The 70,986-nt window shown below is 51.2% G+C and overlaps 2 protein-coding genes across 2 annotated transcripts; both read right to left on the bottom strand.

Moving 5' to 3' along the window:
• Positions 1 to 8,663: 8,663 nt before the first annotated feature.
• Positions 8,664 to 9,886, bottom strand: UBXN10 (UBX domain protein 10). Its single transcript, XM_059995608.1, has one exon. It carries the CDS (start codon positions 9,882 to 9,884, stop codon positions 9,042 to 9,044), a length of 843 nt encoding a protein of 280 aa, XP_059851591.1. The 5' UTR covers positions 9,885 to 9,886; the 3' UTR covers positions 8,664 to 9,041.
• Positions 9,887 to 51,530: 41,644 nt separating this feature from the next.
• Positions 51,531 to 59,472, bottom strand: PLA2G2F (phospholipase A2 group IIF). Its single transcript, XM_060027776.1, is given in 8 exon segments — positions 51,531 to 51,911; positions 51,913 to 52,001; positions 54,300 to 54,382; positions 54,603 to 54,629; positions 55,781 to 55,818; positions 55,821 to 55,927; positions 58,408 to 58,469; positions 59,357 to 59,472. Coding segments are annotated over 8 exon segments (903 nt in total).
• Positions 59,473 to 70,986: the final 11,514 nt, after the last annotated feature.

The following is a 70,986-nucleotide window of genomic DNA, read 5'->3' as shown; positions in this document are numbered from 1 at the left end:
CATCTTCCTTCTTGTGTTCCCAGTCCCTGGAGCAAAGCCACTGCACCATAAACGTCTGTGGAACAAATGAAGAGAGAAATGACAACAAGAGGGGTAGCTCCTAAAATAAAAATGAGCACTTATCCCTATTTTTACGGGTGTCAGAACATTCTCAATAAAACGTTACTTCTTCTGATTCTTCACCACAGCCCCTTGGGAAGATGGAGGCTTGGGTCAAATACAAGCCCCCCAGGAGCAGATGGGGTTCGTGATGCCAAACCCTGTGCTCTTTCTACTCCACATAGGAGCGTTTCTTCTATGAGAACTTGGAGGGGGGTGGGTATTGAGCTGGGGAAGCCCAGGGAAGAGAGAGGTCGCTCCCTGCAGAGAACTTCAGAGAAGGCTGGGCCTGAGGCTGCAACTGAGAGGCAGCTCCTGACAAGCAGAGCCGGGGGAGGGGGTGGGGGGGTGTTGGTGGGGAGGAAGCCCATGGCCCAGGGCAGGTCCCAAGGCCAGTCACTGGCCTGGCCTGCTGAGAGGGAGCTGAAGAGAATCAAAGACCGTAGGTGTTGGAAGGGACCTTGAAATGACCCAGCCCAGCAGTTCTTAGCCTGGGGACCCTTAGCATTCCCTGGAGGTGGTTCTAAAAGGGTGGTTCCCAGGCTCCAACCCCAGACACTTTAATTCAGAAGATCTGGGGCAAATCTTTCTAAAACTCTCCAGAGCCCTTGGGATGCTGAGACCCCTTTTAAAGTCCATTCCTCAGGGTTTTTGGGGGTTTTTTTTTGCCTATTGAACACAGTCTTTGAGTTCAAAAGCCGTTTGGGAGGCATCATGGCTACACCGCATCAAAGGCTTGCTGGGGGTGGTCTGAATTTTCCCCAGTACTTGCAGCCTCACCCTTGTCTGTCCGCTGCATCCCCCACCTCGTCCCCCACATCCCCCCCCCCCCCGCCCCGCCTCTACACACTGGTCTTCCCACTCCTCTGGCTGAAGATGAAGGAGCAGCCTCTGCTGTTGACTGTGTGTATGTTGATTTGGTCTCTCTTGAGCACCGGCTCACACCTGAACTTCCTGGAGACGGGACGGAGGACTCTAGACTGGTTGGTGCCGGATGCCTTGGCTGGCCTGGCCTTGGGGGAATGACTGCGGGAGTGGAGCACAGCCTGAACAGCCGGAACCAAGTCCGAGAGCATCTTCAGTCAGTCCTGGGAGTGTCTCCTTGATGGCCCTTTCCAGTACAGATGGCAGTGAGGGCAAATGCTCTCTGCAGGGTGAACTGATTTCCTGAGCTTCCACACTGGCCCTTGCCTCCGTCTGCCTCTTGTTCCTCCTCCATCCTCTTTTTAAATCCAAATTAAAAGGTGATAGAAGACTGTGGCAGGGTAGCCTGGGTCCTCAGACTGATCATTCATGGCTTTGACCAGGCTCCCGGGCAGCTGAGCAGGCAGACCTCCTTCCAAGACTATTTGTCGTAGATCAATAGGAATATTTTCTGCCACTATGGAGTGTAGTTGGTTTCAGACTACTGTCAAATGAGATAAAAGACGAGTATAATACTCACCACATATGATTTTTAAAAATTTATATGCCTCTTCCCTCTAGACGGGAAATTCCTGGAGAGCAAAGACCCGCCTGATTTCATCTTTATGCCCCGTGTCTGGTGCGTGTACATGTCCATTTTGTTGGTTCAATGAAAAGATATGTATTTAAGATTTGATTCATAAAAATCCGATATGCGTACCGTTCAGTTCATGACTAAATATATTTTGAAAAGTGTAATGTTTATATCAACTATGATGCATATAGCGACAAATATGAATATTAAGAACAAATTTCTCTCTCAGCCCCCCACCATCAGTCCCCACTTTCATAGGGTCCCAGATTATGACAACAAATTAAGTGCACCTTGAGGGACTTCCCTGGTGGCACAGTTGTTAAGAATCCACCTGCCAATGCAGGGGACATGGGTTTGATCCCTGGTTGGGGAAGAACCTACATGCCATGGAGCAACTAAGCCCGTGTGCCACAACTACTGAGCCTGAGCTTTAGAGCCCACGAGCCACAACTATGGAGCCCGTGTGCCACAACTACTGAGCCCGTGCACCGCAACTACTGAGCCCACATGCCTAGAGCCCATGCCCTGCGACAAGATAAGCCACCTTAATGAGAAGCCCGTGCATGGCAATGAAGGTAGCCCCTGCTCACCACACCTAGAGAAAGTCCACGCAGAAATGAAGACCCAACACAGCCAAAAAATAAAAATTAAAAAAAAAATTAAAGTGAACCTTGAGTTTTTAATCTTAATATTAAAAATATTTTGAAAGACATGCAAAAAGTGTTAATATTTAATAGTAATCAAAGACATGAAAAATATTTTTAAAAAGCATTTAGTTTCTTTTTTCAACAAAAGTAAAGAAAATTATAACAAGCAGTAACCTCAAAACTGAAGATGCTGCATGAAACTATTAGATGCTTGTTATATAATCCTTCAGAAAGCAAAGCAGAATCCATAAAGTTTATATATATATATATATATTATATATATATATATATATATATAATTGGACCTACCTATTCCTAGCCCTGCAAATCTGTCCTAAAAAGAAAGAATTCAAAAGATGCAAAAAGTTACATAAATGAAGATTTTAGCATTGACTTCTGTAGAAAAACAAAAACAAAACCTGGAAATATGTAAATGTTCCCCAAAAGGGAAATAGCTTAATAAATTACAGAACATCAACATGTTGAAGTATTACTCAGTCTTACAATAATTATGAAGACTATAGAAATTTGGAAAAAGAATATAAAACTGCTGTTTTTGCTAGGATTACAAATGCTAAAAATATGCATGTGTGCCTACTGACAAGAAGGTAATGTGCAAACTAATGTAATCTTTAAGAATGAGATAATATACATCAAGATGTTAACAATGGTTGTCTCTGACTGAAAGGATCATGGACGATTTTTAGTTTCCTCTTCAATCTTCCCTGTATTCTTCATGTTTCCCATTATTAAAAGAAAAAAAAGCCTGTGTTTTGTTTTGGGGGCAGGGTGTCATGGATTCTGCAGAGTAAACCTCTTCTGCCTGGAAAAATCATTTATGATGACGGTGCATTTACTTCACTACTGTTTTTACAGTAAAATTAATACTTCTTGAAAAAGTAAATGGATTCGATACCCAGAAGCTGACTGCTTCTCAGGACGTCTGTGGCTACCTCTCCAGTCTTCATTGCTCACTTGGATTGTAGAAGTAATAGCTTCTACTTGTTCTTCCATCTTCTGCGCTTGTCTGTGCTCAGCACAGCAGCCAGAGTGCTGATGTGAACACATATGTCCGTAGACTCCTCCGCCCAGCACCCTGCAGTGGCTCCCGTTCTACCCAGAGCTGCAGCCCCTAAAAGGTCCCAAATGATCTGTCTCTCCGCCCCCATCTCCAACAGCTCAACCCCTTCCTCCCACCAGCCACACTGACTGCCCTTCCCTCCAACAGGCTAGATGTGCTCCCGCCTTAGGACCTGTGCGTCCCCTCCGCCAGGAGCAGGCTCCCCGCCCCCGAGCCCCGCCCCCGCCCCCAGGAGCACCGCTGAGTCTCATTTTCAAGTTCTTCGCTCAGATGTTGCTTTGTCTGTGAGGTCTGCCTTGACCACCCACCCCCCGTGTAAGATCTCATCCTCTGCAACCCCCATGCTCTCCAGATCCCCCTCACCCTCTGCTTTTCCATTTTCCATCACCTGTATCCTTTTCTATCATACTATATTATTTATTATGTATATTGTTCCTTTTCTGTCTCCAGGCATTTGAATGTAACCTCCATAAGGGCAGGGAATTTGTGCCTGCTCTGTTCACTGATAGACCTAATAAGTGCCTGGCCTATAGGTGCCTATAGATGCATTTTGAATGAATTTGTTACAGCTAATTTGAATAAGGTGAGCTCCTGCTAGGAACTCCATTAAGAAGGAGATGTGAGCTGAGGTCCAGGCCTGGGTTGGGGAAACTAACAAAGCTCTATTGGGTCTGGATCTGGATCTTTGGGACATGGCCCATTCAACTATGATCTGGGTTGACGCTGCAGTACATCCAGGGGCTGTACGCAGGGCTGGCACGGAGAGAGCAGGTGATTTCCAGACTGCGCTTCCCGGTAGGGAGGATGAAAGTTGCCACCATTCTCCCACGGTCTGTCTGCAGGTGGCTGGTCACTCTTACTAACAGTGCGCTGGGGCTAAAGCAGACCCAGGATGTCTGTCGGTGGTACTCACCAACCACAGTAGACCCACGATCCCCGCCTCTCTGCTAGAGGGCAGATGCCAGAGAGGTGCAGCTCTCAGCAGGTCCAAGGCCCTACAGCACAGCTCTCCTCAGTGTAAAGAACAGAAGAACAGGTGGGCGTGGAAGTTATGAAACTAGGAGCTTTGTTAATTACACCAAAGGACAGTGGTTTTATTTGCCCTCATGAGAGGAAATGCACCCCAAATCAGCCGCTGGGTTTGGCTGAATGGAATGGAGGCAGGAGACGGAGGGAGAGAAGAAGAGGTAATCAATGTATTATTTTACTGGAACAAGGATTTCTCATAAAGTAACCTTGGCGGTAATTATACCCCTAGAGTTAGATGGTAATTGACTTAACCTATACATTAAGTGAAACAGCAAACTTTTTAGTTGCATCTCTTAATTAAAGCAATTAATAGCTTTGAAATTCTCTACACACTTTGTCCAAAAACTTTCATGCATTTCCTTCCTCTGCACACTGCTTCTGGTCAGGGTTTTTCCCCTGCCTACCATGTATTGGTCTTGTGGCTGTCAGGTTTGTTTTTGTTTTTGCAGAAACAGTCCCCATGGGTGAGGTGGTCAAGCTAAGTCCACTTGGGTAAATTCCAATCTGTCAAACTATCTTTCCTTTTCTTTTTCCTTAAGAAAATGGATTGTGTATTCAGAATCTGACCATCTCTCATAACATTTATGGCTACGCCCCTGGCCCAAGCCACCACCACCTCTCCTCTGGTTACTGTCAACGTCCAGTAGTTGGTCTCCCATCTTCCACCCTGACCCCTACAGTCTGTTCTCAACTCAGCAGCCAAAGCGCTCCTCTGAGCATGACGGGGAACGAGGCTCACTTCGTTGTACCAATCGCCAGTTGTCCCATCAGTTGTTCAGCTTCTTGGGATGGGATTTAAGTGTGTCCAAAAATACTTCCGGAGGTGTGTGCTTGTGCATCAGCTGTTCAGGGTTTCTGCTGTTTCCTCAGCTGTTTGAAGGTACAGGCACACAGAGGGACGTCAGCAAGGGCTGGTAGAAACTGCCCTCACCAGGAGAGGAAAATGTCACATCACCGGTGCAGACGCAAAATAAAACACCCAATTTTATTTTTCATAATTGAGTGACTGTCTTGTTTGTTGGTGAGTCACCAAAAGTCTGCTCCACTTGGATGGCCAACGCCTCCGCAGTGGCCCCCGACCCTCTCTGCTTCTATGGTGGGGTTTGGTCGGTTCTGATTTCAGGGCGAGGGTAAACGTGCTCGAAGTTTTAACTTTATTGTGGTGTGGTTGCCTCGGTGGACTAAGAAAACGGATATTCCTGCTTAATTCTCAGAATGATTTCCACACGAATGAAGTAAAATGATCTAGTTTTCTTTGCAATTCTGTTTAAAAGGGATAAAAGTACATCCACTGACCATGTAAAAGGCTCGTCTAAAATATACCCCAAACCACGGGAAACTGAATACCCTCTACCTCCACATATTATGAAGACAACTAAAAATCGTGTAAAGAGAAACCTTTTTGCCTCTTGGGGCAGGGTGGCTTTATTTGACATTAGACACCTCTTTCAAATGGTGATGAGAGCATGAACAAAAGCAAAGTCTAGTGCGTGGAATGCCTTACTTTTGTCATGCCTGATAGACTGATCTGTCACTAGTCTTGAAAGTTTCCCATTGGAATGGAAGCCTCAAGGCTTGTCTTGCTCTTTTTTGTTTGTGAAGGATTTTCTGTGGGGAGCTCAGGGGTGACCGCTGGCTCATGGTCCCGTTCACCTCGCTTCTTCAGCAGGACTGCCCTGGATTCACGGCTGCGGGCTGGGTCCCCGGGTACTTTCAGGGCAAGGGCTGTTGTTGTGTTAGAAGCACCTGCCATCTGTTGGTGAAAATTTTTTGGATTCTACATGATGAGTCACTTCTTTCTTGTGCTGTTCCTTCTGCTGCCAGGATGAATTTACCTACTGGATTTTATCAGGGGATGGAGTGGAATCTCTCATCGTGAAGCTTTGTCCTATGCAAAGTCCATGTCCCTAATGAGCGATCTTCCTGATGCCATCACTAGAAGAGGTGGGGAGGAGTGTCTTCTGTGTTCCCGCAAGGTGGGGAGAAGACCCGGCAGCCATCCAGTCTGGCCCTCACTCTAGGGCCCTCCCAGATAAAGCTACAGCTGCTGCCCTCAGCTGGTTGGAGCTGACAGTCCGAGGTGGTTCCACATTGTCTTGCCGATGCTCTCTTGCTAGGGCGCCAATGCCTGTGAGCCGGTGTGGCACAGGGCAGACCCTCAATGACTGTGGGTTAAATGAATGACTCAGGCCTGTGACCACAAAGTGGGCCAACTTCAGACCTACCAGGGCCACCAAGAGTTAGGCCCTGGGCTCAGCTTAGCTCATTAGGCCAGGGTACCTGATTGGCAGTACCACCTACAGAGCCAAGAACGCTGAAGTTCTGATACAGTGTGTTCTTGCCAACCTCAAAAGAAGAGTACGTGGAATGATTTGGGGAAGAAATTCAGGAGTTTCTTCCCTTACAGGCCACTCTGATATGAGCTGGAAGTAGGAGCTTTCGGAAGGGTGGGCATCTAGAGTGCCTGGGGAAGAGGACTTGGATCAAACAGTAGGGCCAAGTGCTTTGCCAAGGAGAGAACTGAAGACGGGGTTCACAACGCCCTCTGTCCACTAGCGTGGGTGGCCGAAGCCTTGGGCTGAAATAAGAAGATGCACTTTTCCACTGACTCAGTGTCACGCAAATCGGTTTTTATTATTAGTATTGTCATCTTTTGTCCCCGCAGAAAAAGTTTATTTGAAACAAAGGATGTGTTTCAAATCTAGCTTTGTTCATATATCCCCAAATATCCCTATGCTTTATGCCTTCCATTTTGTTCCCACTACCCCCAAAATTCTAAGCTAAACAGCAGTAGCAAACCCCTAAGCGCAGAACGTTCTAACTCCTCCAAGCATGCTCCATTTCACTGCAATTTTTCTAAAGATTTCCTGCCTGGAGAAAGTACCAAGTCCCAGGTGGGTGGGATTTTATTCTTACCACAGAGTAGGTGGTAAGAATAAAATGTGGGAGTCTCTTCCCCCAGCCTCCTAGATCAGAGGCAGAGTTCCGTGCTCGAGTCCTGGGTAGGAGGCGAAATCCTGGACTGTGCGTACCGGGCTCGAGTCACCAGGCCCTTCCGCGTGGTCAGCAGCTGGGGGATGCGGCCAGTGGCCTGGGCCTGCCCAAGGCGCCACCAGCCCCAGCTGACCTTTGCAGTCAGAGGAGCGGCTGACCAAATGGCATTAAGAAATTTTGCAAAACTTTCCAAAATAACCTATTCTGGAACGATCTGGGTGGCGTGGGATGCGGTTAGGACAAGTCGAGCCTTCTTCAGAGGAAAGGATGTTGGTGTTCATCTCCAGGGCCAAGTATCAATTTGCTGGGAGTAACATTTCCAACCACAGGCCTTACCTATGCACGAGATGCACTCGTTGCTATGCTTCTAGAAGTCCTGCCTTCTCTGTGTACCTAGCAAGTAGGGGTGCGTATCAGTACTCAGGGCTTTGTGATGGCTGGGCTCTGGGAGGACAGGTGTTCTCCACTCTGAACAGTGATTTGGCCATAAAGGGGATCCAGGTGAGATGTGGGAGCCTTGCTGAGCTTACAACACAAGGGAACTTTGGAAAATTTCCATGTTACCATTTCAGAGCTGGAAAAGCAAGACTCCGGGGTCCGCCACACAGCTATGGGTGTCATGCTGATCGACCAGACATTTATTTGGGCACATGGTCTCAGCGTAGGCACAGCAAAGCGACACCAAACCAAGGCGCCCTCTTCCTCCGGGGGATTCTAAATCAGAACATGGGCGCACCCCTGTCGTCTCAAGGGAGCGTCCGTGTTTGGAGTAGTAGGGGAGACCCTGAAACTGGGGGATAAAACAATGTATCCACACCCAGATAAGCCAAGGGGGCCCCTCCTACAAGCTTGTGCAGACTTGTAGGTTAGTGCCATTTAAAAACAAAAGATGCCACCACTGACAAAAGCAAAGGATGTAAGATTACACTGGCTCTTCTCAGTTTGGGGAAAATTTTGTGCAGAGAGTAGCTACCAAAAATTGTAAACCTCGTCAGTTTCTATTAAAACTAAAGTAGCTCCTGGCTAATCCCTGCTTATGGGAGGGATTCACTCTCCAGCTCTGGGGCTCCTTCCGAAATGTTGGTGTATTGGGGGATTTGTATTAGCTGAAGACCTATTCTTTCCTCTGAAACCACTTCACACAAACGGTAATCCCTGAGAAACTCGAGCCACCGAGCTTGGCAAAGGGGCTGCTCCCAAAATAGGGTCAAGCGCCCGCTTCCTAGAGATGCTTGCAAGAAACACAAATGCCAGTGCAGTATTTCCTGAACCCTGGTTATGTACGAGACCAGAATCCTCTCTGGGAAGTGTTTAATCCTGCATCAAATACAGAAAGGCAAACCATTGGCTTCAAGGGAGTGCAAGTTCGTTGTAAAGGTAAGCAGGTGCTTCAGAAAGGACCCAAGGAGAAGAGGAGAAGGCCTGGTCACAGCTGTTCCAGGAACAGCCTTGGTCACTTGCCAGTTCACTGCCGTGGTGGAGAGAATTCAACAACCGGAAGAGAATCCTCTTAACGCATTTGGTGCCTGCGTAGATTTCACTGCGTCAGAGAAGATGCTCTGAGGGCGAGTGTCCCGAGAGCCACAGCCGCACCAGACTCACACGGCACTTGGAACCAAGCTGCCTGGGAGGCCGTGGCGCCCGAGCATGCTCTTGCTCAGAGACCCGGCACCCCAGCTGGGTGGCTGCGGACTCAGGGCCATCCCTCCCCAGCTTCCTGTGAGATGCCCAGCACTGACTTGTGGAGGATTCCGCACTCCTGCAGGGACTTGGTGAGGTCAGAGAAGTGTCTCCTGGGCACCTCCATCGTTTCAAGGCTGCGGTGTCGGTAGGTGGCCTTGTTCTTGTGTTCGGCCACGGCGACAACGGTGTATAAGTCATCAGTTGGCCGGAAATGGTGGACAAACCTCCGTCCGGATGGTGATCTGACGGCAAGCAGCAGCCTAGGCTCTTGATCCGACGGTTCCTCCAGGTCTCTGGCCCTGTAGGAGCTTTGTCTCTTGGCCTCCACGATGAATTTCCTCTCCGGGGAACAAGGCTGAGCTCGGGAATCTTCTTCCCTCATCTTCACGGTGCGGGTCTCCGCTTGGTCAAGAGCCTGGGTGCTGCTCAGCTGCAGGGAACCAGCCTTTTTAGCAACTGTTTCCAGGGCCCCCTGCTCCAGCGTCTTCCTGTTGATGGAAGGAAGGACTGGGTATTTATTGAGGGAAGAGGATGCCCCTATGGGCACCTGCTGCAGCAGCTCCGGGAGCTCATCGGGGGCTCCCGGATTCGGAGATTGGGGTGTGCAGGCTCCCGGTTTCTGGCTGCTCGGCGACTCGCAGGAAATGGCTGGAGGTGAAGATGGCGTGAGGCTGCAGCATCCCTCCGCGCCTGCGGGCTTATGCAGACTTGGCCGAGGACGTCCCTTGGCGGACTTGGGCCTCGTGACGCGCATGTTTAGTGAGTCTGGCCGCCAAGTGAAGCTGTCAGCTGCTGTGCTGACAACAGTGCTGTATTCAGGGGGGGCTATGTTCACAGGGGCTTCTGTGGCCATTGCTCCTCAAGACCCCTAAGGAAGCAAAAGAGAGGAGGCTGTGGGTTAAATGTTCTAGGACTTCTGGACCTGAGCCATTCACTTCCCAGGATCCAGAATAAGGACCGGCCACAATGGGGGCGGGAGGGGGTGTGCAGAGGAGCTTCTCTCTGGATTTATGGCATCTGGAGAAGGGCACCAGCTGCAATTCATTCATTCCTTCATTCCAGGCATTGGAATATATCAGTGAACCAAAGTCCTTGCAACTTAAATTATTATAGTGAGAAGAGGCTGGTGTTAAATCCACAAGTAAATAGATATTTTCAACGACTACTAACTGCTATGAGGAAAATAAAGTATTGCACCAGCGAGTGACTAATTCTTATTCTTACAGGGGGTTGGGAGGGCTTTAACCTGAGAGACCAGATTGATGAGAAGGAATAAGCCCTGTTGCAATCGAGAGCAGGGCTCAGCTAACTGTTTCTCTAAATGGTTTTGGCTTTGGGAGCCACGTGGTCTCTGATCCAACCACTCACCCCTGCCTCTGTAGCACAAGAACAGCCACAGACAATACGTAAGCGAGGGACTGCGGCTGTGTTCCCTGTGTTCCCAGGCAACTTTATTTACAAGGACAGGGGTGGGCCCCATTTGGCCCACAGGCTGTGGTTTGCCCACCCTTGCTCTAGGGGGAAAGTGTCCCAGGTGAGGGAAGAGCCAGGGTCCAGGCCTGAGGGCGGAATCTGCTGGCTCCCAGGGTGGGGTGCTCCGCCCTACACTGTCCACAGACCTGGAGGCCCAGGAGAGAGCGTTACCGTGGCTGCCTTTGCTCAGAAGAGAGAAAGCATCCCTGTTCAGTCACCCAGCAGGGAATCCAAGCTCAGCTTCGCTCAAGAGCTGAGAGCTATATATATGTGTTAGCAGACGGTATTTGTTTTTCTCTTTCTGACTTACTTCACTCTGTATGACAGACTCTAGGTCCATCCACCTCACTACAAATAACTCAATTTCACTTCTTTTTATGGCTAATATTCCATTGTATATATGTGCCACATATGGAATCTGAAGAAAAAAAGGTTATGAAGAACCTAGGGGCAGGACGGGAATAAAGACACAGACCTACTAGAGAATGGACTTGAGGACACGGGGAGGGGGAAGGGTAAGCTGGGATGAAGTGAGAGAGTGGCATGGACATATATACACTACCAAATGTAAAATAGCTAGCTAGTGGGAAGCAGCCGCATAGCACAGGGAGATCAGCTCGGTGCTTTGTGTCTACCTAGAGGGGTGGGATAGGGAGGGTGGGAGGGAGACACAAGAGGGAGGGGATATGGGGATATATGTATATGTATAGCTGATTCACTTTGTTACACAGCCGAAACTAACACACCATTGTAAAGCAATTAGACTCCAATAAAGATGATTAAAAAAAAGAGCTGCGAGCTTGAGCTTCCCCGCCCACCCCCCCCCCCACCCCCCCCCCCCGCCCCGTATTCACTGGGGAATCACCACCCTCTGCCATGCCCATTTTCCCCGTTCCCCCTCCATACTTCATTTTCCTTTCTACTGGCTTTTCATTCAACCTCGCTAGGTGGCTCTGTGCAAGTCACTTCATGCAACATCCCTCTGCTGCCCTCACTTTGTCATCAGGCTGGGGGAGAGGAGAAGGAGACCCCACTGCTGGTCCACCCACTGGCCAGATCTCACAGGGGGCACTCGGCTTCTAGACCGGGGTTGGCAATCCCTTTCCGTAAATGGCCAGAGAGTAAATATTTTCGGCTTCGTGGGCCACAGTCTGTCACAACTACTCATCTCTGCCCTTGTGGTGTGAACGCTGCCATAGACAGTGTGTAAATGAACGGGTGTGGCTTTGTCCCAAGAGAACTGCCTTTATGGACACTGGCATTTGAATTTCATATCATTTTCATGCGGCACAAAATCTTCTTCTTTTTATTTTTCCAACCATTAAAAGTGTAAAAGCTATTGTTAGCTCATGAGCCACACACACACGGTGGTGTGATCTGGCCTGTGGGTCATGGTTTACCAAACGCCGTCCTAGGCCAACTCCAAAGGGGCCTCCGGCCACATGCCAATTCTACAGATGTGTGAGCCAGAAAAGCAGAGTAAATGCCCCAGGCCACCAAGTCAGCTGGCGGCAGAGGCTGAAAGAGAATCCAGGTCTGTGACACCCAGTCCTGTTCTCCAGGACCAGACTTGGCCTCTCCCCCAGCACTGGTCACATTCAGTCTCTTCCCAACCACCTTGTCAACACCTTGAGGGCCCCTGTGTTTGGACCTCCCACACCCTGTATTTGGGGGTGTGCACGAGTGCACGTCCTGAAGCACGGTGGGAGGCGTGTTTCTCTTGCGGGCCTGGAACTGCCAAGTCAGGCCCCCTCCCCTGTCCTCGCCGTCTTCACAGCACCTTCGCTAACACGCTTCTGATCACCTTTTCTTCCCAGTCCCTGGTTACGTCCTTCCCAGGACGCTGCAACGTGCTGGGCTCCCTGCCTCCTCTGAATCCTGACCACCACTGCGACTGCGGCTCTCTCCACCTGCAGCCTGACCAGCCCTCTCCCAGCCCTCGAAAGACCTTCTGGTAGCTTCCCAGAGCCTCCCCAGGAAGCAGCACGTTTGGGAGGTGTCGTGAGACCTAGGTTCTATTTCAGGCCCTGCCCAGAGCTAGCTGGATGACCACGGGACAGTCATTCTACCTTTCTCATACATTGCTTTCCTCGTCTATAGAATTAGCTATATAACCTTGAAAACATTATTTAACTTCCTCTAAACATCAGTCTCTTTATCTGCAACATGAGGACAGTAATACGAAACATCATAGGTAAGGCCGTAAAAACCAGGCTTGGTACACAGTAAAGGCTTCATTTTTCTGCTTTTGGTTTTTGTTTTCTGTTTATTTAGTGCTTTCGATTGTTTTAGGTCCAAAAGTCTTACCTGTTGCTTCAGAGCTTTTCCCCAGGGTGTCCGTGGCGGGCCTACTCCCAGTCACCTCTAATCGGCTGGGTGACTCAGGGGACCCGTGCCTGCCCCGCCCACTGCACAGAAATGCCGGAAGGTTGACTCCAATGAGCTACTGCCTCCAAAAACGCATTCTAATATGTCCCTTCTAATCCCATACTTTTATTTATTTATTTAGTTAGTTAGTTATGTATTGGCCACACCACATGGCTTGTGGGATCTTAGTTCCCCGACCAGGGATCAAACCTGGGCCCTCGGCAGTGAAACCGTGGAGTCCTAACCACTGGACCGCCAGGGAATTCCCCCTAATCCCACACTTTAATCATATACTTACCTCCCATTCACTTATTCCAAGCTACCTTCATCACACAATGCTGAGCAATGCAATTCAAGCCCCTTAGCTCTGCACCCTAATATTCCCATTCTGTGCATATTACCACCATTGTCTAATTTTAGGGCGTATCCCCTTCCTCACCACTAAAACCACAACCAAACAAAACACAGTATCCCTGTGTATTCCTGAAGGCCTACTCAGTTCAAAGTCTGCCCTGTCAGAAAGAGAAAAACAAATACCGTATGCTAACACATATATGGAATCTTAAAAAAAAAAAATGGTTCTGAAGAAACTAGGGGCAGGACAGGAGTAAGACGCAGATGTAGAGAATGGACTTGAGGACACGGGGAGGGGGAAGGGTAAGCTGGGACGAAGTGAGAGTGGCATGGACATATATACAGTACCAAATGTAAAATAGCTAGCTAGTGGGAAGCAGCCACATAGCACAGGGAGATGAGCTCGGTGCTCTGTGACCACCTAGAGGGGTGGGATAGGGAGGGTGGGAGGGAGATGCAAGAGGGAGGAGATATGGGGATATATGTATACATATAGCTGATTCACTTTCTTATAAAGCAGAAACTAACACACCATTGTAAAGCAATTATACTCCAATAAAGATGTTAAAAAAAGAAGAAAAAGAAGTCTGCCCTGTCTTTCTTGACTGCAAGGCCTCTGTGTTTGCTCCCTTCTGCTCACAGGCCGTGTCTTTCCACACTCCCATTTTCCCACTTCTAGTCTTTCACACTCAATCTGGCTGCTGGGAGTTCGGGAGCCTTCTCCTTGGCATCAAACAAGCCTGCCCAGCTCCTTGTTAATTTAATCTATTTTCTGATCAACTGTGAAGAATGTGTGTGGGGGTTCCCTTTAATTTTAGTCAAAGTCTTTCACTTGTAATTAAGCAGCTCTGCACTTAACTCAGGGTGGCATGGGGAGGTCATAACTGCCCAACTGTTCTGCCAAAGAGAAGCTTAACTGGGAGACCAGCTCCCCCTCTCTGCCCACCCTTCCCCGTCGAGGAAGGGCTGTTAATTTGCCACAGCTTCTACCCAGTTATCACAGACTTGGCTTCTAATTCCCACACACGCCTCGGGAAGGCTTAACTGTCAGTAAGTTTGGTAACTTAGAAACCTCTTCCTTAACAACTTTGCTGAGGAAAGTCACGTGTTCTCACAGGCTCCCTGCTGGACTATTTTTAACAGTAAAACTTGAGTGTGTGCACGCACTTTCCATACCTTTTGGTACTATATAATTATCCATGTTCAGGGGGTGTCATATCCAAGACACCCTGGTCATAAGATAACATGACTGCGAGCTATCTCGGAGAAAAACCTCAATTATGACTAATCCCTATAAGCCCACTCATGGTTATTTAGAGATTAACACCTCCTTCAGGTAAAACCGTTCCCTCAAACCTGCTTTCATAACCCGCTGCCTCCTGCCGAGAGCAGGAACCATCTGTTACATGGAGGGAACATCAACTCTCCCCAGCTTCTCCCACATCGAGAGGGGAGGTGGGGGAAACAGGTGTTTGGGGACCTGGGCCAACGGTGTCTTTATATTCACACCTTGGGTCTCAAACTCTGCCTTCCCGCCTCAGTCCAGGGAGGCTTCTGCTGCATCCATCATCAGTCCTGCTCAGCTCATCTCACCACCTCTAGGCCTGGCAGACTCTCAACCACAAAGTGATTTGACGAGATCTAGGCGTAGGCTTCCATCAAGCTGCCTGTTGAATAGGCAAGTGGCCTGTTTACTTAAACATAATAGCTGCACCCCAGAGGCCTGCTAGGAGTCAGGAAACAAACACTGATAACGGTTCCCAAGGAACTGCCAAAAGGGCAGGTGCCCATTCCTTAAGATTACTCACCAAATCAACTGGAAAGAAGAAGAATTGGATAGGAGAAGCTAACGCCATCTTCCGGCTTTCCAAAGGCTCCCACCTCCCACCACGGGGTCAGACCACCCTATTTCACTCACAACCCAAACCTAAGCCTACAATAAATGCAATAAAATATAACTACCCACATATCATCTGCTGGTATATACCAAGGGTGCATACATTTGAATTGGTCTTTTAAAAATGTTTGTCAGTTAATACTATCCTCTGCCAATCCCCACTCCTCCTTGTGAGGCTTTGAGGATGAAAACGCTCAGGAGAACAAACAGGAGATAGTAGTTGGCCTGAGAATGAGAAAACTTTGGTACCATTCCCAGTTCTACCCAGGACTAAAGATTAGAATACACTGTCCTACGCAGAGTGCCACGTTTAAAAGGGGGAGTGGAGAAATTGGACCACAAGCCACCAAGTGATCAAAGGTCTGGAAAAGGAACTGGGCATGATTCCAGCAGCAGTGGGGAGGGGGGATTAGAGGTAGGTGGAGAAGAGCTCAGTTCTTTTCAAGTACTGTTAGTTCTAGAAGGAGGCAAGATTAGGCGGCAGGATGGATGTGGGGGAGGGGCAAGAAAGAGCCTCTAGAAAGTGCGAGTTGACCTGGGTGAAACAGCGGGGGTCTGGGGGGAGGCTCAGATCTGGTTCCGATCTCTCCGTGTGACAGGACATCCCCCTGTCCCTCGGAGTCTGTGTTCGGTCTGTACTGCCCAGCCAGGAGGGCATGGCCCAGCGGTTTCCTAGGGCCCTCGGCTTCCGAAAAGCCCGGGAGCTGTCCCATTCCGGCAACGGTGAGCTCTGGCCGGGCTGGCTCTGCCCCTGGGGAGCAGCCGCTTCCCTCCCGGCCCCTGACCTGTCTCCCGGGCTTCGCCCCTGGGGCCGAGTCTGGGGAGGCCCGCCCGGGCGACGGGCCCCTCGGGGCTGGCCTCTCCCGGCCCCTCCCACGCCCCCAGGAGGCCGAGGACAAACCCGCGGACCGGCGGCCGGCCGCGCTCACCTAGCGGCGCCGCTCCATCCGCCGCCGTCGCCGGGCACTGTCCCGCGGGTAAACAGCCTGGGTCTCCCGGGCAACCGCGCCGGTGGGCGGCCACGTGCTTCCGGTCTGGCCGGAACCGGCCCGGCCTGGGGGGAGGGGTAGGGGCGGGGTAGGGTTGGGGCGGGGGGAGGGGCGGGGTAGGGTTGGGGCGCGGTAGGGTTGGGGCGGGGGGGAGGGGCGGGGTAGGGTTGGGGCGCGGTAGGGTTGGGGCGGGGGGGAGGGGCGGGGTAGGGTTGGGCAGGGTAGGGGCGGGGTAGGGTAGGGGCAGGGGTAGGGTTGGGGCGGGGGGAGGGGCGGGGGTAGGGTTGGGGCGGGGGGAGGGGCGGGGTAGGGTTGGGGCGGGGGGAGGGGCGGGGGGGAGGGTTGGGGCGGGGGGAGGGTTGGGGCTGGGCTCGGCCCCGGGAGGAGACGGGGTGGGGACTCAGGCCTGGCCTCTGCTGCCTCTTCTTTTCCTCACCTAGCCTCCCTGCCTCGCCGCACATCTCCTGGGGGAGAGGGCGTCCAGGGGCAGGAGAGCCCTGGCCAGGAGGCTGGGGGTGGCAGGCCCACCTGCCTCAAACCCCTTTCGTGACCTTGGCTGAGGCCCTGACCCTCTCAGTGTCCCTGATTGGCAGATGCAGCTGCTGAGATGACTGATTCTTGTGAATCCTAGAATCTGAGCAGCTGCTTTTAGGGCGTCTGTTTGAGGCCGCCCGTTCGACACCCGTTCCTTGACCTCCTCATTTCCCTATCAGCCTAGCACACCCGGGCCACATCCGAAATCTTGCTGTAGCTGCATCTGCACCTGCTTTGACGTCAACCTCCTGACCATGACTTCTTCTGCAACTCCAGCCACTTCTACCACGCTTGTCATTCAACATCTTCCAGAGGCCCCTCCATTGCCTTTCTGCTTTCTCCGTATCAACCTGTGTCTTCCCTACCCTGTTGAGTTCAAGCTCCATTACCTCAGCTATTCCCTTGCAAGAAGCCGTGCCCTTGTCTTGCTGTCTTTCCATCACTCCCACCTGAGGAAACCCCAACCAGTCCACCTACACCAAGGTCCTGAAGAAATCTTGACCAGCCACAGGCATTGATGTCATGGAAACATGGGGTCTCCAACCTCCTTTGGATGCTCAGTCCTACACAGAAATCCTCCCACTTTCCCCAGCCCAGTTTTGACTCCTTTCTTCCCAGTGGCTATTTCAGACCTTGTCCTCTCTCCCAAAATCTCTCACCTCTCCTCGTTCCTCTTCCTGCTCAGAAGATATCCTTACTTCCCTCCTCAGAGAGACGATAGAAGCCATCATATGGAAACTTTCTCAGCTTTCTGCCCTCAGACCTACAAACTTGCCTACTTTCGTCTCCTTGCTTTCCTTCCTCCCTCCTGTTCCGATGGGAGGGAACCCATCCTCTGATTCTGTCCGAGATTCACTGCTGATCCAGGGCTGCCCTGAAGCCTGTCCCCGGCCACAGGGTCACACCTGTACACACCCTCATCGTACTTCAGGCCCTTGCTCCTGCTGTCCCCTCTGCCTACAAGATTCTTCTCCACGCTCCCCAACTTCTCATCCTCTTTCTTTGCCTAATGGCCACTTACCCTTCAGATCCCAACTTAATAGATGAAGGCTTTCTTCCAAGATGGAATTAAGATAGCTTCAGAAGGAGTCCTAACTGGACACTTGTCTGCCAGGCCCTGTTCTAGACTCTTGGAATTTGCAGAGGAATAACTAGTGACTATATTATTAGAAGATAATGTTAGGAGACATTCAAGAACCATATCATCAGATGAAAAAATTCAGATTCACTACCCAGCATAATGGCAAAATGTTTGCTACCTTGTCTATCCCAGATGCATGGATACAGGACTGTGATAGAGCGCAGCTCTAACCCTCCTGCAAGATATTCACAATTGGCTGAGAAGACGAGTCGCACAGTCATAAGGAGTTACCAATCAGATTCCTTTCGGTACAATCGGAGCCAAGGGTGGAAGAGCAGCACAGGCTGGACATGATTATGTGCCACGTGATTGACACGGACAGGAAGTTCTCTGGGGGCCTGGGAAAGAGGGGGTCGTTTCAGCGGTGGTGTTTCTTCCCATCTCAGAAAAGAAGCACCTGATCTGTGGGAGCTGCTGGCGAGTCCCTGGGTTGGGCAGGCCTCCTGCAAGGGTCACCCCCTCACCCACCCTGCACATCTAGAGAGGCATCTAAGGACCCAGGAAGGTGCAGGAGCTAGAGGTTTTAGGAGCTGAAGGTTTTAAAGCTCTGTGCTGGAGGCTTATTTCTTGTAAATGATTCTGTCAGAAATATCTAAGCAAGACTCTTCAGCCCTTCAACGCCCACCCAAAAAAGATTAAAGCGGATTCTTCATCAGCTATTTTAATATCACCTAAGAATTATGCAATCTTTTGGAAAATCAGATTGGCTTCTTACTCCATTTGTGTGCGTGAGTGTGTTTGTGTGCGTGGATGTGTCCCCATGTGTGCACACAGTGAAACGGTGCTTATGCCTAGGGTCTGTTTAATCTTCAGCAGTGTGTGCCTTTTGCTCCCAGGGGCCATGGAAGGCACAGCCCTAGGGGGGAGGCTGGAGGGAAGGGAAGGAAAGGAAGCTGGCCAGACAACTGCTGTGCCTGCCTGCTCTTTAAAGAGAGGGCTGACTCCGCTACCTTTGTCTCTCCGCCTTTTTTGAAGAGGATGTCTTTAAAGGATGAACCCTTTAATGCCAGGTCTTCAGCACACATGCAAAGTGAATTCTTAGTAAACGTGGCCAAAGGTCACTGCCCTGCCAGCTTAAATGTGGATTCACCTCCTTCCCAGCCATGGGTCTCTCTACTCCACAGCTCTCTTCCTGGGCTCCAGCCAGCTTGTCCCCCAAATGGGCCCTCAGCCTTTTCACCTCCAGGGTCTTTGTGTGTGCCTGCCCGACCCTGCTCCCTTCCTTGAAGTTAATCCAAATTTACTGATCCTTCAAGGCCCATCTTAAAAGTCACCATTTTCTTGAAGACCTTTCCTGACCACACCACCCCCCCCAACACACACACCCCTCCTGTGCTTTCTCTGATCCCGTTTGGTCCAGTGGAAGATGCCCAAGATGGCGCCATGGACCCCCCCACTAGGTCAACTCCTCTCATCTTCAGGACTCTCCTCCCTGCCAATGTAGTTGTAGAAAACAATTGAATCTCAGGGCCCCCCAAGTTAACGATTGGCAGAGCACTTTTAGGGCCCCAGTCCAGCTGATTCCAAAGCCCAGCCTGTACCCCAGAGGCCCATCCCCCACCCCAGTATTCCCACCTGGCACTTTACCTGTACCTGCCTATTGCGCTGGTCATGGGGTTGCAGGCGTGACCTCTGGGGTCGAGGCTTGTGTTTGAATCCCAGCTCCACCCCTCGCTAGCTGGAGACCTTGGGTAACTGCTTTAACGTCTCTGGACCTCGGTTTTCACCTCTGTAGAACGGAGATGATGAGAATAGGATTGTCGCGAGGGTGAAATGAGATAACACGTGTAAAGGTCTTAGCGTAGTGCCTGGTGCATGGTGAGTGCTTGGTGAGGGTTAAGTTCATCATCCTGTTCTCATCTCACGGTGCACATCTTCTTCAGTAGATTATGAGCTCCTTGTGGGCAGGAACTTGCCTGTGTCTGAGTTTCCTGCTTTGCCCACCACGTGCCTGCTTTGTGGTAGGTACATATGAGAATTCAATTCATGATGATGGTGATACAGCTGGCTTTTCTATGAGAGATCCAGCAAGTTGCCAGTTGGTGTCCCCCCAAGGGTATGTGGCTTGAAGTCTAAATGAGCCCTCCCCTGGGTCTGGGCTGAAGCCAGGAGCTTCAGTTTCTTAGCAGCTTGTCCCCAAAGAGCAATTGGCCTTTTTTTTTTTTTTTTTTTTTTTTTGTGAACTAGTGACTTGTAGATTTTGGAGTCTGTACCCAGTGTCCTACTCTGTCTGTCCTCAATCCCATTAGACATGTCGATTGAGGTCACGGATAACCTTCAAGCAGAAGGTGAACTGGGTGGATCTTCTGGTTAAGAGGCCAAGAGGCTGCCACAGTTAGTCATGCCTCCTGATGAATCAGTTTCCTGAGGGCACTGCAAGAGAGAAGTTTCTAGAAAATGAAATTCGCCCCTTGACATACTGCAGTTGTTTTTTTCTTAAATATTATTTCCGCCATATTATTGGAAAACTTCCAAAAATGTATTGCCTACTCTTCCCAGTGTTCTGCAGCAAAACATATCAGACATGGTAACTCACCTTGGCTACCGCTGACCAAGTGCTTTTGCTGTCGGGAGCTTGTTGAATCTTGCCGGTGATCTGTTGGGGACCAGGACTATTGTCTCCAGCTCACAGATGAAGACCCTGAGGCTCAGGGAGCTGCAGTGGCTGTGACAGGAAGTGGCATCTCTGCACACTGCAACCTTTTCTCGGGGCTTGGAAGTCAATACCTACGCTCCAGGTGCAATACTGTTGACGTGGCTAGAGCCATCTGCCCTGCACTCCTGGCCCCAGGTTTACGGGCTTGGTCAGTTATCCTTTTAATCATTCCTCTCTCTCCCTTGCCTTCCTGCTCAAAGCAGCCCCTCTTTTTTCTAATTTCTGTTCAACTTCTGGGTCTGAGAAAAAGAGGCTGATGCTCTTGCTAGAATTTTGTCTAAAATAAGAGCATTGTGCCATGGGCTTGGACGCTCGGGGGCGTCTTCGGTTTTGTTTTCTCAGCTGCGTGTTGGACAGTTACAGGGTTTGGCCCAGTGACCCACAGGTAAGCAAGAGAACTGCGAAGGGGTTAGGGGTGCTGTTTTTGGAGTCAGACACACCTGGACTAAGCCCTGGCTCTGTCCATTTGCGGGGCAGCCTACCTACCCCCTGCCCATCTCTCTCCCGTCGCCTGTGAACCGGGCTTGATCATCTGTGCCTCTTTGGGAGGATTGAAAGAGGATTCGAGGAGATAATCCACGTACCAGGCTGAGCCCCGTTCTGCTCCCCAATGGATTGTAGTTTCGTTTTTATTTCTGTGACTTGAAGCACGATAGGCCTCGGATCATTCATTCATTCATTCACCGCTCAAATATTTATCACTGCCCATCTCTCAGTGCCTAGTTTCCTTCATCTTCAACACGAGGATAGTAACAGGAGTTATCTAGCTGAGGACTAGACATGAGGGCTTAAGGAGTAAATCTATGTGAAGTGCTCAGAATTGTGGCAGGTGATACACATGTCAACCGTCATCACCATTGGGACTAGTTTGTGCCAGGCACTGTGCTAGTTAGACTCGAGGTGAACAAACTAGAATGACCTTTGACTTGTGGATCTTGTAGGCTCTCTCCTCCTTATTTTCTCCATGGGGAGAAAAGCCAACCAATGTCTCGTCACTGCCCATGTAAGATGAAGTAATGGGTTTGAGAGGGTCACTCCTAGGGACCTGCCAACTTGCTGGCTGCTGCCCTAGAGGCTGGCGTAAGAGTCATGCCTCCCTCCCTCCCTCCCTCCGTCTCCCCCTTCATCAAGTCTCTGGGCCCCTAGCCCTGTGCTCTTAGCTTTGGTTCAGCACGATTCAAAGCACCCGTAAATGATTACTCAAAGGGAGAGAACCATGTCTGTCTTGCCTAAGTCACAGCTGTGGAGGTCAGTATCTATGAAAAGGCTCTGTAACTTTCAAAATGCCACCCAGACAAGAGGTTTAGGTAGGGAGCCCAGCGAGGTGGATTTGAAGTTAGGGAACAGAGCTTAGTCCTGGCCCCGCCACTTGGTAACCGTGTGGAACTGTTTCAGGTCACCTCTCCTCTCTGAGTTGGTTTCTCAATTGTCAAATGAAGAAGTGATAGGTCCTGCCTGGTAGCATTGTAGTGAGGAGGAAGTAGGAGCAGAATACAAATGTAAGGTCATTCAAGGCCCCCTCAAACGCCTCCGTCCTTTTGGAGGTGAGTCCACTGCTCCTTTCTCTGAGCTCAAAGGCATTTATGTATACAACCACTAGAGCAGTGCTCATCATTCTGCACAGGCTTAGACTGGCCTCCCCGGACACAGACTCTGAGATGGAGAAGTGCATTGCCAGGGGGCTCCCTGGAGAGACACCTGTGCAGATGTGAACCAGGCGAAGTTGGAGAGCAGGAGAAGCTGACACGTGGAGACGGTTGCTAAGGCCACATCTGGTCCCCCAGCGAGCTCTGGGAGACCTGGGATGGCCTTTCAGAGCTGTCCTGAAGGACGCAAGGGGGCGGCCCTTTTTTTTTTAATTTATTTTTTTATTGAAGTATAGTTGGCATACAATATCATGTTAATTTCAGGGGTGGGTTACCAGAGTGACTGAGGAAATGCATTAGGAAACGATCACCATGATAAATCTATTAACCATCTGTCACCACTCAAAATTATTACAGTATTATCAGCTATATTCCTTGTGCTGTATATTACATCCCCGTGACATTTTATAACTGGAAGTTTGTATCTCTTAATGCCCTTCACCTCTTTCATCCAACCCTCCACCTCCCTCCCCTCTGGTAACCACCTCTTTGTTCTCCATATTTATGACTCTGTTTCTGTTTTGTTTTGTTTGTTCATTTGTTTTGTTTTTTAGATACCACATATAAGTGAAATTAGATGGTATTTGTCTTTCTTTTTATGACTTATTTCAGCTGGCATAATACCCTCTAGACCCATCCATGTTGTTGCAAATGGCAAAAATTTTAATTTTTTATGGCTGAGTAATATTTCATTTTAAATATATATACACACACTTAGGTTGCTTTCATACCTTGGCTACTGAAAATAATGAACATATGGGTCATCTGTGTTTTCGGATTACTGTGGAATAGCTGGATCGTATGGTAGTTCAACTTCTACTATTTTGAGGAACCTCCGTACTGTTTTCCACAGAGGCTGCACCAATTTACATTCCCACCCACAGTGCATGAGAGTTCCCTTTTCTCAACATCCTGGGGGTGGGGGGTTTGGCCCTTTAAATCATCACCTCGACCAGGGGCTACTCCTCCCCCCATCCCCTGGCGGAGTCATAACCTTCGACCAGACAGAGGCAATTCCCAGTGAATGAGTGACAGTGTCAGGAACAGCTGATATCCCATCCCTAAAGAAAGGACCTGCCAGAAGCTATGCCAAGCATTCGGGATCAATGGAGAATGAATAGAATTTCTGCACATGGGACTTCCGATCTATATATGGTCTATATTTACCTATTTGGTCTCTGGTCAGCTTGGAGGCCCACCTTGGGCCACAGTCTTGTCTCATGAGAAGAACGCATAGTTGGTGCTTAAAGGCGTCTGCAGCATCTCATTACCGGTAGTGCACCCAGGTCCCTTTCTTTGTCTCTCCGCAGTGTCACCACCCGATCTTTTGAAAGATATGAGTCCCTTCATCATGGGCTAAACCACCACACAGTTATTTTTTCACACTCAAAAGAGACAAAGGAAACCAGCCTGTAAGATGGAACCTCATTTAAAAACATCCCGTGCAGCATCTGAAATGACGGCTGCCTGGGACCAGGCCCGGTCAGGGCCTGGTCTCGAAGCGTCCACCAGAAACTTGCCAACGAGGGCAAAAATGGCAAACTCTCCCAGGATGCTTCAGCAGGTCGTTCGTTTTGAAATTTTCCTGGGAAACTTTGCCACGGAGTGCAAACCTAGCTGAAGCTCTACACCTGCCAAATCCTCTAGGCTCTGCTGAGCTAGGGTTCATAGTCCAGGTCTTGACCTTATCAGAGTTAGCCTGATTTATGATGGAGTGCATAAAAACCACTTGCATTTAAAGAGAGCTGTTGACTAACCAGTGGGGGCTCCATGTGAGGATGTGGGACCCTGAGCCCACATTCTCCTCTGTCGTCCTGTGGGAAGTGTGCCAGATATGGCTACCATTACCATTGCTAATAATATTGGTTTGGCCAAAAAGTTCGTTCGGGTTTTTCTGTAAGATGCTATAATAATAAGAAGGGTGTGGTCGCCTGGTACAGCATTTTATAGTGCCAAGCAGTTTTACTTGCATTATTTTAGTTGGTCCCCACAAGTCTGTGCAGTAGGGAGCTGTCTGAGCACAAGGAAGTTGTCCAAACTCTCTGGGCCTCAGTTTCTCCATCTCTTAGCTGATAATAGAGCCTCTTAAGTTATTGTGAGGATTAAATAATGTAACACCCATGAAGCCCTTAAAGAAAATAGCACCTGGGATGTACGAATTTTTTTCTTTTTTCTTTTTTTAACAAAGAATTTACTTTATTAGAAATAAAAATGGGACTTCCCTGGTGGTGCAGTGGTTAAGAATCCACCTGCCAATGCAGGAGACACAGGTTTGAGCCCTGGTCCAGGAAGATCCCATATGCCCAGAGCAACTAAACCCATGTGCCACAACGACTGAGCCCACGTGCCACAAATACTGAAGGCTGCATGCCACAACTACTGAAGCCTGCATGCCTAGAGCCTGTGCTCTGCAACAAAGAGAAGCCACCGCAATGAGAAGACTGCACACCGCAACAAAGAGTAGCCCCCTGGGCTTCCCTGATGGCGCAGTGGTTGAGAGTCCGCCTGCCGATGCAGGGGACACGGGTTCGTGCCCCTGTCCGGGAAGATCCCACATGCCGCAGAGCGGCTGAGCCCGTGAGCCATGGCCGCTGAGCCTGCGCGTCCGGAGCCTATGCTCCGCAGCGGGAGAGGCCACAGCGGTGAGAGGCCCGCGTACCGCAAAAAAAAAAAAAAAAAAAAAGAGTAGCCCCTGCTCGCCGCAACTAGAGAAAGCCTGCGCACAGCAACGAAGACCCAAAGCAGCCAAATAATAAATAAATAAATACATTTATTTTAAAAAAATAATAATAAATTGTTATGATGCAATGATCTGCTAAGTGTTTTTTCTTTTTTTAATTGAAGTTTAATCAATTCACAATGTTGTGTTAGTTTCAAGTGTACAGTAAAGTGAGTTAGTTATACATACACGTATACCTAGTCTTTTTCAGATTCTTTTCCCGTGTAGATTATTACAGAGTATTGAGTAGAGTTCCCTGTGGTTTATCTATTTTATATACAGTAGTGTGTGTCTGTTAATCCCAAATTCCTAATTTATCCCTCCCTCCCCCACTGCCTTCTTTAATAACCATAAGTTTGTTTTCTACGTCTGTGAGTCTATTTCCATTTTGTAAATAAATTCATTTGTATCATTTTTTTTTTTAGATTCCAACTAATTTCTTAACAAATGTTTGAAATTACTGATAGGCAATTTTAGTCTCTCTTTTTTTTTAATTAATTAATTTATTTTCATATTTATTTTTGGCTGTGTTGGATTTTTGTTTCTGTGCTAGGGCTTTCTCTAGTTGAGACAAGCGGGGGCCACTCTTCATCGCGGTGCGCGGGGCCTCTCACTATCGCGGCCTCTCTTGTTGCGGAGCACAGGCTCCAGACGCGCAGGCTCAGTAGTTGTGGCTCACGGGCCTAGTTGCTCTGCAGCATGTGGGATCTTCCCAGACCAGGGCTCGAACCCGTGTCCCCTGCATTGGCAGGCAGATTCTCAACTACTGCGCCACCAGGGAAGCCCCAATTTTAGTCTCTTTAGGAGAGGAAAGCCAGATTCAGAGGGGCTAAGTTTATGAATAAGATACCTGGGCATTAAGGAAGGAAAACAGAGGGGGACTACCATGCAAATGGAGCCAGACTTTCCCACACTGGATTTCCAACACGAGCCATATAGCATTTGCCTGTCAACTTGGCAACAGAGGAAATACTGAATCTTCAAAAGAAAAAAAAAAAAAAAAAGATGAAGGCATAGTGTTGCCAAAGAAAGAAATTAAAAAAAAAACAAAAACCTTGCACTTTTCAAACAATTGAACGCTTCTCATCTTCATATTTAGGTCTAAATAACCGAGGGATTATCATATTCAGAGATAATTAGGTTTGAAAAAGGTCTCTTTGCTCCGAGCCCTCCACTGAGGGCTTTTGAAGGCCTGCACTGTGCTTGGGGTTTCACATCCACGTGGCCTCCCTCATTTTGGTTATTTCCTCCCCAAACAGAAGTTCAGCTGGCAGAGCCCTCGAAAGCAGAGGAAAGTGTGATCCTGGTGCCTCGGACCCGCGGTCTCCTCAGGAATGAAGGTTTTCGGGGTTCTCGTGGTCTTTGTCTCCTGCCGTAAGTAGTAACAGCTGAGTGAGCTCAAAGGCGCTGTCCTGTCTGTGTGTCTGTGTCCGGGGTGGCCCCCCCTCAGGTAGCATCAGGTGAGGGGAAATCAGGTGTCACTCAAAGGGGAATCGGGAGTGGAACGGCCCCCACCAAAGTCCTCCTGCTTCTGCTTCTCCTACAAAATAGGTTGATCTTGGTGTTGGGATCTCACAGAACGTCTAGAAAATCAAAGGTTGCTAACCATTTGCTAAGAAAGAGGTCATTTGACAATTGTTTTACCACACACACACCATTCAGGAGTCTTTTTTTCATTTGGTTGCTAGCTGCCTTTATTTAAAGTCTTGTGGATTCCAGGACAAAAATGCAGACACATATCTAGCTAATTTAGGAATGATTAATTCTCATCAGAAAGCCATTCTTACGGTGACCTAAGGAATACTTAGTAATTATAAGTCATTGCTACCAGGAGATCCGATTACCTACCTCTGCAAAGTGAAAGAGAACTTACTAGGAAACCGTGTTGGGTTTGTTGGAAAACTCTTTGACTCCTTGGTTTGATCAGATGAGTAGAGATTTGCTCAAATCCATTTTTCTATCTGTTTCAGCTGTGAAGCAATCGCTTTGGGCTTCCTAAGTCAAAATGTCAAAAATGGGGTTCCCTTTTCCCTTAGTCAGTGGTGGAATTTACAGTTTTCAAGATCATGATGTTAGAGGCAGGGGACCCGTGTGTAGGAAGAGCCACTGCTGCAGCCCCCATCGTGTACCCCAAGAGCAGTGTCTGAGTGTGGTCCTGCCCTCTCTCCAGGGGCTGCTCCAGCCCCAGAGACCACCCCCAGGCTTTGGCCCCCTCTGCAATGCTTTGTGACAACAAGGCACCCCGAATCACAGTATGAGGTTGGAAGGCTCCTGGGAAAATTTCCCCAAACCTCCTGTCTTCGGTTTTCTTCTTCAAGTTCATGTTTTTATTTTATTTTTATTGTAAAATTAATATCTGCTTTTAATTAAAAAGAAAAATACACAGAGTAACAAGAGTATAGAATATGGAGTAACAAGACAAAGCCCCTTCTCATCCTTCCCGGACCCTGATCCTTTTCCTACACTCAGACGTAAGCACTCTTCAGAGTTTGCTATACATCCCTCTAGGCCTTTATATATGTACCTTTCAAACATTTCCATAGAAAAGTAAAACACGCTTTTTGTAAGAAAAAAATATATATATATCAGACAGCAGAAAAGTATTTAAGATAAATGTTGCCTGTTGTTTTTCTCCACCTACTTCCTCAGTCCCATTGCCTAGTGATATTGCTAAAAGTAGTATGTTTTCAAGACATCATTTAGTTATTATCTCCCTGTCCATAGGCATGTGGGTAGTCTCCAATTTTTTGATATCACAAATGATGCCGCAGCAAACATCCCTGTATATACATATATATATGTATATCCATCCATACATATATACATATCCATCCATACACACACACATATATATACATACATATACATATCCATCCATCCATCCATATATATATACATACGTACATACATCCATCCATCCATCTATCTATCTATCTATATCTATCTATATATATATAATTTTCCCCCCTCACTTTCCTAAGCATTTTATAGAAGTAAAACTTGCTAGGTCCATGTGTATTTGCCATTAAAAAAATGGATTGACGACAACTTTTTCTGCCTCTTGAGTATTTTGTTTCTCCTGTGAGGTTGTACATGCCTGATGGTATTTGCAAGGGCTACATTTCTGGCTTTGAACCTTTCTCATTAATAACATCAGATCTGAGAGTGTTTCTGCCCAGGATGGTGGTCTTTTACTTTGGGGAGAAGACTGGAGTTGATAGCATTGTCCTGAATGTCATGGAGACTGGGTTCTCATCCTGGGCTAGCGAGACACTAGCTGTGTGACGCGGTAAGCATGACCCTGTCTTGTCCCCGTTAAAGGGGCTGATGCCCAGGCACCACATTTAGGGGATCTCCTGATATCTGAATGCTAAGCGCTCTGGCTAGGGGACCTGAAAGCAGCATCTTTCTCGTCGCATCTTCGCTTCTTCCTTATTTTCTCCTTGGCAGTGATGGCCCCCACCCATGGCAGCTTCTGGCAGTTTCAAAGGATGGTCAAACACATCACAGGGCAGAGAGCCTTCTTCTCAAATTATGGATACGGCTGCTACTGCGGGCCTGGGGGCGTAGGGGTCCCCATGGATGACACTGCCAGGTGAGTGCAGAGGCTCTGAGGCCTCCTGCCGGTTCATTTTCTTGAAGAGAGAGAGGGCGTTAGGACCCTTGCATTGTAAGGAACCAAAACCAATTCAGGTGAGCCTGAGGGTAAGAAAAAAACTAAATGGGAGTGGGAGGGTGGTCTTGAGGAACCCAAGGCTGGGGCTGGCTTCCTGTGGCCTATGCCCTATACAGGGCCCGCCTGAGGTTACCTGCTCTGTCACCTTCTGGAAATGCTTGACAATGTTTGAATAAGGGGCCCCTCATCTTCATGTTGCACCAGGCTTTGCAGATTATGTGGTCAGCCCTGCCCAGAGCTCTAGACTGTTCAGCTCTCAGTCCTCATGGTAAACGTGGTCTTCTCTCAGGCCTCCAGTTTTTAGGATTACAGATGCAGCAAGACTGACCAACTGTCTCCCAGTCCTAATTCCATTTTCCAGGAAAGAGAATCCAAGTGGCCCAGTTTGGAAAAGTTGTCCATCTGGGTGAGGACACATGGCACAAACTTGGCTGCCAGGCCTACTTGTAAGGATGGGGGTGGGGGAGGGCAAATTCCCAGAAAAGGGGGAGGTTGGTGTTAATCTGGGGAGGGGACAGGGAGGTAGGAAACAGGGTGGTTTGTGTGTCTTTTTATTTGAAGAAAGAAGCAGCAAAATGTTCCTGGTCACTTTCACCGTAGTGTGGATAAATATATCCCCATAGTAGGGCGTGAATATCACTCCTGGAGCTTGAGTCCTCTGGGTTGGGCTCCTGAGACCATGGAATGTTCCAGCTGGAAGGACCCCAGAGCCCTTGAGGGGACCTGACACTGATGAAATGCCCGTCACATCCTGAGCCCCGGGATTGGTGGTTTGCATGCAGGGCTTGGTTTAACGCTCCCAGCACATGGCCGAGGCCGTGCCACCATCCCCATTCTACAGGTGACAACGGTGAGGGACCCACTAAACGAAACAGCAGAGCCCAAAGACACAGAGCCCTTGAGTGGCAGGGTCAAGGTTTGAACCAGAATTTGCCTGTTTCAAAGTCCGGGCCCTTTGACACTCTGTGCCTCCCCTTCCAAGTCCTGTGGCTGGTGAGAATTTTAACACTATTAGCCAGCGATGACCAATGGCAAAGAGCCCACTTGTGGATGGGGACGGTGAGTGAGGAAGACAGAGCGTCCAGCCCAGGGCATCGGCCAGAAGCTGATCCTTTTCATGTCTTAGAATCCAGCCCCAGATCTCTGTGTTCCTGCCACTCAGACATGGTGGAAGAGGGGGGCTGAGGCCATCCCCCAGCTGTTTTCTCTCCTCCCGTGCTCTCCCCTGCTGGCACGCCCACCCCTCCCCTGGCCAACCCTGAGCCTCAGGAGAGCAAAGACTGAAGGATTATGTCTGATGTGCTGACCCTTTCTGCTCAGGGCCTCTCCCAGGGCTGGGCACATATTCAGTGCTCAGTCAAAAGTCATTAAATGAATGAATCAGTCATGGGCACCTAGATTTGAGTCCTGACTCTATCACCTTCCAGCCGTATGATTTTGGGAAATTCACCTCTGGATCTCAGTTCCTCTCCTATAAAACGGAGACAAGGACTGCACGTCCTAGGGTTACTGGGAGGCACTCATGAGACAGCAGTAGGTAGAGGAGGGCTCTTTGTGTGATTTTTTTTTTTTTTTTTGCGGTACATGGGCCTTTCACTGTTGTGGCCTTTCCCGTTGCGGAGCACAGGCTCCGGACGCGCAGGCTCAGCGGCCATGGCTCACGGGCCCAGCCGCTCCGCGGCATGTGGGATCTTCCCGGACCGGGGCACGAACCCGTGTCCCCTGCATCGGCAGGCGGACTCTCAACCACTGCGCCACCAGGGAAGCCCTCTTTTTGTGATTTTTAATATCATCAGGAAGTTACCTCCCTGCCTTCCGCACCTTCTCACCGGGGGCGGCGGGGTGGGGGGCGGTGGTTGGAGGGAGGAGGCATGTGAATCCTTTCCAGCCAGTCCCCCAGGGCCACCCTCAGGAAAGCTCTCATCTCCCTCCATCTGGCCCCCAGGTGCTGCCTGGCCTCCAACTGCTGCTGAGAGAAACTGAAGCAGCTCAGCTGCCAGCTGGTGTTGAACGGCTACCGGTTCCGCGTGGCCAACGGGACCGTGGTCTGTGAGTTGCCTTCCCTGTAGGGAATGTCTTTGAAACTGGGCCTTTCCTTAAGGTCAGCCTTGTGGACCCAGAGAATTTTGGGGAAATGAGATTTTTTTCCAAGTGCTTTGGGATGGAGAGCTGTAATTCCGAGAATCAGAGCTTCCCGAGAGTCCTGGTCCGGTGCCTCCCCGGTCCCCATTCGCAGCTGTGCCCCCAGCTCCCTCCAGAGGCGGGGTGCAGGGCACAGCGCCCCCGCCCCCGCCCAGGGTCCTGCATGTGCTCCATAAATAGTTGCTGACTCGAGAGTGAATCTTGCAGCTTCGCGCGGCAGCTGCTGCCGTTGAGAAGCTTCTTCCCGATGTCTGTCCTGTGTTAACAGAGCAGCTCAGCTGTCGTTCGGCTGAACAAATATTTGCGAAGGGTGATTGCGTGCCAAGCACTGGGATAAGTGCGGGGGTGGGGAGGGGGGGACACCAAAGTCAATAGGAGGGGGACGGGGAAGGGAACCCACGTGTCATGGAGGCCATTCAAGGAAGAGGGCCAAGGACAGGGTGGGCAAGTGCTGAGTGTCCAGCACGTGGGGAGGGGCCCCTGATCTCCCAGAGCATGTTCTGGGACTGCTGGGTGTGTAGGGCAAGTTGGATCTAAAGAACAAGCCCATTCGCAGGTGCTGGGCCACGGCCTTGTCGTGAACGCCATTCATTTCAGCGGAACCGGTGGTTTGAATGCCCCTTCGAATGTGTGACTCGCCTTCCGCTTGGCCTTGGGGAGTTGCGTGAACCACTGTCCTCCCCTTGTGTGTTTATTCAGAGCTGTGAGTGTGTCTTGGAGATCGCCTGTCTTCTCCCGAGGCCGGGGAACCACCTCCCTTCCACTCATCTCCCAGAGCCCCCAGCCAGGGCTCCGGCTTAGGACACACTGAGCGTTAGGGTGGCGCAGTCTCCCTGGTCCCAGTGGTGAAACATGGCTCAGGCCCCTGCAGACAGGAGACCAGCTTCAGCGGAGTCTGCTTCTCGGCCCCCCCAAGCACACCACCGATGGGGAGGGACCCCCCTTTTTCTTATGTGAGCTCAAGGAGACTTCCTGTGTTGGAGCTCTCTGGCTATGACCGTCCTCAGACCTAAAGCAAGGCGTCCCCTCTGTGAGGCCCCCAAGGCCATGTCCAGGAGATGGGGAGGGATCAGGGTCTAGTGGAGGGGCGGGGGAGGGGGTGACTGGAGGAGGTTGTCCCCAGAGGATTGTTTGCTTCGGCATATGATGCTCTCTGGAGGCCAGGGACCAAGTTTCTGACGTCCTCCTCCCACCCCTCGTGGCTCCACATGGTGGAAGGCAGGGGCCAAGCCTGGCTGTCGGTTGGTGGCAGAGAGGCACACAGAAAAGCTGCCCCTGACTCCCCTCAGCCCAGCTCATGGTCTCACTTTCATATGGTTTCTTCTCACCTCTTTTCGCCTTGATCTTAACATCTGTCATGTTAAGTGTTACCTTAGAATGGTTGAAAAGCATCAGTATGAGAGAAAATATTCTCTAAGAGCTCTCTCTGATGCCCCTGTAGAGCGCAGGGACCAAGGAAGGAGGGAAACGGTGTTCTGAGGAGGGAAGTGGAATTTCAGTAAGTGCAGAGGACCTTCCCGCACTGTGGTCTCAGGCCCAGGCCAAGCCTCCGCCCGCTGCTCCTGTGTCACGGGGGCCCAGCCCGGGCTCTCTGCACCTAGAGCAGCTTCCTTATCAACCCTCTTCACCCTCCCAGGTGGGGATCAGAGTGCAGCCCACGACCCCAGGAAGTGGAGCAGAGTGACCTGGGGGCAGAGGCTGGAGCCCCAGGAGGTGGCACAGGAAACGTTCTCTGCTTGGCACACCAGGCTGGGGGGTGGTGAGAGGGGCAGGCAGGGGCCGGGAGCTGGACTGGAAAGTTCGTGGCCTGGCCCTGCTTTCTGCAGATGCTGGCCCCTGCCAAGCAGCAGTAGCCAGGTGCTCCCGAAGCTTGACCAGGGCTCCCAGAGCTCAACATCTTGCTTAGGGAGTTAGCATGGAGGGATGCTTCTCCGTCCTCACCAGGACATCAGCACCCCCTCCTCAGCTGACCCAGCTAGTGAGGACCAGGCTGACCCCCCTGTTGTCCCCACCCCCACCTTGCCAAACCCCTATTCCAGTGTGTGCTGAGACCCCAAGTGAACCCCGCACACATCCATTCACTTGCCCAGTATCAACTGAGCACCCATTGGGTGCCCATCCAGGGCCAGTGCTGTGCCAGGGCCAGGGGCACAGAACAAGGCAGCCAGCCGCAGGCCCTGCTGTCCTGGCCTTCTCCAGAGCTGAAAGTGCCCTTGGGACCATCCAAACCAAACCCTCATTGTAGCAATGGGGAGACTGAGACCCAGAGATGGGGAAGGGTTTGATCCAAGGTAACAGGCAAGATTAAAACTCATACGTCTTGAGGCTTTCTAGTGCTCTGGAACACACTGCTGGCCTGAGTTTTCTAGGCCTCAGTTTCTTCATCCATAAAATAGGTGCACTAACAACAGCTACAGTTCATGAGCATCTGACAGATGCTTTGTACTCAGCACTGTGAATCCGTGATAAACCTTTGAGGTGGGCATTATTCTCCCCATTATCGAGGAGGACCCTGAGGCTCAGAGAAGTTAAGTGAGATGGCCAAGGCCACACAGCCATGGAAAGAAGAGTTGGGATTCAGACCCAGGTCATCTGACCCCAGCTGGTGCCCCTGCCTCCCACCATCCTCCCCAGGGGCATGGGGCCGCTGGGAGGGTGATGGGGCTGCTCTTGGCTGGGGGCTCACACAAATGCATATCTTATTATCTACAACAGGCTTGTCAGAATGTTCAGCCCTGGCCCAAGGGGCAAAGAAGAGCAGAAGGAATTTGCCCCTCTGCAAGGACCCAGATCTTTCTGTTCTAGCTCTACGTACCCTGCTAAGGGGCCCAGAGACAGCACACGCTTTGGAGTCAGGCAGAGCTGGGCCTGCATCCCAGCTTCACCTTTTCTAGCTGGATAATTGCACAGCCCCCCTGGGCCTTAGTCTCCTCATCTGTAAAATGGAGATACTAATCAGAACTTCATAAGGTCACTAAAGGACTGACTACAGTAACCCAGCTGCGAGCAGGTGCTTAGTTAGTTAATGTGCCTCCTTTTAGAAGTTGAGATTTCTTTTGTTTAATCTCAGTTTCCTTTTCCCCTTTACTTTGTGGGAAAGCACTGGGAGTTTTTTTTAGTACTGTTGAGAGATTTCTTGGAAACATCTCCTCTGCATTTGCCTCCCCTTGAGCTAATGTTATTAACCCCTTACAGGATAAAACTCGCCCACTCTACCCCCGGTTATACTGCAGTTCAAGGAGCTGCCTTGCAAGGGTTAACCACCTCCCCAGCCTCCAAGTTCTGAAATCCCGCACCCAAGCCTGGTCCCAGGTTGCCTAGCAACCAGTGGCTGCTCCGGGATGCAGTTGGTGTGAGCAGGGAAGGGAAAGGAGAAAAACAACTTGGTCCGCCCATGTCTCTAAATGTCACCGGGAGCTCAGTGCGGAGAAAGGCCTGGAACCCAAGCCCTGGGGCCAATTTGCCGAGGGGCGAAGGCTCCCCCCAGGTAACCGGGGAGGTCATTAGCCCTCTGTTGAGTGGGCTTACATAAGTACTTGGCATTCGCAAGGGATTTTAAGATCTGTCAGCCCCCTCCACCCACACATGAATGCATCTGTAGTGCAGCGGGGAGCCCGGCCGTGGGCAGCAGAGCCCAGGTTCCAGCCAGAGGTATCACTATCACCTCCATCTCTGAGCCTGTGACTTCTCCCTCTGCCAAAGGGGGAGGGTGAAGCAGGTAACCACTGGAATCTGTAGTTTGCAAAGATCTTCCTCCTTTGCTACTGAGTTTCCTCCTCACGAGACCTCCGCTCGCTGACACATCACCCATTTCCTCTCCTAGCATCTGTCTCAACCTGACATCATCTCATTTTCTTGTTTATTTATGCATCGATTCTCCCCTCGACTGGAATGTGAATTCCAGGAGAGCCGAGAGCACTTGTTGGGGGCGGCGCTTATCCTCAGAAGGCCACAGAGGATGCCCAGAGCTATGCAGTGTGGGGTCCGCTCGCTCAGACCTGTACCTCCGCACTTCCTAGCCAAAGGGCAGGCACGGGTTAGGAACTCAATACCTGTTGGTTTGATGAGTGAGTGAATGAAAAAAAAAATTCATGAAATAGTCCATGCAAGCACCCGTACCCTCATTTGAAAGCCGAGGGAAGATGCTCAGACAGGGACAACTTGCCTGCCATGCTAGAACATGCAGGCGGCAGATCTGCACCGAGAAACCCACTCCCTGTTTCTTGGGATGGGGGCTTCTTTCACTGCCCCGCAGGCCGTGGAAGCCCAGCCAGTGAGCCAGTAGCAAACTGGGACGGAGCGCTTACAGCGTGTCTGGGGCTGAGGATCTGCAATGAAAAGACAAACTCCCTGCCTGTGTGCAGGGAGAGAGGCAGCCCATAAAATATTCAGAAAGAAAGATACACTTAGGTAGTGACAAGTGCTATGAAGCATCTAAAATAAGGCCACAAGCTAAAGGATGAGCATGGCAGTGGGCGGAAGGGCAGGGGGTGTGGGTGCGCGGCGAGGATGGCTACTTTCTGTGGCTGTGGAAGGCCTCTCTAAGGAGGTGGCATTTAGCTAGTGCGGAAGGAGACGAGGGGCTGGGGGGTGAGGCCGGTGGGGCCTGGCCGTGGGGTGAGGGGCTCACCTTCTCCTTCGGTTGCAGGGGAAGCATTAAAGCAGGAAGTGATCTGCTCAGATTTTGCTTCAGAAATATCACTCTGGCCCCTGTACAGAGACGTTGGGGAGCAGGGGAAGAAACGGGGAGCCACTAGTGGGGTGTTTCAGTAGCACTGGGGAGAAGCGACCATTGCACAGATTGATAGCTGGGGAGAAGTACCAGATGCTGCATGTGTTTGGGAGGCAGATTGATAGGACCTGCTGATGGATTAGATGTGGGGTTTGAAGGTAAGGGAGGCTGACTCTGAGGTTCTTGGTCTGAGCAGGGATGGATGGTGGTGCACCTACGAGCTTGTGCAGATGGGGGAGAGCAGACTCTGCAGACACGGCAAGAGCCTGGCATGAGCCATGTTGGGTTTGAGATGCATATCAGACACCCAAGAGGGAGTCACGTGAGCACAAGCCTATTGGCATCTAGAGCTCAAAGGAGATGTCCAGGCTGAGGTGAGAACTGGAGAGTCAGCAGTGCTCGGTGGTATTTAGAGCCCTGAACTTCAAAACAAAAGCTCCCGGGCTTCCCTGGTGGCGCAGTGGTTGAGAGTCCACCTGCCAATGCAGGGGACACGGGTTCGTGCCTCGTTCTGGGAAGATCCCACATGCCGCGGAGCGGCTGGGCCTGTGAGCCATGGCCGCTGAGCCTGCGCGTCCGGAGCCTGTGCTCCGCAACGGGAGAGGCCACAACAGTGAGAGGCCCGTGTACTGCAAAAAAAACCAACAAAAAAAACCCCCCAAAAAAACAAACAAAAAAACCCACAAGAGCTCCCAAGGAGAGAGTTTAGAGACCAGGCCGGAGGCCGGGCACAGAGAGTAGCAGCGTGGCAGGCAGTCTGGGTTAGCCCAGGCAGGAACGTAGACCTTCTTGCTTTGTCTCATTGGTGGAGGTATATTTCGTGGAATGAGAAAGCATATCCTAAAGCTGTCAGTTCCATTCTTCATGCCTCAGTTTCCCCATCAGCAAATTGGAAGATGCAGGATCTGGGTTTAGGCTTGTTTTTAAAAGATGACTTCCAAACATGGCATTTCTTGGCCCAGAGCTGCCTCTTCTTCCGGCCCATGACTGGCCTGTTGCTACAATGGCTGTGGGATGTCCACAGCAATAGACCGCTGCTCCAGGTCGGTCCTGACAGCCTGCGCCCTGGGCAAGCTGTTAGATGTAGAACTAGACAGCAGGAGAGAATTCTACTCCACGCTTTGGAAAAGAGCGGAAGACAAAGCAGGAAAGGGGGTGGTGAGAAAGGAAGAAGGAGGTTTGGTGAATTGAGATGGAAGAAAGAAGAGATGTTACAGACTAGGAACAGGAGACAAAGAGATAAACAGAAAGGGAGATGGATGAGAAAGAGGAAAGGGTGAGAAAAGTGCCTCGCTTCCAGTTTCCAGAGAAGCAGCACCCGGGTAAGTGAGAGCACCAGGTGCCAGGCCCTTTGGGAGGGAAGCGAGGTTGGATGGGGCATGGCCCTGTGCCCAAGCAGCCCTGGGCCCCACCAAGGGCAGCAGCCACACAAGCCGGTGAGCCCCTGCAGACCATGGCGGCTGCCGGGGGGAGGGCAGCAAGGGGCATGCTGGGCGGAGGTGAGAGACCTGGACATGGAGGCTCTCAGGGAGTCCCTGCAGGAGCTGGGGCCTGATGGGTCTTGAAGGATTGTCACAGATGGAGAAGGGAGAGCGCGAAGGCAAAGGTGATCCAGGCGCCAGGAACAGTGGGAGCGGCAGGAACCATCCCTGGCACATTTCCTGAGGGTGAGTGGAGAGGTACAGCTGAGGCGTAGGGTGGGTGTCAACATGTCTTGAGAAATCCAGGCTCCAGTGAGATGTGGGAGGACAGCTTCCTGCAGGAATTGTAGACTTCAGAGAGGGGGAAAAGCAAACAAACAGACGATAGCCAGCACTGGTCCAGTTTCAAAGGGCCCTTCTTTTTCCAACATGTGAAGCTAAGGGTGCACCATCGTCATAATAACAAGCATTTACAGAGGCCTCTCTGTGTTCTGAGCACATCCAGACCACTCCATCTGTAACGACACCAGTGAAAACCCTCACAGCAATCTTGTGAAGTAGACACCATTATTTACTTTTGATACTATTGCTTTTATCACCATTTTTAAAAAATTTATTTATTTTTGGCTGCATTGGGTCTTCGTTGCTGTGCACAGGTTTTCTCTAGTTGTGGAGAGCGGGGGCTACTCTACGTTGCGGTGCGTGGGCTTCTCATTCTGGTGGCTTCTCTTGTTGCGGAGCACGGGCTCTAGAACGCAGGCTCAGTAGTTGTGGCGCACGGGCTTAGTTGCTCCGCAGCATGTGGGACCATCCTGGACCAGGGATCGAATCCCTGTCCCCTGCACTGGCAGGTGGATCCTTAACCACTGCGCCACAAGGGAAGCCCTATCACCATTTTATAAATGATACTGAAACTAACTTGCCCAGGGCCAACACATCAGGGAGTCTGGCCACCTCACTTCCTCACCCCCACAGCCCTCAAAAGAGAGTGGAAATGGAGTGGAGTTATCTAGAAGGAGGCTGCCTTAGACGTCCCCTACACACACACACACAAACACACACACACACACACACGCACGCATGCACGCACGCACGAACACGCACATGCACCCATGCACAGAGCACTGTAACTCTGACTACTAAATGAAAGATGCCCCCCTAGTGGTCACTTGGCCACAGTGCAGACACTCAATCCCAAAGGCCCATTGAGCCTTCATTCACTTATTCAATGACTATTGAGCACCTACTATGTGCCAGCATAGTATTCCAGCTGGGGATACTGGGAGGGACAGGACAGAAAAAGCCCCAGTCTCACAGAGCTTACACTTTGTTGATGAGAAACAGACACAAATAAGAGAAATAAGAGATATGAAAAGTGTGGTGAATCAAACAAATGGGGATGTGAGGGAGAGTGGCTGGAGAAGCTTTAGAAGGAGTGGGCAGGGAGAGCCTCTCTGAAGAGAGAAAATCTGACCAAGACCCAAAGGTGGGATGGACCCAGCCACTTAAAAATCCTGGAGAGAAGTGTTTCAGACAAAGAGAGTAGCAAGTGCAAAGGCCCTGGGACAAGATCAAACAAAACATGCGACATAAAGAGGCCATTGGTCCTGGAGCAGCGTGAAGGTGAGAGAGTGGAGGTCTGTGAGGATGGAGAGGTTGGCGGGGACCCCATCATGGCAAGCCTGCTTTGGAGTCCATGGCAAGGATTTGGGATGTCTTTGCCCAAATAGTAGGAAACCACAGCAGGGCTTTCAGCAACAGAGTGATCCTAATTCAAGTTACATTTAAAGACGGTCTTGGACTTCCCTGGTGGTGCAGTGGTTGAGAATCTGCCTGCCAACGCAGGGGACAGGGATTCAGCCCTGGTCCGGGAAGATCCCACATGCCATGGAGCAACTAAGCCCATGCACCACAACTACTGAGCCTGCGCTCTAGAGCCCACAAGCCACAACTACTGAGCCCGTGTGCCACAACTACTGAGCCGGTACTCCATAACAAGAGAAGCCAGTGCAAGGAGAAGCCCGCTCGCCGCAACAAGAGAAAGCCTGTGTGCAGCAATGAAAACCCAACGCAGCCAAAAATAAATAAAATTTAAAAAAAAATTTTAAAGACAGTCCCTGTTTATTTCTTTCCATTAGGGTGGAATTGCTGGTGATGACAGAGATTGGGATTGTGGCCAAGAAGATGGAGAGAAAAGGGAGGAGTGAAATATGCTGAACATAGAGACATCGATGGAACTTCGGGTGGATGGGCTGTGAAAGCAAGAGGGGGGTAGCAATCAAGGTCGGCTGCTAGTTTTCTGGCTTGAGTGGGAGGGGCTGCCATTTCCCAAGCCGAGAGTGTGGGTGGAGGACCAGCTCAGTGGGCGGGGGGCCGGAAGGGGACCCTTACATCCAGAGCTTCCTTTGGGGCATCTTACACTGAAGATGCCTGCGACATCCAGGTGAGAAACCAGGTAAGCTGTTGGAAGGAGGGGCTGAGTTCTGATAAAATAGGTTTCGTGTCCTTGGCCTGGGTGCTGCCTGGCAGCACTAACCCAGGGCCCCTCCGTGCAGCCCACACCTGCTCCTTCTCTCACTTCCTTCCAGGCTTCTCCTTGGGGCATGTCCCGGTGTGGTGGGGGAACGGCTTGGGGACAAAAGAAAAGAACTCCCAGTTCCTTTCCTTTCTATTTTCAACCCTTGACCCCTTGCAGCGAGCTCCCAGCTCTCCCCAACTTTAGAATCAAACCCTGGGAGTGGATGGAAGCCCCCTGTGACCCTCTGTCTCCCTTCAGTTGAATGCGCCCTTGGTCCTGGTGTCGGCTGCCTCTGTGGGCTAAGAGCCTGCGAGTGTGACACGCAATCCGCTTCAAAGAGAACCTGCCCAAACTTCAAGCGGTTCTTCTCCAGCTGGCCCCGCTGCGGCAGAAGCAAACTCCAATGCTAGTGAGGCCGCGGGTCCCTGGTCGGTCTGGTCTGGGATACTCCTTTGTCACTCGGCATTAGAGGGCTGGAGATCAACAGTGGAAAAGACAGAATCCTGGCTTTCTATGGCGGGAGACAGACCATAAACATACACATAAATAGTACCTTCCAATAGCAGTAAGACTAGGAAGCAATAAAACAAGGTGACAGGGTAGAGAGAAGTCGCCTACCCCCATCCCAGGAAGTTTCCAGGAAGGGAAAGGCCCCAGGATCCGCCTTAAACTCTCCCTCCATCCCCACGTCAAAATCAGGATACAGGGCGGGTTTGGGAACCAGACCCACAACCCAGATCCAGCTGGAGCCAAGCAGGGATCCTGGAAAACAAGGTCTCGGCCACATGCCAAGGACCCGAGAAGCACACTTGGACTCTGTTTCTCATTTGCTGGAGTTCTGCCTTCTCCAGAAAACCCCGAGGTAGGAAAAAGTCGATGCCCTTTTCACCTCCCAGGAGACAGAGCATGAGAACATCAGCTCCCACCGCTGCCACCTGGATGTCACGCCAGGAAGATAACAAAGAAATGAAGAAAGAGGGCAAGGGAGAAGGAATTGGGGGTATCCAAGATTTCGATCCACACTTAGAAGTCCCTGGTTATAAGGCGTAAATTCTAATAAATATTAAAGTGGTCCAGTCAGGGTGGATGCTAATCGTTCTGATGCCCGGGGGTAGATTGCAAAAATGACCACAAGTCTTCCTACCTCTCTGTAGCCTCACCTCTCACGATGTCATGCTCAGCTTTTCCCATCAAGCGGTAGACTGTTTTCCCCACCCCCGAATCTGAACTCTGAACCGGCCTTGCGATTTACTGTGGTCAATAGAGCATGGTGGAAGTGATGGTCCACCAGTTCGCCAGCAAGGCCTCTGGAGGCCCAATGCACGTCCCCTCTTTCTTGGAAACACCCTGGGCCCACCTGCAGGAGGGCAGGAGCCCACCTGGATCAGGGTCGTCAGGCCAGCTGGCTGGTTGAGGACCTCAGACCTGTGAGAGCACTTGGCAGGGATCAGCAAAGCCAGCTCACGGATGACCAGAGACACCAGAGAACCTCGCTGAGACCAAAACAACCGCCCAGCTGAGCCCCAGCTAAACCACCACCTTGCAGAAGTGCAAGCTACGTAATGGGCCCGTTTAATGTCATTAAGTTTTGGTGTGATTTGTCATGCGGTGTAACTCACTGATGTCGTTGGTCTTCACTACCCGAGGCTCTGGGGTTCTCAGCACTGTGCCGAGCTTGGAGGCCACATGAACAGCGTGGACGTGCCCCTGCCCCTTACCTGACAGGCTTGGGAGGAGAAAGGCCATCCTCATGCAATACCGGAGAACACACAGAGGCTGTAATCACTCACAAAAGTTCATTGAGGCTCTGCTAGGCGGCAGGCACAGAGCTGGGCAGTAGGGATACAGACGTTTAAAGAAAACAAACAGAGAATCAGGTGTAAATATCCTGGGGAGAAAGTTGAGAGCCAGAGCAGCTTTTAGAAGTTCAAGTTCAGGCACTTACACTCTGGATTGAGTGATGCTGTCACGGGTGTGAAGACAGGGAAGCCAGAGGTGGGTGGTCAGGAGAGGGTCTGGGAACTAGGGCTCCGGGGCTCTGCCTGGATCAACTGGCAGGTCACAGGGGAAACTGGTCTGTTTTCCCACCTGCCCACGCGCTGTAGTAATCGCTACTGCAGAAGGAAACTTGGGGTTGACGGGCGTCACGGTGAAGGTTGTAAAAGGCGGTGAGGGGGGTGACCATGGAAAGGCAGGCATGGAACCAGGGTGGCTGGGCACCTCCCCTCCTTGGGGACTCCGGACCACAACAGAGACCAGCTCAGGACTGGCCAAATGACACAGTGGAGGGAGGGAGGCCAGGGCTGGGCTCAGCATGGGGGCAGGGATTTCAGTGTGAGATCCAGGCCGTGGTCCACCGCCTGGGCCTTCGATTCTAATCTGTAAAATGGGGCCCGTGGTGGTATCGAACTGCTCCCGTCGATGCCCTGATTCTGGGAGGACAGGACGGTGGTGGGACTGTGGAGGGATGTCGTTGGCTTTCACTGGGAAAGCCCGCTCTCCTGGAAGGGCGATCGTTCATCCCCTCAACAAATCCACGTCAAAGGCCTGCTGCAAGCCAGGTCCTGTGCTAAAGCAGAGACATAAAGCTGCATCCGACTCGAGGTTGCTCAGATCAGACAGAACACAAGTCAGCGGGTGATCGCAAGGCAGGCTGGGAGATGCTGGAATTGGGGTCAGCTCACGAGCCATGAGCACCATCGGGGCAGGGGGTCAGCATTCCCCGAGGACTGCTGAGGGTCTGGCGTCTCACCTGAGAGCTGAAGATAAGGGGGAGCTGGGGTACCAAGTGAGGTAGAGGGATGGAAGGTGATTCCACAAACCTGCTCGAAAGCGCCACTGCCACTGTCTCCCCCCAGATCAGCTGAAGGGCCGTCCTCCATGTTTGCCCCTCCCCCAAGCCAAAAACATGCATGTCAAATTCTTTTTCTCATATCCCACATCTAATGTGTTGGCACCTTCAAAATACACTTAGATTCTCTATTTATAAAATACTTCAGTAAAATGTACACATTTTTAAAAAGACAAAGATGAGAGGGGAAAAATTTAGAACCACCTGGGCCACCTTCAGGGCTGCCATCTTGGTCTGAGCCACCATCGCCTCGTTCCTGGGCTACCACTTGCCCCACATCATTCTCTCCACTTCCACCCTCAGCCTCTGCAATCTCTCATCCACCAGCAGCTGGTCAGCAGGGTGCCTGGAGTCTGATCGCGTCACTCCTCTCCTCACGCCCTCCCCGTCTGCCTCTGAGTAAGAGCCGATGTCCTTCCACAGCCCCGAAACCCCCATGACCATCCCCACGCAGCCTCGCTTCCTATCCTCTCCCGCTCACTCCCTCCATCCCAGCCAATGGCCTCCATGCTGTTCTGTTCCTTGAACATGGCGGCCACGCTCCCTCCCAGGACCCTGCCCACAGCGGCTCCCTCTGCCTAGAAGGGGCATCCCACATGCCTGACTCCCTACCTCCTTCAAGTCTCTGCTGGAATCTCAGCTTCCTGATAAAGCTTATGCGACCCCCCTCCTTAATACTGCCCACCCTCCGCTGGCCTTTCCCATCCCCTTCGTCCTGTTCTCTGTTTCCCCATGCATCGTACACTCGTGGATACCTCCCCACTGGAAGATGAGCTCCTGAGGACAAGGATCTGTGTCCTTTTCTAATCCCTCGTGTATATGTTGAATGACGTGAGGTCAATGCGAAGGGATTGCATTAGCTCAGAGTGGGGAGCATGGAATGTGGGAGTCGATTTTCAAGCAAGCAGGAGATGAGGCAGGCAAGGCCAGGTCAAGGAGAGCCTGCGGCCACTCTAAGAGGTCTGGGCTCGGTCCTGGGAGCAGCAGGGCTCCCAGTGCTCTGAGCCATCACCACTTTCCACCTGGGAGAGCTTGGGCAGCTCAGTGTCCTCAGGGGAAAACAGGCAGACGGTGGACGGCGGAGACCAGGGCGCGTGATGACTCACATGGCGAGGGCTGTGGCGATCGCGGGGACGCAGTCGTGTCCCTTCCTTCCACCTCGGCACTGTTGTAGGAGCGAACGCCCTGCCTCAAAGGGGACAGACGTCAAGTGTAGATGCGTTTTTGCGACAGCTCTGCGTCTGCACCTTTTCCTCAGCTGCATTTCCTGCCGTCTGGGTGAAGCTGCCAGGCGGTCAGGGAGGGGTGGAGCAGTGGGCACGCCCTCCACCAAGGGTGGGCTTTGGGCTCAGTGCCCCACAGGGAAAGGCTGTCACCGCTTTGGAGTGACTGTGTGCATGGCAGGCAGAGCCATTGTCCCCCATCCCCACTGCCAGGGTGTCTGCAAAGCTGTGAAAGGCGCGGGGATGAGCAGATGTGGGGAGTCTGGCATAAAGCAGCAGCGTGGGCATGGCTGGGGGCCTGGCGGGGGGGCAGCTGGCCTGGCGGGGAGAGAGGTGACTGGGTCAGCGAGTACAGAGGCTCTCCCGGGGTGCCTGGGACGGGCCAGGCATTACTGAGCTCATCCGGAAGCGAAATCACGTCCAGTGGGAGAACAGAGAGCTGGGGCAGGGGGCGAGGCCCAGGCCCCGGGACCCTGAGCGGGGAGAAGGGGAACCCAGATGTGCCCCCCAAGCCTTGCTTGCTGCAACAAGCGGCCTCCAGGTGCTGAGGCTCAGCTCGTCCAGGCACAGCGTTCCCTTTGTGCATAGTACACCCGACCTTCCTCGGGCGGCTGCTGTTAAGTCCCCCACTGACTGCGGCTCAAGGCCACACCGCTAACGCATAGCAGAGCAGCGACTAGAGCCCAGGCTGACTCTCTTTGCCCTAAGGTTCCCCTCCCCGAGCTCATCTGGGAAGGAATCCAGTACTGGCGAGACTTGGGGGACGGGTAATGGAGGAGGCTGTTCCCCCGGGGTTTAAACCCTTGCAGTAGAGGGAGGCCTAGGTTCTGGTTCTGGCCAAGCCGCTAAGTCGTTGTGTGGTTTCATTCATTCATTCACCCAGTGCCCAAGTATCCAGTGTGCACTGGATTCAGTGGGAATAGGAGGGCACACCCCTGACACCTAAAGCTCACATTGGAGCTGAAGACAGACAAGTAACCAGGTGATAACAAGACAGTGAGGGGCAGGGAGCCCGGATGCAGGCATACCTGGGGGGCACCGCACCCAGACCTGCCGGTCAGCAGAGGCTTCCAGACCTGAAGGTTAGGTGGAAGGCAGCCAGGCAAGGCAGAGGGGAGGGAGAGGGCACCAGGCAGAGGGGACGGCCTGAGCAAAGGCCGGGAGGCAGGCAAGGGAGAGGGGCAGCCCGTAGCCCGATGGGTGTGAAGCAGGGGTGGCGCTGAAGCGGGCTGGAAGGAGGGGAGGTAGGAGGCCGGAGAGAAGGAAGCTGGGGTGAGGACCCCCTCACATAAGCCCCTTCCTCTTCCTGGGCCCCAGGTTCCTATCTGTGTACATCTGACCCTTCCTGAAGCTTTTTCTCACCCAACTTGTTGATCATCAGTGAGACCTCAGAAATTATTCATTCCCTTTTCACAGATGAAAATGGAGGGTCTGCGCAGGCAGGTGGGGCTGGAATGGGAACCCATGTCTTCGGATTCTAAATTTCTTTTTTTTTTTTTTTTTTGCCATGCCGCACGGCATGTAGGATCTTAAGTTACCTGACCAGGGATCGAACCCATGCCCCCTGCAGTGGGACCACGGAGTCTTAGCCACTGGACCGCCAGGGAAGTCCCAGTTCTAAATTTCTTGTTTCCCATCCCCTTTCTCAGAATGAAGGGGTTGAAGGGATGCTCTCTGAAGCTAAGGCTCTGGAGTCAGGGTTCAAACCCTGCTTGTGTTGCATGACCTTGAGTAACTTACTTGGCTTCTCTGGGCCTCAGTTCCCTCCTTTTATAAACAAAGCTATGAACAGTCCCCACCTCATAGGGCTGCTAGGAGGGTTCAGTGAGATGGCACACACAGAGCTCTGAGCCCCGTGCTCAGCATACAGTAAGTGCTTAATAAATCTTGCTCTACTCACAGGGCCCCGACATGCTGAGGTAACAGATGGCCAGCCCAGGAGGCAGGGTGTTTGGCAGGGTTGCAGGGCCGCATGCCCAGACCTTTGTACTGTGCACCCTTGCCTCGTAACGCCCAACTCTGCTTGTTGTCACAGTTGCTGGCATCAGCTGCTTGTTAGAAGTCACAGCTGGGGAAGCTGACAGCAGTGTTGCCATGACAACCGCTGGGGAGGACAGGGCCGCCTCCCTGCATTCATAGTCGGTCCTGAGCATGAAGAGAGGTGGCTCCCGGGCCCAGCTGAGACCAGGGCCGGACAGGCACCGGGGCCCTGGCTGTGCAGCTGGGGCACTAAGTTGCCCCCTTCCCTTCTCCTTCTGCCTCTCTCCTTCCCCTCCCCTCCCCCCAACACCCACGTGTAGAGAGCCGGATTTTCTTGGTAAACCACAGCTTTGCTCTGCCAGGTTTCCATGTGGGGGAGAATGTCCCAGGCCAAACACTTCATCAGAATCTTCCTTCCTTCCACCTACTGCCCTTTGCCGGCCTGGCCCTGAGGACCTTTGGCCCAAAATTCAGTCAAGGGCCCCAGTCTCCAGCACTGAGTTTCCAGTCTCTGCACAGGCCCTGTGCTGGGAGCATTCTCCTCTGCGGCCTCATGTGGTCCTCAGACCCAACGACGTGCTCGTCATTATTACACACATTTTACAGAAGGGGGAGATGGAGACTGGGAGGGGTGAGGCAACTAACCCAAGGCCAGTGGCCCCATGAGCGGCAGAGCCAGGGTTGCACCCAGTCTGCTCCTTGTGAGAGGCAGTGTCGATGGCACTGGTAAGGTGGAGGTGACAGTGATGGTTTCCTGTGCTCTCCTGGGCATTGCCAGCCTGGGGCAGGGTCTCTCCCTTTGGGTTCAGACCCAGAGGGGCAGGAGGTGTGGAGCAAAGCATAGGTGGTGACCTATCGTGACCACTAGGTGTCGCCCAAGTTCTAGAAAAGAGTTGACAGCCACTCCCTGGGCGGGGGGTGGTCTGAAGAATGGGGGCAAGGGGCAGTGCTTCTCTGAGAATGGAAGACTGACCTAGGTCTGGGCAGAGATGGTGTGTTGTAGAAAATCAGAACTGGACAGAAGTTAAAGCAGTAAAAGTAATTTTATTAACTATTGCAGTGGGGGAAAAGAGACAGTATAGAACTGGGCTCAATTCTTAATAAAACGAAGAAAAGTGGGGATTTCTAACTAAGGAGCAGGGTGGGTGGGGGTAATCAGTGGCTGGAAAATTGCTAAGAGAGTAGGGGATTCTTGATAAACTGACCTAACAGGATTCTTGCCGAAGGCAGGTCGTGGCGATCAGATATCACCTGGGGACTAGTGAGAGGTGAGAAATTTGATCAGATATTGAGGAAGGGTGAGGATTCTCCCTAAACTGATATAGCGGGATTCTTGCTGAAACACAAGAATGATGCAAAGATGAACACAGAAGCCCACAGGTTGAGGCCAAGTTGAGAAAATTCTCAGAGGAGCCCAAAGTTTGGTCAAGGGGAGAGTCTTTGCCAGTCCCTCCTCTGGTTCAGGGAAAGAGGAGATCTTCTTTCTTCTGAACAATATGAGTTCCTTTCTCGATTGGTCATTTTTTGTTCCTTAGTGACCAGTGGAACCATCTGTTGAGACTTGGTAGTAAAGGGTATTTTCTCGATGGTGTGAACCATCAAGCATTTAAATGAGGGGGATAGCTATGAAAAAAAGAAAAACAAAGATTAATGATCGGAGCAACTAAACCCAGTTTCTGGGTTCAGAGGACAGCCAGTTGAGAGTTCTAGATGTTGAGCTTGAAGCATCTGTGGATGGTGAAGTGAGGAGAGCAGTGGCAACCCATCGGTCTTCCTGGTTGCAGTTTGCATCATCTCTGGTGGTGGCACCGACATCGGTGTCATGGTCACGTTTGTTTCTTGGAGAAGAGCGTGGACGCGTCCAGCTTCAGCTCATACGGCTTCTTTAGAAAGTCCCAGTAAGGATCTGGGCAGTTGGGTTTTAGTTCTCAGTGACTCCAAGTCAAGAGGGTGGGAGAAAAACTGGAAACATTCATCTGAAGAGTTGTAGCCAGATTTTGGAGAAAATTAGAAGAATTAACCAAATGTGCAGGATGGCAGGATTCATTCCGTTTACAGACAGGTAACAAAGCAGAAAGGAAAATGGAATCTAGCCAAGAGGCGAAAAATAGCTCAAAGACAATGAACGGGACTGTAACGTAATAACCCACGAGGCTGTGCTATACTTTCCCACTGAAAGTGAGAGGTATTGAATTTTTTAAAATGCACACGTGAGAGTTGCGAGTTAAGTTTTATTTGGGGCAAAATGAGAACTATAGAATCTCAAATAGCACCGAGGAGCTGCTCCAAAGAGGTAAAGGGGGGAGGGGTCAGAATATGTGTGATTTGGGTGCAGTCAGGCACACATTTTGACAAAAGTTGCTATTAGTCAAGAAGGTTGCTGCTAGTCACAAGGAGACAGATGTCTCTGTTAATGATTTTAGTGCTTTTCTAGATACGAGAAGATGCAAGAAATTGAGCTCATAAAATCTTCTCCTGAAAATATCTAACTATCTGAAGACCTGTCCTGCCAGTTTTTCCCAGAGCACAGAGGGCCTCATTCCTGATCTCCACCCTGAACTCCTTTCAGGGGGTGTTGAAGGTCAGAGGCTGCAGTGGCTGGTGAGTTCATTCTTATAGAAACAAGAATGGCAAGCGACAACTTTTAGTTGGCAGAGATCCCGGGGTCCAAGGATGAATCTGATTCCATCTGAGTCACAACTCCTAGAAAACCAGAGCCGGACAGTAGCTTAAGCGGCCAAAACAGGTTTTATTCAAGAACTATTGCAATAGGGACCAGTATAGAATCGGGCTCATTTCCAAATACAATTTCAAATCCTTACATTTCTTAAGTGAGGGTTTATAGCAGGGGGTGGGGGAGGTGGAAAATTGATAAGAGCTGGGGAGTTCTTGCTTAACCGACCTAACTGGATTCTTGCAGAAGGCAGGTGGGGTAATCAGGTATCACCCAGGGGCTGGTGGAGGATGAGGAATCTGATCACGTATTGAGGGTGCGTAGGGATTCTCACTAAACGGACATGGCAGGATTCTTGCTAAAACGGGGCAATAGAAACCCAAATGCTGAGACCTAGCTGAGAGAAGATCTCAGAGGAGCCGGACTAAATGTTGGTCAAGGAGAGAGTCTTGATTAATGGTAGCCCCCAGACCAGTGGGAAGCAAGTCCAGCCCCTCCTCGAGCCTCTGCATAAAAGACCTCACTAACTTGAGGAGAGAAAGACCACGCATACTGTAGAAGCAAAGAGCCCTTCTTCAAACACTGTGACCCCACTCCCCCTCGCCACCTCCAGAGGCATCAAATACACCATCCCATCTCCACCCCATCCCCTTGGGGGCCACTTCCAGGATTGGCTGCATCCTTCGTGCTCCCCTGACACCACCTCGCACCCTATGTCAAGGGTATCGGTCCACGTGTCTGCTTCTCCCTCCCAGGCTGTGGGGTCCTGGGGGCAGAGGCTGTGTCTGATAAGTGGTGTCTACCCCGAAGTCCAGCCTCATGCCTGGTCCATAGGAGACCATGGGGATAGGTCCATTGAATGAATGAACCGATGGATGATCATGTCCAGGGCTTTTCAAAACGTTAGCTGAAGACTCTCTTTTCTTCTTACAGTAGCTCATGTGAAGGATCAATATGTAACCCGGGAAAAGCACGGCTGCTCATGGAAGAATGAGGTGGGGGGCTCAGACCCCCATCTGCTCAGCCTCCCCTTCCCCAGAGATCACCCCTAGAAGTCCCAGGAAAACCCATGGCCTTGGGGAGCATCTGAAACATTGGCTCTGGTCTCTCTGCACTTGGGGAAACTGATGCCCATCACAGGGAAAAGGCTAAGGCCAGGACCCAGGACCTGGCGCCTTGCTGGACTCTCAGTCACTTGTCCCACTGACCCCAGCTGCCCAACTCATCATTAAGAAGGTGCGAAGAGATGACATTAAAAGTCAGATGCTGAGGATTCAGATCCCGGCCCCATCACTAATGACCTGTGTGACTTTGGGCAAGTTACTTACCTTCTCTGGGCCTCGGTTTTTTCAACAGAAAAGGATGGGGCAGAGGGAGAGCATTGTGGACATGGATGCCTAGTAAGTACTCAGCCCAGTAGTTGTTATCATTGTCCAACCGCTGGGCCACAGCCCCACTTTCCAACCCTCCCAACAGTTTTGTCTCTGCTGGAGGAGGGCTGCTTCGCCCAGACCAGGAGCGGGAAAGGGATAGGCCCTGCCCGATGCTGAGGGTCAGGGAACCCACTTTCCCCAGAGCTGTAGACCCGGGAGGGAGCCACTGTGCTTTTCCCTGGCCAGTGGGTGCCTTGCCAAGGAGGACTCAGCAGTGGGCAGTGGAGGTAGGAGGCCTTTATTAGTTTGAGGAGGGGTGCCACGTCCTGTGGACAATCTCTGGGGGTTGCAGTATCTGGGAGAGTCTGGGGTGAGGCAGGGGGCAGGCAGGACCCCTTAGCAGCAGAATCCCGTCCCAACACCTAGACTTTTAGGAGGGGAGGCTGTCCGCACGGGTAGAGGGGCACAGCCAGAAACCCAGGCTCCCACAGGCAAGGGGCCCAGGCCTCTGCTGCCCCGCCTCTGGGGGACTCCCCATCCTGGCTCCATTCCTGCTGGGGGGGCGCGGGGCTTCAGCTCAGAGTTGATGGGGTCAGCTCAGGAGCAGGTGGGGTCAGCTCAGGAGCAGGTGGGCTCCTGAGAACATCTCGGTGACTAGGCAGGTCGGGTGCGGGCCCACGGGGGACCACAGCCATCACCCCACGGCCAGCAGGACAGCAGGGGTTGAGCAGCAGGGAGGCCTCCCACACACAGCGACAGCTGCCTCCAGAGCCCAAGGCGGGTTTCTAGAAGCTGCAGCTTGGCGGGGCTCCGTCGAGTCCTACCGTCTTTTTTGTCGATGTTCTCCCTACCCCCACGTCCCTCCCTGCCTGTGTTCGTCTTGACTGTCCCTCCCCCCGTGCCGGTGGTCCTCGGCGGCCGCAGGGTGGGCCAGGATTCTTGGCGGATGTTCTCGGTGTCCCGGGGGGTCAGTGGCCCTCAGGGTTGACTCTGGCTGAAGGCAGAGGGTGGAGCGAGGCAGGGCGCGCTGCCTACTTGGAGGCCGCTGACCCTGAGGTCAAGAGGCGAGTTGAGGAAGGACTGGGAAGCTGGGGAAACAGCAGTGCTGGGGCAGAGTCAGGAAAGCGGGCCCGCTGAGGCCTGACCCTCCTCCTGTTCTGCCCGTAATCCCACAAACCCCAGCGGGAACCTGGGCCCCAGGGGGGACCCCACCCCCAAGGCTCCTCTGCTCCCTCTTCTCCTGCCACAACCTCTCTGGTCTGGATGTCTGGCCCTCACCTTGTGTCACTTCTCCCACTCTCTCCCCTCCCTTCCCTCTTCACATCCTGCTGCCTTCTGGAATCTTCCCCACAGCCTCCTGCCTGGACCTGGTCTCTCCTGCCTTTGTCTCCTCTTCACGGAGGTGGGTCCCAGCTCCCGGCTTCCTCCCCATCGAGAGGGCTTCTGTGGCCAGGCTGCAGCCTCGCCTCTCCTTGCCCGGGGAAAGAGTGCTCTGGTCCCTTCCACGCCCTGGCCTGGTTGCTGCGCGGGGAGAGATGCAGGGGGAGCGCCTGGAGGCCTGGGGCTTCCCCCTCCCGCGTTTGTCAGGGACCCGGGCAGCCTAGGGTCGGGGCGCCCCTCAGAGCAGTTCAGCGTTGCAGGGCGGCGGCCAGGGTGTGCCTCTGACATGAATGGGTCGGCAGAGGACCCGAGTGGTGGGGACACATCTGAGTGTGCGCCTGGGGGCGCTGCATGTGGGCTCTGTCAGTGCCCAGTGCTCTGAGGCCCTCTGGGTAACTGAGGCCAGACTTCAGGCCTGGGACGTTAGCCCCGTGACCATCCTGTGGTGTCTGGGCTGGGACTCATGTGCTACTTTGACAAAGGCCAGGATGGGGCCACCTGCCAAAGGGGCTTTGGAGGGCTGCAAGGCTCCCAAAGCAGGGCTCACCCTGAGTCATCCCCTGGGAGCAGCCGAGGGGCCCCAGAACCAGGCCTGTGACCAGCGCTCTGTCTGCCTGGGAACCTGGTCCTAGGACACGCCAAGCTCTGGGCCCATGTTGGGCGCCCCAGGTCTGGCTCTCGAAGACTCCGGGCCCCAGCCTTGAGGGCCTGGCTGAGGACGTCAAGCTAGTGCCAGTGAGAGGCCCCCCTCCCTCAGAGGCCCCCAGTCTTTCGTAGGTCTTGCCTGCCACACTCGGGAGAGACCCCAACAGGGCACATGCCCCCTGCCACGTCCAGGATGAAGCCACACCCAGGTCTGGGCTGGAGGAGCCAGGTGGCCAGGGCCCCGGCCTTTCTGAGTCCTCTGGGGCCGGTCTCGCCGGAGGGCTCCAGGGAGGAGGGCAGCCCAGAGGCCCCCGACCCGCCCCCACCTCCACCTGCTCCATCTGGCTGGTCCCCAGGACCGGAACCTCCAACCCTCCTCTCTGTCAGCCCCCAGAGGGCGCTAGGGAGGGGCGGGGGGCGGGGCCCATAGATGCTGCAGTTGGGCGTGGGGCTCTGGCGGTAGATGTTGAGGTAGTTGCCATGCTCCTTCCTCCCTGTACGTCTGCTTCTGGAAGCGCAGGACCACGCTCTTGTCACACTCGCACGTCTGCTGGTCACGCTCCGTCTGGTTGAGCTCGCCTGTGGGGAGTGGAGCACACAGACTCTGAGGTCACAGTGGACCTCGGAAGGTGGTCTCGGGCCAACAGCACCAGCACCGTCAGCGGGCCCACTCCAGGCCTGCAGGCTCAGACACTCGGGGCCCAGCCTCTGCATTCACAGCCCTCCAGGTGCCCCTGGTGCATGGGAAACAGAGAACCCCTGAAGCCCAACAGAACAATGTCAACAGGGGAAACTGAGGCCCAGGAAAGGGTGCGTTTGCCTAAGTCATCCAGCAAACCCAAGGCAGAGCTGGGACGGAAACTCAGGCGTCAGGAACTCGCCCCCCAGCTCAGTTACTTTCTACCATCGCAGGCCTCTCTCAAGCACAGAATCACAGCACACCCACCCTGGAGGGAGTTCGTGGTGAGGACGGAGTGAGAAAAACACTTATAAAGAGCTTAGCTCAGTGCGTCCCAGGGAGCAAATGCTGTCGTAGTTGTTATGGGCCTTCAGAAATCATCTACCCCATAGTTCTCAGCCTTAGGTGCGCATTAGAATCAGCTGGAGGGCTCCTGAAAACCAAGGCTGCCCAGCCCCACCCGTAGAGCTTCTTCTAACAAGTGCTGTTGATACTGCAGGTTCGGGGAACACCTCTCGAGAACCACCCACTAGCCCAATTGTTTGCAAACTTGCAAACTCTCCATCAGCAGAACACCTTCTCTGACGTGAAACTCTTGGCCAAAGACTAACATATCAAACAGCCGAAAGAGGGGACTTCCCTGGGGGTCCAGTGGTTAAGACTCTGCGCTCCCAATGCAGGGGGGGCCCGGGTTCGATCCCTGGTTGGAGAACTAAGATCCCACATACTGCAACTGAGCCCGAGAGCTGCAACTAGAGGGGCCTGCACGCCGCAGCAAAGACCCAGTGCGGCCAAAATAAAAAAGATAAGAATAAAAAAAATTTTTTTTTTAAACAGCCACTAGAGCTACAAAATACATTAAAGAGCCAGCTGGACCACCGATCCAGGGATAACCGACCCCCCACTAGCTCTCACAGCAGTTGACCTGATGACCCCAGAAATCCCCAGAACCCAGTGTGAAAACCACTGCTTGGGTTAGTCCATTGTCTTGGGGGTTGAGGAGGGAAATTCCTCTCCATGAACTGCTTAATGAACTCCTCTCTCAAGCCAGACCCTCCACCGCACATCTGAACAGCAGAATATGAGGACCAGACAGCCCTGGGCTGCCGAGGGTCCCCAGATGTGCCCAGTTCCCCACCAGACTCCTTCCCAGAGAACAGGAGTCTTGAGTATCTTTGCAAAGCTGGCATTGCTTGTGAGCTCTTAGTAAGGGATGACACACAGCCTGGTGAAGATAAGGAGACAAAGGGAGCCCAGGGCTGCCCACGGGGCTGGGCCAAGGGGCACCTGCTACCCCAGGGTGGGGCACTAGCAGGGGCTGGGCAGGGACACCTGGGCCATCAGCTTGGACGCTGCGCCCCTCAGGTGGGGAATGCGTCCATGGTAAAGGAGGGAACCTGCCAGGCCTGGCTCCAACACCTCGAATCCCCAGAAACCCTGGGTGTCTAGGATGGGGTCACCTCATCTGCTGGGGTCCCAATGACAGAACTAGAAGGGAATGGGTCTGCTCAGATCCAAACCCCTCAATGTACCCATGGGGAGACTGAGGCCAGGTGGGGAAGGACCCTGCCCAGGGTCATACATGCTGGGAGAACATGGGTTCCAACCCAGGTCCCCTGACTCCCATGCCAGCCTGACACAAAGTTTCAGGATCATCTGAGGATCTGATTAAAAACAGAGAGTCCTGGACCCCACCAAGACCCGACCCACTGAATCAGGATCACTCCCTAAGCTCTCCGAAGCTTAGGAATCTCAGGGACTGGGGCACCTGGGGGCCAGTTCAGGCCCGGGGGCTCCGAGCACATCAGGGAGATGTGCCAGGGCCACAGCCAGGGTTATTAGATTTGGCAAACAAACAAGCAAACGAAAAACAAGGTACCTGGTTAAATCTGAATTTCAGACAATAAATATTTTAGTATAAGTATATCCCAAATATTGCATGGGATATAATTATGCTAATTCTTCATTTCATACTAATACTTACTAATTTCATGCTAACATTTAGTTTTTAGTATAAAACTAAAGTATTTAGGATATACTTACATAAAAACATCTTTCATTGTTTATCTGAAATTTGAATTTAACTGGGCATCCTGTATTTCATCTGGTAACCTGGCCCACGGCCCTAGCACAGGCTGAGGGGGCTGGCAGTACACACTTCCGTGAGGGGAAGGGGCGATGGTGGGAGAGGGACTCACTGCAGACAATGTTAGTGCTGTTCTCGATGGTGTAGTCGTAATGGTCCACATAGGTGTGGCAGCCCAGGTCAAAGAGCTTCTGGGGCTTCCCTGGTGGCGCAGTGGTTGAGAGTCCGTCTGCCGATGCAGGGGATGCAGGTTCGTGCCCCGGTCCGGGAGGATCCCACATGCCGCGGAGCAGCTGGGCCCGTGGGCCGTGGCCGCTGGGCCTGCGCGTCCGGAGCCTGTGCTCCGCGGCAGGGGAGGCCGCAGCGGTGAGAGGCCCGCGTACCGCAGAGAGGAAAAAAAAAAAAGAGCTTCTGGTAGCAGCAGTCGTGGACATGGCAGCACGTAGGGGCGGGGAAAGGAGAGCAGGCAGGCATAGCCAGGCTTGGCCCCTCTCCCACCGGCAGTGACCTCTATCATGATCATCTGTTCCTGTCCCTCACGAGTCAGACCTTCAGACTGAGGCCCAGAGAGGGCAGTTACTGGCCTTAAGTCACACAGCCGGGCAGAACCAGGCCAGTGCCCCAGGTTCTTGTCCGTGATCCCCTCCCTTTGCCCTCCGCCCAGAGCCCTAGCTTTCCCCCCGACCCCCTGGAGCCCTGGCTGCAGCTGCAGGAGGGGTCAGGGTGGGAGGGAGGGGCCTGAGTGAAGTCAAAGTAGGAAGAGACCGGCTAGATGCAGGGGCTATACCTGGCTGTGCACGATGGCCAGGGAGACACAAAGGCCTGGAGAGTTAAGTGGGGCTTGGGGATGGGGGACAGGAAGCAAATGTGGTGTGGCTGTCCCATCCCCTCTGGTGGAGGGCAGGTAATTAGTCAACGTGCATTTATGAAGCCTCCGCTGATACCAGACTTGGTGCTTCGGGCGGAGACAGGAGCAAAGGATAAGCCATGGCTTCCAGGAACCCCCAGTCTGATGGAGGAAGCACAGTCCTGTCCACCTGAGCCTCCAGTCTGAGGGGCCAGTGGTCACAGCCCTTGCCTTTGTCAAGTATAAGCTGTGTGACTATTGCTCTCATGTGTATTTGGAGACAGGTCAAAGGCTCCTTCCGGTGAGAACGGAAGTTCAAATGCCTCCAAGCCCAAGACCTTGGAAAGGGACAATGGAAAGTGTCCAAGATGGGACTTCCCTGGCAGTCCAGTGGTTAGGACTCTGCACTTTCACTGCCGAGGGCCCAGGTTCAATCCCTGGTTGGGGAACTGAGATGCCACAAGCCTTGCAGCCAAAAGAAATAAAAATAAAATAAACATGCCAATGATAGAATTAAAAAAGAAAACCCACAATGTTATACACTTTAAGAAAAATGAAAGAAAAGAAAAGAAAATATCCAAGATGGTTGAGGAGGACACGGGTCAAAGGTCAGGCTTCTGGCCACTAACTCATCAAACAAGCCTCCTCCTTGGGGGAAGGGGCGTCTCCCACCTCTCAGAGATGGAGACAGTCTGACCTTTACTGTCCCTGCCCGGTTCCAGCAGACCAGACTCTCCAGGACCTACCAGTACACCTCATCCATGGGCAGGCCACGCCCCCCCACCTCCCGCAGTAGCAGCCGTAGCCCACGAAGGACAAGATGGCGTTCCTCCCTGTGTTGGCTTCCACCATGGACCTGAGGTTGAGCAGGCTGCTGTGGGCCGTGGGCAGGACTGCAAGAGAACCCTGGGGGTGCTGTGAGTTCCCTGCCCTGTGCGTGGCCTCTCCTGTTTGACTGGCTGTCCTTCCAACACCCCAGGGCTGGGGAAAGGGGAAGGGACAGAGGGAGCAGGAGAGGGAGAGCAGAGCAGGAGGAGGGGGCAATCTTCAAAGCAGCCGGTATGGTGCGTTACACAATCCTTACACTGAGCCCTGTGGCCCTGAGAATATAATAATAGCATTTGCCAGGCACTGTCCTATGCCCCTTGCATGCATTAACTCATCAAGGGCTCCCTGCAACCCTACAGAGTGCTGATATTATCCCCATTTTACAGATGAGGAGACTGAGACCCAGAGCGTATAGTAACTTCCCCAGGAAGACATGGTTGAAAAGAGGTGAAGCAGAATTTGGACCCAGCCAGTGAGAGCCCAGTGCCTTATATACTCTAAGGGGCTTCACAAATGCCACATGCTCTTCTGAACACGATGCTGGGCCCCTCTGGCTTGGCCTGGCTCCTCAGCTCCCAGCAGGGACTCAGCGTCCCCACATGGCCCTGGGGCCAGTGCATCATTCAATGAACACACACACACACACACACACACACACACACACACGTATATATTTCTTCCCCTTTGTCCTTGTCTCACAGGTAGTGCAACAACCTTTCCTACACCAGCAAAATCAGCTTCCCGGCATCCTCAGGCAGCTCACCCCAGGGACATATTCTCCCCTCCCCTGCTTCCCTGCCTCCTGGGCTCCCAGATGTGCTGGCTCACTGCTGAGTCAACATCAAGCCTGGCATTTGGGTCCTTACCTAGTTGAGGCCACCACCCACACAGGCTGGAGGGCCGCTGTCATCCCATTTTATGGATGAGCAAACTGAGGCTCAGAAAGGTGAAGCTTTGCCCAGGTCATGCAGCCTGGAAGTGGCAGAGCCCAGACCTGAACCCAAGTTTGTGTGCCCCAGAGCTGGGATGCCTCCCCCAACCCGGCTCCTCCATCTGTGCCCGGGGCTGGGCACCCAGTTCAGCCTAACCCTAACTCTCTCCACATCCCCCATCCAGCTCCACGGCCTGAAAGAGGAAATGTACTGGGAGAGGGAGGAAGCTAAAAATTTCAGAAACGGAGACTGGATGGAAACCCAAAGGCTGAAATTACTTGTTTCTGGAGACGTGGTTGTCCAACATCGCTAGTGATGACAAGGGACTCACCACCTCCACATGCCTCAGTGGGAAGAGCACAGACTTTGGAGTCAGACAGAGGCAGGTCCAGAACTAAAGCTCCCTGGGGCTCTGTTTTCCCATCTGCAAAATGGGAATAACAATCCCAGCTCCCAGAGATCGGGCAGGCCCGCTCTCGGGGCCTGGCACGCACCAGACCCTCGCTCCCCCCATGGTGCCCCCTCCCAGGAATTGTTGTGCCCCTGAGCCAGGCCTGCCCTTCCCCTATACCTCCCACACTCATACAGTCCCACAAGCAGACCCACACTCACCCCCCATGCCCGTACACATGCACACGCACTCCCACTCTCACACACACACAGCACCCAGACTGGCCACGTGCACGTTCCACTCCGAGTGGAAGAAACAAAACCTGCATTCGCTCAGGCAGCAGCCTCTGTCCCAGGCCCCTGGGCCCGGCTGAACTCGAGGGGTTACGTTCTAAATAACAAGTCACCTCGCCTGAATTCAACCAACCGTTTCTCACGTCTGGCCACATTTAACCTTATTTCGTTTCTGATATTTTCTTCCTTCGTCTCAAACCTGGCTGGGTTCAGGGAATGCTGAACAGGTGGACAGAAAGCCAGTGGGACATTCAGCCCATCTTCCGCCTACACAGGGCAACTGCCACCAGGATGCCTGCCTGTGTGTCAGGAGTCTCAGCTGTCCGGGGGGTTGGGCCCCCCAGAAAGAAGAAGGAAGAAGGCCCCCAGACCTGCTCCATGTCTTCCGGTACATCTCACACCCAGACACTGCTACACACCTGCCGTGTGAAGATGTGTACAGCCTACTTTCATATACACGCTCTAGAGACACACACGCCACTGTGAACACACACTTACACAACATCCTGATGTGCGTTACACACAGACATCACCACGTGCTCAGACACACCCACACACACATAGATACATGCGGCTATCTGCACGCAAGCTCACTAGCTCTGCATGTACACACGTACACAAACACGTTTTCCTATGTACACAAGCACCCTGGTGTCCCTAAGTGCCCTGACGCCAAGCCACCACCACCACTTTACGATGCTTGTTCAGCTGCGGGCCCTGCATCCTTGAGGTCCGTAAATAGTAAATGCCGACCGCCCGGGTATGTTTACAGGTGCCTGGAGGAGTAAAGAGCCCCAGAGAAGGGATGAAGCCAGGCAGGGGCAGAGCCAGGAAGCAGAGACCCAATGGCAGGCCTGAGGGCCTGTGACCTGTGGGTGAGTCACAGCAGAAGGGCTGTGGGTGTCGGGGAAGGAGGAGCTTCCCAGCACCTTCAGTCACCACAGCGGGCCAGGATGCTATGGTGATGAACGTCTTCATCCCCAGGTAAGACCTGAGAGAGGAAGAAACCCTGGTCTTGGGTCCGTCCCTTCCCCCTGTGTGGGGTTCCTGGCCTGCGGCTCCCTCCTGGACCTCGTTACAGGTGTGGTCAACGCCATCTCTTTTTTTGTGTTTTTTTTTTTTGCAGTACGCGGGCCTCTCACCGCTGCGGCCTCTCCCGTTGCGGAGCACAGGCTCCGGACGCGCAGGCTCGGCGGCCATGGCTCACGGGCCCAGCCGCTCCGCGGCATGTGGGATCTTCCCGGACCGGGGCACGAACCCGTGTCCCCTGCATCGGTAGGTGGACTCTCAACCACTGCACCACCAGGGAAGCCCAACGCCATCTCTTGATGCCCCATTTCCTGCTGCCCTTGCCTTGTGATTAGCTCCTCCAGGAAGATCTGAGCACCTCCCACCTCCTGGGACAGACCCCAGGATGGCAGAGCCCACAGGCACCAGGAGCCTCCTTCCCTCCCACTCTGAGCAAGAATCAGCTTCCAAGACAGGGAGCTCCTGTCTCATGGAGTTGGACCTTGTCACAGATCAGAACCAACCCCTTTCCATATGCACGCCAGGGAGTCACGTGACCCAAGCTGCTGGCTGCCTCTTGCTCCCGGAGCCAGGAGACCTGGGTCCCTGGGTTCTAGCTGCAGCTCTACTTCCAAAATGCTGTGTGACCATCCATAGATCCCTTAGTCTCTCTGGGCCTCAAGTGCCTGTAAGGATTAGCTAGATGATCCCAAAGGCCCTTGTGGTGCTAAAAAGGCAATGACATATCTCAGCCACCATCAGAGACTCAGAGCTCTCCTTTCTGAAGAAATGGATTCTAGGAGCCAGTTCCCCACCCTCATCCCTGCTGCTCTCCAAGGAGGGCTCCATCCCAGGGAAGCAGGCATGTACCTGGAGTTTCTCAAAGGAGAAGAGGCCCTGAGGCTCGGGCCCCTCCACCCAGAGGGGTGTCTAACCAGCCCCTTCTTCCTGAACTCTTTGGGGTTGGCCTGAGCCCCATCTGCCATGTTCCGGGTTCTGGGGGGCCAGGAACATAGGGCTCTCAAGGAGAGCCACGATCCACCCCAAAGTCTCCGGGGAGCAGGCCCCAGCTTCTCGTTGTTGCAGTGGCAGAGTAGTGCGGGGCAATGCCCCAGGGCAGGACGCAGGTGACACATGGCCTAGAAAAAGGACGCTCCACCTCCCCCCACGGCCCTGCCCACAGCTGCCGGGTAACGCCCACTCCAGGGTGCTCAGGTCTGCGGGCAGGCGTGGGAGTGGATGCACCTGAAGAGGAGGTGGCCCTTCCCCAGGCATCTGAAAGGAAATTAGCCCAAAGTTCTCTCTCTTCCCATCTGAAAAGGATGAAAAAATTATCCAGTGACACTTGTTAAAGGACAGCAAGGCAGACTAATTATTCAAGGGGGCCATGGTATAGTGTAGGGACTGCTATGATGGGGTCTTGCGGTGAGGGAAAGAGATTGGATTCAACTCCAAACAGAACAAAGAAAAGTGGGAATTTGTAGCCAAGGCAACAGCGTGGGGGTCAGAGGATGGGAAATTCCCAAGAGGAAACATCAGGGTTGGGGAGATTCTGGGTAAACCCACCTAATAGGATTCTTGCTGAAGGGAGGCAGGGTGACCAGACATCACCTGGGGCTGGTGGGGGTGGGGGGGGTGAGGAACCCCATCAGATATCAAGGATGAGGGATCCTGGCTGAAGTGACTTAGCAGATGTCATGCTAAAACTGGACAACGCCTAGACGGACACGGAAGCCCAGAAGTTGAGGCCTAGAGAAGAAGAGTTCAAGGAGACCAAGCAAGTTTGAGTCAAGGAGAGGCTCTGCCCGGAAGGCCCTCCGTGTGGATATGCGCACATCTGTAAGCCATCCCTTCACATCTGGAAGGGCTTTAGTCCAGAATCTGCAGAGAACTGCCTACCCACATCTGCAAGCTGCTGGTGCCCACCTCTGGCTAAGACTGGAGGGGCACGGGCACACGCGTCCAGCAGGAAGCCCCCAGCTCACACTCGGAAGGGCGAGCCTGCAGATCTGGGCTACTCTGTGCCACCACCTCTGTCATGTGACCCGACACCTCTCCGGTGGGGACCGCCCTAGGCATCCTAGGGGGCTGGGCAGCATCCCTAACCTCCACCACTGGACCTGGTAGTGACCCCTCCCCATGCTCCTCTCCTCCTCCCTCCCCCCCCCCGCACCCCCACTTGTGACAACAAAGGTATCTTCAGACATGCCAAATGTGCCCTGGGGGGCCCAGTCACCTCTGGTTGAGATCCTGGTGGCCTGGGGGTCAGTGCCATTTGCCTCTTTTTGGGGGTGGCATGTGTGGGGGAAAGATGGGGCAGGGAGGAACAGAGCGGGGCTGGAGCCCTGGGAGCCCCCGGCAGTGTGGACCGTTGCACAGACAGGGGCTCCGATCCCAGCACCCTGACTTCTTGACTCTGAGATCCTGGTAGGATAGCTCCCTTCCCTGGCCTCTGTGTTCTCAGCTGTAAGATGTGTATAACCGGGCATCACCGAGCAAGGATTCTGCTCACAGATAATAACAGATTACAGGTGTTGTGTGCTATGGGGGCATGCGGCAGGTGCTCAGATAAAGACCTCTTTGTTACCAAACAGAGGCCTGTTCTCCAGCCTTGAGGTGAACTGAGATGATGGGAGGGGAAAAAGGGAGGGGGGAAGAAGAGTAGCATTGGAAGTGAAAACTCCAAATCGTCTCCATTGGCCCTTCCCTCCGAGTGGTCCCAAACTTGCTGGCACAGAACAGATGGGAACCGCCCCTCCCCCCCACCAGCATTTCCCTTCCTACCCCCAGCTTTTCCCGCTTGCGCTTCTGGCTCTACCAAACCAACTGGCTGGCCAATCCCACGTGTCATTTCCCCATTCTCCCAGCCCTCACCCTTCCCTTGCCCAACCTCCTCTCTGCGGGTCCAGGCCCTTCTCTTTCCCAGGAAGTTATCCTAGAAAAGCCCCCCTGCGTCCAATCACACATCCCTGCGTGGAAGGTGTTGACCTGCGCTTGCTTATACAGTCTTTTGTAGGCACCTGTATGTGTTTCGGTCTGTGGGTCTTGACATTGCACTCAAACCAGGGATCCTGGAGAACAGGAGACTATCATTTCCTCCAAAAAAGCCAGGGGTTCTCCTGGGACAGGGGCTGCATCTGCCGCATCAGACTGTGAGCTCCCTGAGAACAGAGCGTGGAGGTGGAAGGGTAAGGCTGGTCTCTGCCTTCACTTGCCTGCACAGTTCAGTACTCGCTTTGATTTTTGCAGATACCTGTTAATAACTCACTCCAAAGGAGGAAGAACCAAGAAGTAAGGCCCAGTCCAGTCCACATACTGATGATACAGCCACCAACATGCAGGTAACCAGGAGGCACTTAGATCTATGCCAAGGAGGCCATGGCTGGGGTTGGGGGGGGCGGGCAGCGGAGGAGGCCCTGAGAGTCTCTACATAGTCCTGTGCCATTTTCTCATCACACACTCCCACTGGCTGCGTTGGTTTTGGGCTTGGTGCCTTGAGGGGAGGATGGGCGCTCCATCCCGCTCCCTCCCCCTCCCTCCCCCTCCGTCCCCCCTCCTCCCCCAATCGCAGAGTGCTCAATATCTAAGGTCAACAATAGACTGGTCGACCCAGTAATTCCACTTCTGGGACTATAAACCAAGATACAAACCTGAGTAGCTCCCAGAGACCAATGAAAGAGGATGCTGACTGCGGCGTTCTTTAGACGCTCCTCCATCAGAAGCCCGTTAAGTTAGGGAATTAGTTAAGCAAATGATTAACCATCCATCCATAATTATGTTTACAAAGATTTAACGATACAAAAAACCTGGATATTAAAGGTAATAGCAATTCTGTAAAACAAACAAAAGAAAAGCGGGGTGGGCACAACATTGTCAAGCAAATATACCCCAATTAAAAAAAAAGACTGTTGGAAACTAAAAACAAAAGGGGGGGGCGGTTGTTGAGGGGTGGATGGGCACATGCATAAAAATTATCTGGAAGATATACAGCAAAACATTAGCCGTGGTTATTTTTAGACAGTAGAATAACTGGTGGTTTTACTGTCTGTCATTTTTTTGTGTTAAAATGAATGTAAGGCAGTATATTCAATGACTAAGATGAAACAGTCACTTTCCTTGAAAAACATGAATTCACTCAACTGGAAATAACCCCTACCTCTATTAAACAAATTGAACATGCAGTTTAAAACCTTTTCATAAATAAACCCCAGGTCTAGATGACTTCACAGGTGAATGTAACCAAATACTTAAGGAAGAAATAATACTAATTGTATCAGGCTGCTAGGGGTGCCATTACAAAGTACCATAGACGGGGTAGCTTAAACGACAGAAATTCACTTTCTCACGCTTCTGGAGGCTAGAAGTCCAAGACCGAAGTGTCGGCAGGGTTGGTTTCATTCTGAGGCTCCTCTTCTTGGCTTGCAGACGGCTCCACACATGGTCTTTCCTCTGTGCATGCACATCCCTGCTGTCTCTTTGTGTGTCCACATTTCCTCTTCTCATAAAAACCAGTCAGATTGGATTAGGGACCACCCTAATGGCCTCATTTAAACTCAATTAAAACCCTATCTCCAAATACAGTCACATTCTGAGATAATGGGGGTTAGCTTCAACATATGAATTTTGGGAGGACACAATTCTACACAAATTCTTCTAGAAAATTTAAGTGGAGGAAATACTTCCCAATTCATACTATTAAGCCACTATTCTTCTGACACCAAAACCAGATAAAGACATTACAAGAAAATAAAACTACAGACAAATATCTCTCATGAACATAGATGTAAAAATTCTTAATAAAATGTTAGCAAACAGAGTCCAACAAGTTATAAAAAGGAAAATACAAAGTGATCAAGTGAGGAATGAAAGTTTGGTTTTACACTAAAAAATCAATCAATGATTAACAGACTAAAAAGACCCTATTAACAGACTAAAAAAGAAAACCCCTTAATAAATTCAAAAAAACCCATCCATTTGACAAAATCTGACATCCGTCCCTGATTTTTGAAAAATACTGTCAGAAAACTGAGATAGAAGGGACCTTCCTCAGCTTGAAAAAGGGCATCTACAAAAAAAACCCTGCAGCTACCATCGTACTTAATGTCGTACTTAATGGGGAAAGGCTGATTACTTTTCCATCTAAGATTAGGAACAAGACAAGAATCTCCACTCTCACTACTTCTATTCAATGTTTTACTGTTGGTTTTAGGCAGTTCACTAGGGCAAGAAAAGAAATGAAAGGCATTCAGATTGGAAAAGAAGTAAGATTGTGTCTATTGGCATAAACATGATAGTCCATGTAAAAAAAAATATCCGTAGAATCTACAAAAAACCTGCTAGAACTAATAACTGAGTTTAGTAGCAAGGGAGAAGGATATAAGATGAAAATACAAGAAAATTGTACTTCTATTTACTAGCAATAAACAACTGGAAAATGAAATTAAAAAAATACTTTAACAATAATATCCAAAAATATGAAATATTTAGGGATAAATCTGACAAAATATATGGAAGACTTGTGCATTGAAAACTATGAAACAATGCCCAGAGAAATCAAGAAAGACCATGTTTATGAATCAGAAGACTGAATATTGTTAAGATGCCAATTCTCGCGATTTGCTCTCTAAAGTCAATGCCCTCTCATTCAAAATCCTAATAGACCTTTCTTGTAGAAATTGACAAGCTGCTACTAAAATTCATATGGAAATGCAAAGGACCTAGAATATCAAATCAACTTTGAAAAGAAGAACAAAGTTGCAGGATTTATACTACCTGATTTTAAGGCTTATAAAGTTACTTTAATCAAGACAGTGTAGATTGGTATAAAGATAGACAAATAGATCAATGGAACAGAATAGATGATCCAGAATTAGACCTATACATTTATGGAAAATTTATTTTTGACACAGGTGCAAAGGCAATCCCGTGGAGAATTTTCTTTCTTTTTGTTTCTTTTATTTATTTTTGGCTGCATTGGGTCTTCATTGCTGCATGCGGGCTTTCTCTAGTTGTGGAGAGTGGGGGCTACTCTTCGTTGCTGTGTGCGGGCTTCTCATTGCAGTAACCTCTCTTGTTGCGGAGCACAGGCTCTAGGCGCGCAAGCTTCAGTAGTTGTGGCACGCGGGCTCAGTCGTTGTGGCTTGCGGGCTCTAGAGTGCAGGCTCAGTAGTTGTGGCGCACGGGCTTAGTTGCTCTGCATCATGTGGGATCTTCCCGGACCAGGGCTCGAACCTGTGTCCCCTGCATTGGCAGGCGATTCTTAACCACCACGCCACCAGGGAAGCCCTGGTGGAGGATTTTCAACAATGGTGCTGGAACAATTGACTATCAATATGAAGAAAAGAGAGGAAGAAAGGAAGGAAGGAAGGAAGGAAGGAAGGGAGGGAGGGAGGGAGGGAGGGAGGGCAAAAAGATAATTTCATCCATACATCTCACCATATTCAAAAATTAACCAGAATGGATCACAGTTCAACAAGGGTGCCAAGATAATTCAATAGGGAAAGAGGTCTTCAAAAAATGGTGCTGAAACAATTAGATATCCACATGCAAAAGAATGAAACTGGTTTCCTTCCCCACACCATACACAGAAGTTAACTCAAAATGGATGATAGATTTAACTGTAAGGCTTAAAACTATAAAACTCAGAAGAAACTTAGAAGAAAAAATAAGAGTAGATCTTTGTGACCTTGGGTTAGGCAATTGTTTCTTAGATACTACAAAAAAAGCACAAGTGATAAATAAATAAATAATTGAACTTCATCGAAATTAAAAATTTTGTGCTGCAAACAATACCACTAAGAAAATAAAAAGACAGCCCACAGAATAGGATAAAATATGTGCAAATCATATGTCTGTTAAGGGACTTGGGTCCAGAATTCTTATAACTCAACAATAAAGATAACAACCCAATTTAAAAATAGGCGAAGGATTTGAATAGACATTTCTCCAAAGAAGATAAACAAATGACCAGCAAGCACATGAAAAGTTGCTCAACATCATTAGTCATTAGGGAAACACAAATCAAAACCATAATGAGTTACCACTTCACACCCACTAGGATGGCTATATATATGGTATATAGGTATGTACCCAAGAGAAATGACAACATACACCCACACAAAAATTTGCACACAGATGTTCATAGCAGGATCATTCATAATAACTAAAAAGCAGGGAAAAACAAATGTCCATCAATTGATAAATAGATACATGAAAGGTGGAATATCTATACAATGGAACATTATTCAACAATTAAAAGGAATAAAATATTGATACGAACTATAACATTGATGAACCTCAAAAACATTATGTTAAATGAAAGAAGCCAGCCACAAAAGGCCACATATTATATGATTTCCTTTATATGAAATTCCAGACTAGGCAACTCTATAGAGACGGAAAGCAGATTATTGCTTGCCTGGGGCTTGGGGGAGGGAGTGTGGGGTAGAGGAGGTTGGTAACTGTTAATGGGGAGGGTTTCTTTGGGGGATGTTGAAAATGTTCTAAAATTAGATTGTGGTGATGGTTGCATAACGGTGAATATACCAAAAAAAATCAAATTATACACTCAAATGAATGGTGTGATATGCAAATTATATTTCTGTAAAGCTATTCTATTTTTTTTTTTTTTTGGCTGTGTTGGGTCTTCGTTTCTGTGCGAGGGCTTTCTCTAGTTGCGGCAAGTGGGGGTCACTCTTCATCGCAGTGCGCGGGCCTCTCACTATCGCGGCCTCTCTTGTTGCGGAGCACAGGTTCCAGACGCGCAGGCTCAGTAGTTGTGGCTCACGGGCCTAATTGCTCCGCGGCATGTGGGATCCTCCCAGACCAAGGCTCGAACCCATGTCCCCTGCATTGTCAGGCAGACTCTCAACCACTGCACCACCAGGGAAGCCCCAAGCTATTCTTTTAATGGATCATATTATTCAGTTTTAAAAAGGAAGGAAATTTGGACACATGCCATTTGGATGAACATTGAGGGCATGCGTTCAGTAAAATAAGTCAGTTACAAAAGGACGTATACTACATGATTCCATTCGTATGAGGTACTTAGAGAGTCGAATTCAGAGACAGAAAGAATGGTGTTGCCAGGGAGGAGGGGAGGGGGAGGGCGAGATTAGGAGTTCTTGTTTAGTGGGTACAGAGTTTTAGTTTTGCAAAGAGGAAAGGAATTCTGCAGCTGGATGGTGGTGATGGTTGCACGACAGTGTGAAAAGTAGTTAAGATGGTAAATATTACGTTGTGTATATTCTACCAAAACTTTTCAAAAATCTTCTTTTAAAAAATGGATCATAGACCTAGATGTAAAACCTAAGCGTATAAAATTTCTAGAAGAAAGCGTAGCAGAAAATCTTTGTGACCTTGGATTAGGCAGATTTCTTGGTACAACACCAAAAGCATGATATACAGAAGAGAATATAGAAGATATGAAGCCTACAATAAATTGGGCTTCAGGAAAACGAAACTTCTCCTTTTTCTAAAGACTCTACTGAGATAACAGAAAGACACATCACAGACCAGAAGAAAATATTTGCAAATCACACATCTGATAAAGGACTTGTATGCAGAGTATATATAAGAACTCTCAAAACTCAATAATAGGAAAACAAACCACTCAATTTTTAAAAATGAGCAAAAGATTTGAACAGACTCTTCACCAAAGAAGATATTGATTGACAAATTAGCATAGAGAAAGATGCTCTGCATCATTAGTCATTAGGGAAATGAAAATTAACACCACACGAGATTCTGCTACATACTTATTAGAGGGCCGGAAATTAAAAAGACTGGCTATACCAAATTTTGTGGAAATTGTACCTCGATAAAGTTGACTTTCAAAGAAACAAAAAGTTAAGAAACATATACTGCTTCTACATTTATAACAAAAATGTTTTATATATACACACACATATATAATGACTATATCGCCAAATAATTCCTAATCATTAAGCAGTTGACCCTGGAGGAGGGAGGCTTCAAAGGACATTATTCCCATTTTATGGAGGCGGAAACTGAAGCAACAAGCTGGGCTCAGCCTTGTGAGCCAGGGAAAGCCTGGTTACAGGCAGCAGCCTGAGGACCAGGCCAGTCCCTCAGACCAGGTCTCTACTGCAGGCACGGTGCATGTGGACATTGTGGGGAGGGGAAGAGGACCAAGCAGAAGAAAGAGGGCAATGACTAGCAGCTGCTCACCTCCTCCAGGAAGCCTGCCTATGCATCCATTATTATTTCTGGGCTCTCTTAACAACTGTGTTGGCTTGATCAGGCTGCCATAACAAGGCACCACAGAGTGTGGGGCTTAAACAAGAGAATTTTGTTTTCTCACAGTTCTAGAAGCTGGAAGTCGGAGATCAAGGTATCAGTAGGGTTGGTTCCTTCTGAGGCCTTTCTCCTCGGCTTGCAGCTGGCCATCTTCTCCCTGTGTCTTCACATGGTTTTGTCCCTCTGTACCTGTCTATGTCTCAATCTCTTCTTCTTATAAGGACACAAGTCATTTTAGAATAGGACCCACTCTAATGACCTCATTTTAACTTAATTACCTCTTTAAAAACCCTATCTCCAAATAGGATACTGGGGCCTAGGACTTCAACATATACATTTTACAGGGTGGGAGGACACGTTCAGCCCATAACACCACCCATTGTGCATATAGCCCATGGCGATGCCCCACTGGAAAAGAATCAGACTTGAAAGTGAGGAGACTGGGTCTGGCCGGTGCTCTGCCTGAGAAGTGGCTTGATCCTTCAGAGCCCCACTAACCCCATCCGCAAATGGGACAGATGATACCCACCATACACATGGTGAGATCAAAGACCTCATGTAAAAGGCAAAACATTGCTATTTCCTATGGAGTGAATGGTGTGTCTCTTGGGTAGACCCTTCCACCAGGTCTCAAGAGTGTCGACTTAAAAAAAAACATTCACAGCCTAAAAGTTGAGAGTCCTGTTTCATTCTGTGGGAATTTTTAGGACTTCAAGCCCTGGAAGCAGCATCTCAAGTAACCCTGAGAGAACTGCTCCCCGGAGGTGGGGAGCTAGAATACATAGGAGTTTTGCAACAAAGCGCAGGTAGTCAGGAAGATCAAAAGATTATTGTGAATTAAAAAAACCAGATATCCCAAGTTAAGGAATTAGCATTTTTTCTATGTATGGGAAGATGCAAGAGTCTGGGCTCACTGAAATCATTCCTTTGATATGCACCTCAGCTATCTGAGGCCAGTATCCTGTGTTTTCATATCCTGAGGTTCCTCAGGGCTCGTCGTAGCGAGTGGCTGCAGTCTGATGGCTGCTAGATGGCAGGCAGTCTTCCCTTCCTGAGTTTTCTCAGGGTTCACCGGCTCAGGTTGGGGGGCTGCAATCGCTGATGACATTGACATCCTTTGTTTTCTGATATGGCAGGAAATATTCCATCTCTCAAGAGGCTGTGGGCCCCTGGGGGAATCAGATTAACAGTAAGAAATGCCTCTGGCCTCTTGTCTGGCCCACATAAGTCAGCCCCTCCCTAAGTCCCCACGAAGTAAAATCTTGCCGCTATTTCTGGGAGTCTCCAAGGTAGCCTTGGGAACCCCAGGCTCTCAGTCTTTTGCTCTGCTCCCCAAACCCACCTCCACAGCTGTTCCTGGAGGCCTCAGCACCCCAAAGCTGTGGGCCTTCAGGGGCCCAGTGGGGTCTCCCTACCCTCCAGCCTCAGAGCCACACCCATCCTGCACCACGTTTGCACCCCTCTGTCCCCTGTGCCCTGCAGAGCCCTTCCCAGTGACCAGAGCCTACGCCTGGAGTTTCTGCAGAGCTCTCTCCACAGGGCTCCGGCCAAAGCCACCAGACAAATCTCTTGGTGTCCACAGTCACACCCCCCAACTCCTGAGGCAGGTCAAACCACCTCCACCCAATTCAACTTGTGCAAAGTGGTACCAGGCCCCACCCACACCTGCCGTTTGCAACAAGCACCGTCTGTGCCCCATGTCTCAGAATCCTCACAAGAACTCTGATAGCTGGACATTCTCATGTTCCTCCAGCCCACTTCACAGATGAGGAAGCAGAGGGGGAGTCAGGATCCACACCAGGCCTGTCTAACCTCCTGAACACCCAGGCTCTGCTGCCCCCCAGGGTGATGTGACCTTGAGGAAGGCAGCAGGGGCCCAGGCCAAGTCTGAAAACAAGAAGAACCTTCAAGCAATGACCGTCTTGAAGCTGCCTGGAGGGGGATTTTGAGTGATTTTGAAAATAATTCTGTGGCCACTTGTCTGAGAGGTCAAAGTGGAAATTCCCTGCTCTGTGACCAACTCCATCCTTTAGAAGCAAGAGTCCCTGGGCCTGAGGTGTGAGGGGAGGTCAGAACTTTAAACTCTTTTCTCCTGGGCGGAGGGGTCACCAGGTGCCATGCATTTACTGACCACCTACTGTGTGCCAACCGTTCTACCTGTAATCATGACAACGAGCCTCAGAGGAAGCGTGACTGGTCCCAGTTTCAGATGGGAAACCTGAGGTTCAGGGAGATGAAGTAATGTAATCAAAGTAATGCTGTGAATAAGCTAGAATTCGAAGCCAGATTTGCCTGATATCAAAGTAGAAATTTGTTTCTACTACACAACTTCAGTTGTTCATAATCTGGTAGGATGTCTGAACATCTAGAAGGATATCTGATCATCTAGACGGATACTGGATCACCTAGAAGGATATTGGGTTATCTAGAAAGATTATCTGATCGTCCAGAAGGATATGTGATCATCTAGAAGGGTATCTGAAGTGTTGGGTTGGCCAAAAAATTCAATCGGGAAAAATGAACCCGAATGAACTTTTTGGCCAAGCCAATACTTCCTAGTGAAGTTTGAGTCCACTTGCTTTTACTGTCATGATCTTCATTATTATTGTTATTACTCAAATTTATGGATGTATAACATATACATGAAAATATACAAATCAAAAGTGAACAGCCTGGGGACTTCCCTGGCCCAGTGGTTAAGACTCTGCACTTCCCTTGGAGGGGTACGGGTTTGATCCCTGGTCGGGGAACTATGATCCCACGTGCCACATGGTGTGGCCAAAAGAAACAACAGTGAACAGCTAGATGAATTTTCAGAATATGAACTCACCAATGTAACCAATACCCAAAGAGACAGGGTCTCAGCAGCACCCCCGAAACCCTCTTAGAAACCCCTCCAGTCACCATGCCCCTCAATGGGTAGCCACTGTCCTGACTTTTTTGTTTGTTTGTTTTGTTTTCTGTTTTGTTTTTGTTTTTGTTTTGCGGTACGCAGGCCTCTCACTGTTGTGGCCTCTCCCGTTGCGGAGCACAGGCTCCGGACACGCAGGCTCAGTGGCCATGGCTCACGGGCCCAGCCGCTCCACGGCATGTGGGATCCTCCCAGACCGGGGCACGAACCCGTGTCCCCTGCATCGGCAGGCGGACTCTCAACCACTGAGCCACCAGGGAAGCCCCTGTCCTGATCTTTAAAAGCGCCAATTAGCTTGACTATTTGGGAAGGTCATATAAATCTCTCTTAC

This window comes from Delphinus delphis, chromosome 1, assembly GCF_949987515.2.
Source record: "Delphinus delphis chromosome 1, mDelDel1.2, whole genome shotgun sequence".
NCBI classification, from domain to species: Eukaryota; Metazoa; Chordata; class Mammalia; order Artiodactyla; family Delphinidae; genus Delphinus; species Delphinus delphis.
Note: the sequence above shows the minus strand (reverse complement) of the source record. Positions and strands in the feature narration are given on the sequence as shown.

Coding starts and splice junctions, on each gene's coding strand:
- UBXN10 (XM_059995608.1), bottom strand. CDS start 9,884: ATGGCCACAGAAGCCCCTGTGAACATAGCCCCCCCTGAATACAGCACT.